Source organism: Saimiri boliviensis, chromosome 7, assembly GCF_048565385.1.
Source record: "Saimiri boliviensis isolate mSaiBol1 chromosome 7, mSaiBol1.pri, whole genome shotgun sequence".
NCBI classification, from domain to species: domain Eukaryota; kingdom Metazoa; phylum Chordata; class Mammalia; order Primates; family Cebidae; genus Saimiri; species Saimiri boliviensis.
The window spans coordinates 77709640-77781728 of record NC_133455.1 but is presented as its reverse complement, the minus strand read 5'-3'; positions in this window follow the sequence as shown (position 1 = coordinate 77781728).

Here is a 72089-nt window from a genome sequence, read left to right as displayed (position 1 = left end):
GTCAGGAATACATTTTAGAATGTTGTCATTCCCTAAACACTATGATAGCCGATAATGTACCCCATAAAATGCAATAAAGCATCACTAAACTATTTAAGCAATTTCTTCAAATCTCTAATAATTTTATAAATGCAATACTACTGCAGTTATTTTTGAGTCATTTGAACTTCTCTCCTTCATGGAGGTTTTTATTGTTGTTATATATTTTAGAATCAAACTATTTTATTATTTACTAAAAGTCCCCACGTACAAGAAGACAAATAGAAACAATGAAACTGGCTTGAGATGTGGACACCTGGCTGGCACCTAGGCTCATTCACTATGGAAGACACTCACTCCCACATGGAAACTTCATAATACCTGGATGCAAATTTGTAAACTTAGTAAAACTACAACCTATCATGAGCGTCTAGGGGCATTTATAAATAGTCTAACCATGAAGGTTAAATTTGTGCATGTTAAAGTCTAATATATTTTGAATTAGCCCATCTCGTTGTAGCTACTTGTTACATTGCAGAAGAAAAGTAATTATATATATTTTAGCTATTTTACTATTATATAGCTCCATCCTTGCAAATTCCTTGTCTCCAAATTACCCTCTCTAATCTTTATGTGCAGCTCAGTAGAAAAGGGTACAGATGAGACAATATATTTCCTTTGTTTTAGGAACAAATCCAAATCTATTGGATTGAACACTGACTTGTAGTCTAAACATCTGCCATTTCTAAGCTATGATCTTGATAAGCTCACTTACTCTCTCTCTGGTCCAAAGTTCCACATTGCAACATGACCTGTTAAGGGGAGAAAGATCTATAAGCCCCTGAGCTTCAGAATTAAGCATCCACCCTCTTATTTGATAACTCCAGTTGGATATACTTCGGATATCCCTTAATCACCACAAACATAGTATGTCAATATTGACTATTAAAAATATTGTTAATATTTATTTTTAATTTTCTCCATCAAATTTGTTCTTATCTTCATTTTTACCCACTTTGGCTAGCAGTTTTACTATGTATTGAAGCTTTCAGGCCAAAAAGTAGAGTCCTATCCAAATCCATCTATTACTGTCAGCTTACTTCCAAAATACATTTGATCACTGCTCATTATCTTCACTTCTCATCATCTCCAATGCTATCACTAAGCCTTCTCTCCACTCCATTGGTGAGGCAGGCATTGCCATCCTAGGATTATGGCGGTGGCCGAACATGACACCTGACATGGGGCTGATGAGAGTGACAGCAGTTTATTAGTCACATACACTCACAGCCCAGGAGACAACATGCACCAGGCAAACCCACACATGGAGCAAAGTGAACAAGCAAAGGCTTAGAGGCAAGTTTTATAGCAGAAAGAGGAAGAGGTGCACCCTCATTCTGCCCAAAGGATGTGATTGGCTTGTTTGATTTTTGGGTTGGCATATTAGTCAGGGTTCTTCAGTAAAACAGAACCAATAGGATATGTATACTCAGAGACATATATGAGAGGATTTTTATTATGGGAATTGGGCCACATGATTACAGAGGCTGAGGAAGCCCACAATATGCCATCCACAAGCTGGAGAACCAGGAAAGCCAGCGGCATAATTCAGTCTGAGCCCAGGGGAGCCAATGCTATAACTCCGTCAGAAGCTGAAGGCCTGAGAAGGGATTGGAGGGCTGGGCCTGCTGGTATAAGTTTCAGAGTCCCAAAGCCAGAGAATCAGGAGCTCTGATGTCCTAGGGCAGAAGAAGATGGATGTACCAGCTTAAGGACTGGAAGCAAGAATTTACCTTTCATCAGCTTTTTTGTTCTATCCAGGCCCTCAAGGGATTGGATGATGCCTGCTGACATTGGAGGCCAGATCTTCTCTCCCCTGTCTACTGACTCTAATGTTAATCTCTTCTGGAAACAGCTTCACAGACACAGCCAGAAGTGATGTTTTCCCAGCTATTTGGGCGTGCCTTAACCCGTAAAATCAATCTTCACAGCACAAAATTAGGTAGTTGACTTGTACTCTAAGTCTCAGAGCAGGGTTTCCTCCCTATTGACTGCACATTACAATCACCTGGGAAGCATTGACAAATTGATTGTCAGGCCTACACCAGATGGATTAAGGTAGAATCTCTGGAAATAAAGTTGTGGTATATTTTAAAGTCTTCCCAGAGTTCTCCCAGAACTGCCAGCAGCTGTCGCAAGAGCTCTACTACCTGAAGACAGCGGAAGCTGAAGAAGTCTGGAATGCAGGACACCTCCCAGGCTCAGGGTGCCCCAGGGGGAGAGGGCTGCAAGCAGAGTCAAGAAATTCACACTGAGAGCGGGGTTACTGGTCCCCAGCTTCTCTTCTACCACAGTCTATCAGTTTGTTAGGACTGTGCTAACCAAGGACAGTGGGCCACTGTATCTGAGGTTTTGCACAAAATTTTGCAAAATACATAAAGATGCAACGTAAAAGTTAAAATTATAAAACATCTAGAAGAAAAGGCAGGAGAATAGCTTCATGATCTTGAGGTAGACAAGAATTTCTTACAGAGGACAGAAGAAGCAATAACTGTCAAAAAGAAAAAGTATTAAATTGGACTTTATCAATGTTAAAACCTGCACATCAAAAGACAGTATTCAGAAAGCAAAACTGCAAGTCACAGATTGGAAGCAAGTATTTTCATCTCATATATCTGACATTTATGACCAGGCTGTATAAAGACTTCTATAAGTTAATGAGAATAAGACAAATACCTCAAATGTTTTTTAAAAAAGAAGGCAAAGACATCTTCCATACAAGAATTTATACAATGGCCAAGGGGCCCATGAAAGTACCAATTAAAACAATAGAACCAATTTACTTGTATTGGAAGTAACATTTTTAAAGAGACTGAGAAAAATATTTGTAAGGATACAAAACAAATATAACTCTTATACCTTATGCATAAGAAGGTAAAATAATGCAATCGCCTTGAAAAACTGCTTGATAGTTTCTAACACAGTTAAACATCCCCATACCTAGGTATTTACCTAAGACAAACAAAAAAATTACATTTCCACCAATAGGAGTGATATGGTTTGGATTTGTTCAATAGAAGCGACCTGGTTTCAATTTGTGTCACCACCTAAATCTCATGAACTTGTGATCCGCATAGTAGAAGGAGTGGCCTGGTGGGAGGTGGCTGGATCAGGGGGCAGATTTCCCCCTGGCTGTTCTTGTGATAGTGAGTGAGTTTTCATGAGATCTGGTTGTTTAAAAGTATGTAGCACCTCCCCCTGCTCTCTCCCTCCTGTTCCAGCCATGTGAGACATGCCTTCTTCCTCTTCGCCTTCCACCATGATTGCAAGTTTCCCGAAGCCATCATGCTTCCTATACAGCCTGCAGAACCCTGAGCCAGTTAAAACACTTTTCTTTATAAAGTACCCAGTCTCAGGTAGTTCTATATAGAAATGTAAGAACGAACTTAAACAAGGAGAATGGATAAAGAAATCATGGTGTATTTATACAATGCATAATAGAAAATTAAAAGTAGAGTGAACTATGTTCCATTTACCAACATGGAGGAAATTCAACACTGTAATTTATTATATTTCAATACAGATTACCTTATGTGTTATTCCATTTATAGGGAGTTTAAGAAAAGTCAAAATTAACATGTGATAGCAATCAAGGTGGTGGTGGGGAACTGAAGGAGGGGAAGGAGGCACAGAGAAATTTCTCAAGTGGTAAACATAGTCTAATCTAGATTAGGTTGTTGATTTCACAGGTGTAACCTGTCAAAAGGCTTCAAAATGTACACTTAAAATATGTGAATTTCACAGTGTGTTTATTGGATTTTGATAAAAAATGTTTCATAATTGAAAAAAATAAAAAGAAGAGAAAAGAGAGGCCACTATGGCAAAAAGCACAGTAAAAAAAAAAAAAAAAAAAAAAAAATGTACCTATCCTCAACATGGACTGGCTTGATTATTATTGAGTTAGTTTGCCAGGTGTGGGTGGGTGTGTTCCAGGCAGAACACGGTGGGATTCTCAGCAATTTGTTGTAGGCTGTGGGAGCTATGGTTACCCACTGAAACTCTGTGGGGGGCTTCAGTGCCCCACAGGCATTGTGAACCACTATGGCACTTGGCTTTCAGCTGATCCTGGGGAAGTCACAAAAATTGGTAGCGGAGCTGCTTCCAGACGACACGAGGGCAAGTGTTGACTACAGTAGCCTCCAGTGGAAGTCAGTGGTGTGTATATCTGTTACTGGCGTTTTGCTGGGTCTTTTATATTTATTCAGACTTATGCATTAGGTTAGAAGCTGACTTTTGGGAAAGAAAATGCAGGCTGTGCAAATACTGGCTGCAACAGTTTTGATGAAGCATCCATTTCTTAACATACTTAGTTCTGATCAAAAGGAATATTTAGATATTGAGTAATTTTTAGAAGATACCAGCCTAGAAAAGGAGTCATAAAAGATACAAAGCCTCATGCATACATACATAAAGTTGAAGAGACCAACTCAATCCTAAAGGAGGAAGTAATTTCTTTTGTAAAAGAAGGAAAGGAGAGATCTAGACCCTCAAGACTAGAGGGGGTGATGACTGAAATAGTAAGAATGATTCATTCACCAGAAGATGATGTACAAACCATCACATCACAAGGTTTTCCAAGCACTGCAGTGGCTGGGACTCCCTTCTGTCATTCTCCAGGGGTCTGTAATAGAACCCTTTTCTTCCTTCTATTCAGACTGTGTCTGTTTTCCACCTCCCCCTCCAATATGAGATCCATTCTTGTCCGTGCAGAACCCTCCTTCATAGGCTGGAGTTTTTATTGTTGTTGTTCATCGTCACATTTCAAAACCAAATCCGAGTTTCTTCAAGGTTAATTCAAATTTCAAATGAACCAACTGTTGGACTTTCAGAAATTTGGGGCTTAAAAAAAGTAGTCTGTCTTCAAAAGGAATTTTAATCTTCTTCATTATCGTCTTAAGAACTGAACTGATGACACTTAAGAAACCAATTTCAAAATAAATCTTGATGAAACTTAGTTCTCCGAATAGTGCTTTGTAAATATTGTTTTCATATAAACTTTGTGACATTTCTATTTTATTTTTTATATCATATACATATGATGTTTTATTTAATATGTACTATTTAGCAAAAAGAGACACTGAAAATGCAAAGACAATTTTGCTTTGTCCAGACCTATATTTATGGCAGTTATAAATCAAATGAAAAATAAGAAAATACTTTTGTTCTTAATACATATTGCTTTGTTAAAGAAAAGAGAAAATTAAATGAACATATCACCTATAATTGAGGGGTGCAGCTAAAGCAAAGTAAATTTGTAGCATTTAATTAAATGTTTCTGTTCAATAGAATAATATAAATGTTTATATTAAATAAGAATAAAGCCTAAAAAGAAAAAAAAATGTTTATACTTCTTTTCAGCAGTTCTTAACAATCCCAGTTCCTAGGGTACACCCTGGAACATTTAAATCAGAACCTCAATGTATGAGACTAGGCACCAGTATTGTGTGAAGCTTTTATAGAGGATGGTCATGTGTGGTGAAATTGAGCAAACTGCAACAAAAGCCAAAATTGACAAGTGGGATCTAATTAAACTGAAGAGCTACTGCTAAATTTTAGGGTAGGCAGAAAAAAACAATAATAAAATGAATATTACAGCTACTTTGTCTTAATTTTATCATAATAGTTCACTCCAACTACAAAATAATATTCCCATATAAATAGAATACACAAAAAGAATTGTCAACAAAAGCATACTCCCATATAAATTGACAAATAAGGTGATGGTGTGATATAATAGAAAGAAAATTAAAGTTTTAATCAGGAGATCTAGTTATAGATCTATTAATAAACTAGACAAGTTTAAAATTTTTTTCTCTTTAGGTATGGTATTTTTATTGGCATCAGTTTTCTTATTTCTAAAACATGGAACTGAACCAAAATGATTTCCAGGGTCCTTTACACCTCTCAAATTCTTTGATTTTAGAAGTAAGTAGAAAATTTTGGAGATAAAAGGATTAAGACTGAAATTTGATGTATTAGACAAGGCACCTTATAATATATCTTAAATGCAAAGAACAATAGCTCATATCCTAACAGAAGCATCTTTAAATATTTTCTATCTCTCTTTATAATTCCTTATCCCTCTCTTACTTAATTTTAGAATTTTATCTCTCCCTGTTGTGACATTCATTAGTCCCAAAACTTTTCTCTGAACAAAATTTCTTTCTTCTAAACAAACAAAAAACCAAAAACGGGATACATGTGCAGAACGTGCAGGTTTGTTACATAGGTATCTGTGTGCCATGGTGGTTTGCTGCACCTATTGACCCATCTTCTAAGTTCTCTCCCTTTACCCCCCCAACTCCCAACAGACCCTGGTTTGTGTTCTTCCCCTCTCTGTGTCCCTGTGTTCTCATTGTTTAACTCCCACTTATAAGTGAGAACATGCGGTATTTGGTTTTCTCTTCCTGTGTTAGTTTTCTGATGATGATGGCTTCCAGCTTCATTCATGTCCTGTCAAAGAACATGATCCCATTCCTTTTTACAGCTGCATAGTATTCCGTGGTGTTTAGGTACCATATTTTCTTTATCCAATCTATCATTGATGGGCATTTGAGTTGGTTCCAAGTCTTTGCTATTGTAAATAGTGCTGTAATAAACATATGTATGCATGTGTTATTATAGTAGAATGATTTATAATCCTTTGGATATATACCTAGTAATGGGATTGCTGAGTCAAATGGCATTTCTGGTTCTAGATCCTTGAGGAATCACCATACTGTCTTCCACAATGGTTGAACTAATTCACATTCCCACCAACAGTGCAAAAGTATTCCTATTTCTTGACATCCTTACCAGCATCTATTGTTTCTTGACTTTTTAATAATTGCCATTCTGACTGGTGTGAGAAATAGCTCATTGTGGTTTTGACTTGCATTTTCTCTGATGATCAGTGATGAGCTTTTTTTCATGTTTGTTGACCACATAAATTTCTTCTTTTGACAAGCGTCTGTTTGTATCCTTTGCCCACTTTTTGATGGGGATATTTGTTTTTTCTTATTTTAAGTTCCTTGTAAATTCTGAATATTAGACTTTTGTCAGATGGGTAGATTGCAAAAATTTTCTCCCATTCTGTAGGTTGCCTGTTCATCTGATGATAGTTTCTTTTGCTGTGCAGAAGCTCTTTAGTTTAATTAGGTCCTATTTGTCACTTTTCACTTTTGTTGTCTATACTATATAGACAACTATATAGTATATGTTGAGTATACTATTGTTCTTTTTGCTTAGAATTGTCTTGGCTCTATGGGTTTTCTTTGATTGCATATGAAATTTAAAATACTTTTTCCTAATTCTCTGAAGAATGTCAACAGTAGTTTGATGGCAATAGCATTGAATCTATAAATTACTTTGGGCAGTATGGCCATTTTCACAGTATTGATTCTTCCTATCCAGGAGGATGGAATGTTCTTCCATTTGTTTGCCTCCTCTCTTATTTCCCTGAGCAGTGGTTTGTAGTTCTCCTTGAGAAGGTCTTTCACATCCCTTGTTAGCTGTATTCCTATTTTGTTCCCTTTGTAGCAACTGCGAATGGGAGTTCACTCATGATTTGGCTATTGTTGGTGTAAAGGAATGCTTGTGATTTTTACACACTGATTTTGTATCTTGAGACTTTGCTAAAGTTGCACGCTAGTTTAAGGAGTTTTGGGGTTGAGATGATGGGGTTTTCTAAATATAAAATTATGTCATCTGCAAACAGATTTCCTCTGTTCCTATTTGATTTCCTCTCTTCCTATTTGAATATTCTTTATTTTTTTCTCTTGGCTGATCACCCTGGCCAGAACTTCCAATTCTATGTTGAACAGGAATGGTGAGAGAGGGCATCCTTGTCTTGTACCAGTTTCCAAAGGGAATGCCTCTAGCTTTTGCCCATTCAGTATGATATTGGCTGTGGGTTTGTCATGAATAGCTCCTATTATTTTGAGATATGTACCATCAATACCTAGTTTACCAAGAGTTTTTAACATGAAAGGATGTTGAATTTTATCAAAGGCCTTTTCTGCATCTATTGAGATAATCATGTGGTTTTGTCATTGGTTCTGTTCATGTGATGGCTTATGTTTATAGATTTGCAAATGCTGAGCCAGCCTTGCATCCCAGGGATGAAGCTGACTTGATTGTGACAGCTAAACTTTTTGATGTGCTACTGGATTTAGTTTGCCAGTATTTTTCTGAAGATTTTTGCAACAATGTTCAACAGGGATATTTCTTTTTTGTTGTTGTTGTTGTGTCTCTGCCAGGTTTTAGTGTCAGGGTGATGCTGGCTTCATAAAATGAGTTAGGGAGGAATCCCTTCTTTTTAATTATTTGGAATAGTTTCAGAAGGAATGGTACCAGCTCCTCTTTCTAAATTTCTGGTAGAATTCAGCTGTGAATCCATCTGGCCTGGGCTTTTTTGGTGGGGAGATGGGTTTGGTAGGCTATTAATTACTGCCTCAATTTCCCAGAACTTGTTGTTGGTCTATTTAGGGATTAGACTTCTTCCTGGTTTAGTCTTAGGAGGGTGTATGTGTCCAGGAATTTATCCATTCCTTTTAGATTTTCTAGTTTATTTGCATAGAGGTGCTTATAGTATTCTCTAATAGAAGTTTGTATTTCTGAGAGGTCAGTGGTGATATCCCCTTTGTCATTTTTCATTGTATCTATTGAATTCCTTTCTCTTTTCTTCTTTATTAGTCTAGCTAGTGGTTTCTTTTATTAATCTTTTCAAAAAACAAGCTCTTGAATTCATTGATTTTTTTGTAGGGTTTTTCATGCTCTATGTCCTTCAATTCTTTTCTGATCTTAGTTATTTCCTGTCTTCTGCTAGCTTTTGGATTAGTTTGTTCTTTCCTCTCTAGCTCTTTTAATTGTGATGTTAGGGTGTCGTTTTGAGATCCTTTAAGCTTTCTGATGTGAGCATTTAGTGCTACAAATTTCCCTCTTTATCCTGCTTTAGCTGTGCCCCAGAGATTCTGGTATGTTGTCTCTTAGTTCTCGTTGGTTTCAAATAACTTCTTGATTTCTTCCTTAATTTCATTATTTACCCAGGAGTCATTCCAACGCAGGTTATTCAGTTTCCATGAAGTTGTGTGGTTTTGAGTGAGTGTTTTAATCCTGAGTTTTAATTTGACTGCACTGTGGTCTGAGAAACTGTTATGATTTATGTTCTTTTGCACTTGCTGAGCAGTGTTTTACTTTCAATTATGTAGTTGATTTTAGAATAAATTCCATGTGGCATTGAGAAGAATGTATATTCTGTTGATTTGGGGTAGAGAGTTCTATAGATATCCACTAGGTCCACTTGATCCAGAGCTGAGTTCAAGTCCTAAATATCCTTGTTAATTTTCTGTCTTGTAGATCTGTCTATATAATACTGACAGTAGGGTGTTAAAATCTCCCACTATTATTCTCTGAGAGTCTAAATCTCTTTGTAACTCTCTACGAGCTTGTTTTGTGGATCCGGGTGCATATATATTTAGAACAGTTAGCCTTCTTATTCTTCCCCTATCAATTCATATGCACAAGGAGGGCTGAAAACTCTCATAAGCAAAATGTCTGATATTTGGATCCTCACTTAAATTTGTTATTTATTTATTATAGAGACAGAGTCTCTATGTTACCCAGGCTGGTTTCAAATTTCCAGCATCAAGCAATCCTCCCACCTTGGCTTACCAGAGTGCTGGGATTACAGGCATGATCCACCATGCCCAGCCAAAATTTGTGTTGAAACAATACTTAGATAAATGAAATCAGCCTGTTAGTCTCCACTGTAGAAAACTAGACATCAATTTTATCTATCTATAAATTATTTCAGTTTTTCTTTTGAGAAAATGGGAACTTTCTTAGTATTTGCATTGAAAAGTTAGTCATTTAGATAACAAGATTCAACAGTAGAATCTTACATATTTATATTTCAACCAGTAACTATTTTCAATATTTAAGATAAAAATACATCATCAGTCTTATAGTGAGTAAAAATGATCTTTGAAATATGAAATTATCATTTCAATTAACAAAAAATCAATATAAACAATAATGTATACATGGTTTATATTGATTTTTTGTTAATTGAAATGATAAGATGTCTTGGATGTAAGCATGGATTGGGAAATGTTAGTAAAAGCAGTAGTCAACCATGTAAACTGGTGTTTTAAAAGTTCAAAATTCCCTTTCTAGATGAACATAGTTTAACAAAGATCTGAAGCTCTTGTTCCAGGTGAACATGTAACAATAAGATGTCATGTAAAATCTGAAAAAAAAAAAAAAAAAAAAAAAGTAAAGAAATCAGAGGGTTTACAAATTTTCATGGCTGTGGATATCAACCCATCTCAACACTCATCAGGAGCTAGAAATTGTTCTATATAAAACCATATGTAAAACTACAGGCACTACCCAGCTAGTGAGACTATTGCAACTGAATAATTGTCTCAGGATCCTAACAGATGCCGGGCTTTGCTTTTTGATGCCTTCTATGAACCCATAATCCTGGGGCCTAACACAAGCAGGTGACTACAATTTATCTGATAATTGCTCATTTCAAAACATGACTGTCCCTATATTAAAGGTAACAACAAACTTTCATGACCACAGCCATGGTTCTCCAGGCCTCTCCTGCCTGCAGGACAGACTTGGAGGGGCTAGTAAAGTCCCTGAAAAGGACTGTGTTGTATTCTCTATTCTGTCTGCTTTATGCCTATAAACGAACCTGTTTTCCACAAAGATTAACTCTCACAAATGCTTGTTTCATTGGTCTCTTAGAGGTTAGGATGGACTTTCAAAATCCCTGAGAACTCTCAAGGTGCTATTTTTTTTTTACCAAGAACTTGGATCTAGACTGAGGTCTTTCTGGGGCAAATTTTGCCCTGGATCCCAAGGTAATTTAGTTATTATCTAAATTAATTGATCATTCCATATCCTTCCCAATCTGAATAAGCTTTATGGACCTGTTTTCCTTCAGGAGAAACAAATATACTAAAAAGATATTACCTCTGATTTTAATCTTGTAACATGGAAAAACTATAAATGCTCCAAATCCCATAAAACCATAAGAAAATTAAATTTTAATAACAATTATTAATAACCCTTCCATACCCTGTTTTATAGGTTTATGTGGTATTTTTGATATCCCAGATTTAAAAAAAAAAGAAACAAAAACATACAAACAAAGAAACCCTGAGATGTAGGTATTATTCCCATTTTAATTGATAAAGAAATAGAGAATTAAGAAAGTGCAAGCAAATTGCCCAATGACACAAAACTAAGGAACAGAATTTGAACATGGGTCCTCCTACAGACAAAGAATGTGCTCTCTCCTCAAATTGTAAAACTGTACATTAGGAATGACTTTATTAATCATCACAGGTGAGTTTCCTTGGTAGAATAAAGTAGCAAAAACATTTAATTAATAATTTTAGAGTAATAGTTATGGATCAATTGTCATTCCAAGGATACTGAATAAGTTTTCTTTGTAATTGAAACATTGGTTTTGTCTATATTTCATGATATTATATATTGCAGAATGGGGTTTAATCAGTCATTTGGTTAAGCTGCAAGAAAGATTAAATATTTTATCTGGGAAATAATTTCAGTGACCCTGCTGAGAAATCCCCTGAGCAATTCTCATGTAACAAATACAATTATTCCCCTCTGAACTACTAGAGATATACAATTTTGGAAACTGCAATAAATTTCAGGCCCTGATTTGTAGCTGCTATGGGCCAAGAAAACACATTTTTAGGCTTTGTAAAGCCGTATTAATAAAAACCATTTAGTCTGACTTCTCTAGGGAGCACAGTAACTCCTGAAATATTAAATATAAAAAACATATGCAGGAGAAATTAAGTGAACCAGATGTCATAGACAAAAAATGCTCACAGTTCCAAATTTAGTTGAGTGCCAATTGCCAAGTGTTACTAGACAAATTTCGATTTTCTTAATAGAGTTAAAAAACAAAAAACCTCAAAATATATATCTAACGTTGAAATGAACATTAAGAAAAATAGTACTGTATGATTGCTACATTTTTAGATTTAATGTTTGCAGAATTGATCCAAATAAAATATATAATTTAAGTTTGTATGATTGTTAAATAAAACAGTTCAAGAAGAAACAGGTCTTTTGAAAACAGTTCTTGGTGCAGTAAATATCAGGTCCCATTGCCTGATCTAGAGGCTATTAAGTAAAATTTAATAATTAAAAGTAGAGACAAAAGCAGTATCAGAATGAGACTTTTGCCCATATTCCAGGGAAAAGGAATTTGAAAGAGCCATTATTATGGTTAATAAGCAGCATTGGGAAAGGAGCCAGTAAGATACAATTAGCATCTTACAGTACGATATAGTTAGAATAACCTTTCCCATGAGATTCTATGGGTAACATGATCATGATCAGTCTCGCCAGTTATCATAAAATTTAATTAAAATAAATCAGGGCTCCCTTCCCTTCCATGAATGGTTTATTGATATCAGAGAAAAGATTCCCAGTGCTCCCTCAATCTGTAATCCTGGCTACTTGCACACAATCCCATTGTGTCACTTCTGCAAAACTAGAGTTTCTTGGAAGTTTGACTTCTTAGAAGAAATCTAGGGCAGCAAAATCTGTTGAGTTATGCCATAATACCACCTAAAAGAAAAGCCCTATATTCTGGAAGAGTATTTAATTCTATTAGGAAAACTGGGTAGTACAAAAACTTGGGGTTTGAATAATCTTACGGAAATAAGGCAGACTCTTAACAAGTGGATTTAAAGTCAGTCATGTGCTGCAGACAAAATAGTTTTCTGTTAAAAATAATTTTCAAAAAGAGCTAAAACTTGACTTTCATACAAATGTAAAATGAACACGTCTAAGATTTTATTAATGAATTGAATCAGAAAAGATATTACAAATGGTTCAAAGGAGAATCCAAAAAATAGAAATATTTATGGATCACAAATATTGAAATAAACTTGCAAATGGACCCCAAAACTTTTACTGATAGATGGGCTGTCTCTATACTGGGTTAGGGGAAATTTCCATGTCTACAAAAAGAATCATTTGGATTGCCATCAGTTCTGGACAATTTCATTTCAATTTCTACAGATTTGAAAAAAATCCTCCTTAAAGACCAAGGTACATATACTATAGGTTCAGATAATCCCTGGAGGCTCCAATATTCTATTAAAAGAATATCCAGTAATCTGGGAGGGTTGGTATGCAGTGCTATGCTGGTAAACCCTCAAAAACCTAAGCCCTTATTTCTTGCAGTTGTGGATTTTTATGGTATAAATACTCCTACCATGGCTGAGTACAAGCTTTCAATGTGTCATCACTGAAGATGGAGTTGCAAAAACATGTTCAGTAGTTCCATTACATGCAGTAGCTCCATTATATAGTATGTTTTCTATACAAATACAATAGTATTAAACTTTTTTTTTTTTTTTTTACTAACAACACTTCTGATACCAAACATATGCCTTTTCCCTACAGCAACAAATTCTCCAACTCTCCAGACAACAACTGGGTATGCTACAGAAATTCAATTCTGACACCTGCTACTCCTAGTAGCATAGACCTATAGATTACAAGCTTCATCCCACAAGACTGCCCTCACCTCAGACACCAATCACAAGTCTGAATCATTAGTACTTGTGACGTACTGGCTGTAAATCAGCAGTTCTCATTACCCCCTCCTCAGGTTCAATAATTTCCCAAAACAATTCACAAAACTCAGGAAAACACTTTACTTATATTTACCAGTTTATTTATAAAGAATATTATAAGCTAGGTGTGGTGGATCACACCTGTAATCCCAACAACTCAGAAAGCCGAAGCAGGAGGATTGCTTGAGGTCAGAAGTCTGAGGCTGTCGTGAGCTATGATCATACCACTGCACTCCAGCCTGGGTGACAGAGCAAGACTCTGTCTCTAAAAGAGAGAAAAAGAGAGAGAGAGAATATTGTAGGACCCAGGGAGTGGAGGATGGGTTTCAGGATGAAATTGTTCCACCTTAGATTATCAGGCATTGGCTAGATTCTCATAAGGAGTGTGCAACCGAGATCCCTTGCATGAGCAGCTCACAATAGGGTTCTTGCTCCTAGGAGAATCTAATGCCACAGCTGATCAGACAGGAGGTGGTGCTCAGGCAATAATGCTCACTTGCCTGGTGCTCACCCAGCCCAGTTTTCAATAGGCCACAGACTGGTACCAGTTTACAGCCCACAGGCTGGGGACCATTGCTACAGAGAATACAAAAGATAAACAGGCAGATAAAGAGGTACTTAGGGCAGGGTATGAGGGAAGGAACACAGAGCTTCCATGCCCTCTCTGGTTACACCCATGTTCATCAACCTAGAAGCTCTCTAAACCCCTTCATTTAGGGGATTTTATGGGGCTCCATTACATAATCATAGGGCCCCCTAGCCACTGGTCATCCCACAAGCATACAAAAAGATACCTCAAAGTTTCCAGGGGTCTTACCAGGGGTCTTAGAAGCTCTTGTGTCAGGAACCAGGGACTAAGACCAAATATTCTAACAAAAGATACTCCCCTTCCCCTTATTGTTCAGGAAGTTTCAGCAGTTCTATAACAGGACCCAGGATGAAGACCAAATAGATATTTCCTATAATATCACAAATAGGCATAATATCAAGCATATAGATGATAGTAAAATCTAGTAAAGTAATTGAAAAGTTATAGAGTTTGAGTATTTATTACCTCTGCTTGTTTGCTTACCAGTATGTACCTCCACAAGTTTTAATGCATGCATAGATTGTGTAACTTCTAACACAGAATACAGACAAGTTTTTAAAAACTTTCTCCACTCTCCTCTTGCTGTACCTTCCTTAACCCCTTGCCCCGGGCAACCCACTGGTCTGTTGTCTGTTACTGTAGTTTTTTGTTTCCAAGAATGTCAAATTAATGGCATCATATAGTAAGTAGTCTCAGATTGCCTCCTTTCATTTAGCATAGCACCTTTCAGAATCCTCCAAGTTTTTACATATATACACTGTCTGTTCCTTTTTATTGCTTAGTGGAATCTCTTTGTTTGATGGTACCACAGTTTGCTCATTCATTCACTTTTACACCCCAAGTCCCACAGGAGAGTTTCGAAGAGGCCCAAATGAATAGAGTGGGTTTGTATCATGTCTGAGGATCCCCAAATTTAAGAAATTCTATTATTTTAAAATTGGCTATAAGTAAACTGGCCAAATCTTTGTCCTAAAGAAAGATTTGTCAGTGAACAAACTTGACTTTTACTCCGTGGGAGACACTGTCTCAATCTCCCAAGACCATCTGCTATATAAACTTCCTTGAAAAGATAGCTCAGAATAACGGGGTGGTTAGTGCCCCTGCTCCCCAAATGTGCTAAGATGTGAAAAAGCTATGGAGAATTGTCTCCTAACAGTCTTAACACTAAAAAATTAGTGGTTTGCTTTGAGTTAGATAATTATTTCATATGTAAAACATGAAAAGCACAATCCATAAAAGAAAAAAAAAATGGTAAAATGACATGATAATCTAAATTGCTCTCCAGAAAAGGATTTTACTGAACTAGTTCCAGAGAGCATCAGTTCTATAAAATTAGGTCCTCCTCTCCTATTCAAACCATTTTCTAATCCATGAATAACATGTAGGCCATCTTTTATATCTCAAATCCATAAAAATGGTTCTTTTTTTTTTTTTGCTTCTGTGAACATTTTATTGACTAAAACCTAATAACCTTTCCAACACACACTATAGTGGACCCCTGAACAATATGAATTTGTGTATCACGGGCCCACTTATAAGAGGATTTCTTTCTTTCTCTTTTTTTTTTATTTATTATACTTTAAATTCTGGGGTACATGTGCAGATGGTGCAGGTTTGTTACACAGGTATACATGTGCCATGGTGGTGGTTTGCTGCATCCATCGCCCCGTCATCTACATTAGGTATTTCTCCTACTGATATCCCTCCCTAATTCCCCCACCCCTTGCTAATCCTCCCCTAGCCTGCCACCTGCTGACAGGCCCCAGTGTGTGATGTTCCCCTCCCTGTGTCCATGTGTTCTCATTGTTCCTGCACCCACTTATGAGTGAGAACATGCAGTGTTGGTTCTCTGTTTTTGTGTCAGTTTGCTGAGAATGATGGTTTCCAGTTTCATCCATGTCCCTGCAAAAGACAGGAACTCATCCTTTTTCATGGCTGCATAGTATTCCATGGTGACTATGTACCACATTTTCTTTATCCAGTCTATCACTGATGGGCATTTGTGTTGGTTCTAAGTCTTTGCTATTGTGAACAGTGCTGCATTAAACATACATGTGCATATGTTTTTATAATGGAATGATTTATAACCCTTTGGGTATATATCCAGTTATGGGATTCCTAGGCCAAATGGTAATTTTGGTTCTAGATCCTTGAGGAACTGCCACATTGTCTTCCACAATGGTTGAATTAATTTACACTCCCACCAACAGTGTAAAAGTGTTCCTTTTTCTCCACTTTCTCTCCAGCATCTGTTGTCTCCTGTTTTTTTAATGATTGCCATTCTAAATGGCATGAGATGGTATCTCAATGTGTTTTGATTTGCATTTCTCTAATGACCAGTGATGATGAGCTTTTTTTCCACCTTTTTTTAAAAAGAAAATGCTAAACCAGAAGTTCACTGTTTTACAGAAAAGCAAGCTTTGATTAAATAAGTTTGGAGATGCTTCAAGCTATAGCCCCCTCCTGGAGATTCACATTAGTATCTCTAATGTTCAAAAAATTATATTTTAAAGAAATCCATTTGATGTTTCACAATCCAGTATTTTTCAAATTATTTCAACTGTAAAACAGCACTGTCCGCTAAAACTCTCTGTAATAATGCAAATGTTCTGTATTTGTGGTGTCCAACATAGTAGCTATCAGCCACTTGTAGCTATTAAACTTGAACTGCAACTGAGGAACTAAATTATTAATTTAATTTAAATAGCCACGTGTGACTCTTGGCTTTATGTTGGATAGTGCAGTTATAGAGTCTTTTAGAATTTTCTCTACACAACACTTCTCTTAACACCACATTAAACTTTCATGCCATGCAGTACCTGCTGCATAATTTTCAAGCCCAAGGTAACACGAGAATGTGAGGACCCCTTGTTCAACAAGCGGGAAAAAAGTGCTTTTAGAGGTGTTAAAAGTGTCAAATAGCTTTTCTTTCTTCTGTGGTCTCTCTACTGACTTTTCGTGAGAGTTTTTTCATTTGCTATTTAATGCTCTAAGTTAAAAAACAAAAAAAATGTAAATTCTTAGCTTGAATTTTACCATTCATCTTTACATCGTGTAGTGCCAATATAAAATACAGATGTAAGAGCCTTTATCTTGTGTGTATAATCTTCAAAACTGAACAATTCATCTTTTGTAGCTTCTACAGACATATGTCTTTTGTTCTTACAAGAAGACAGAATGTTAACTTTAAAAAGCAGAACATATAGCTGCAGTATTCAGAATATAAAAAAAAAAAAAAAGAATAGCAGGAATGCTGCACACTTCTTTATACATGCCATTTTATCAACAGTCTCTACCTTAGGATTACTCATGAGCATGGAAAGACTGAAGAAAAAGAAAATGTGGGTTTTTCTGATCTTTCAGCTTCGTCTGTTTCATCATTTTCAGCATAGGTGGTTGGCTGATTCAGGACTGTAAGATGAATAAAAAAGGACATGAGAAGCCTTCTTGATTGTGTTTCTCAGAATATCACTGCCTTCTTTCTGTGTTCAAAGCCAGTTTTTGTTTGAATGAAAAGCAAGTGTTTCAAGGCTGCCAGTACCCCCACTTATTAAGATACAGACATGATTATGTTGTGCTCATTTTACATCCTGCTGAACTCCTGTGCATTGTGGGTTCACTAGAGTTCTGTGTTCATGGGCCATCACAAATACTATACGAATGAAGTGGCAAGCAATCAGTGGACAGCTGTCTTATGCACATCTTCTCTGCTCACATGTATGTCCACTGTCCCCTTGGATTTCACATACAAAACAAATTCAAAGATAAAATTAAGAACTCAGAAAGGCAACAACGGAGCATTAAACGAAGTGCAGGGCATTTCTGAGTGCAATGTTCTGTGTGATTATATAGGTCACACAGCCATGAAGCCAACCCTGATTCACTGGAACACATTGTGGGAAACACTGCTCTAACTCAATACGTTGCTTTGACTCGTTTTATTCATGGATTCTGCATCCTTAAATTCAACCAAACCTGGATTATAAATATTCAGGAAATAAAAAAGGATGGTTTAATTTGTATTGAACATGTATAGACTATTTTCTTATCATTATTCCCTAAATAATACAGTATAACAATTATTTACATGTCATTTACATTATATCAGGTATTGTAAGTAATGTAGAGATGTCTTAAAGTATACAGGAAGATGAGCCTAGGTTATATGCAGATATGATGACATTTTAAATCAGGGACTTGAGCATTCACAAATTTTGGTAACCAAGGGGTTCCTGAGACCAATTGCTGAAGAATACTGAGTAACAACTGTATATAATTTCCTTCTCTGCAAAGTGAATATAGTAGCATTAACTATTTTATAGGTATTTGCAGGAATTAAGTGAGTTATGTGAATTAGCCAGCAATTGTCAAAACAATGTTGCATAATGTCAAAAGAAAAACTTTAGGCTAATTAAATTTAACAGAGTTTAACTGAGCAAAGAATGATTCACGAATTGGACAACCACCTGAGCCAGAGTAGGCACAGAAAGACTCCAGCACAGCAACATGGTGGAAGAGGATTTATGGACAAAAAAAAAAAAAAATAGCTGGACTGGTTACAGCTCAGTGTTTATCTTGTTTGAACACAGTTGGAACAGTTGGCTACCTCTGATTGGCCAAACTTGGTGCAATCACCAAGTACAATCTGTTTACACCTCTAGTTAGGTCACAGTTCACATGTATGGAGAAACTTTAGGTGGAACTTAAAATATGTAAGAAGGCAGCTTTAGGCTAAACTTAATCTGACAATAACAAACAACTCCAATACTCAGCAGCTTACAGCAGCAAGCATTTCCTCTTGCTTACAGCCCTATGGGTGGGTGGGGTGGATCTGTTTCAGGCTGCAAGTCAGCTGGGCTTGGCTAGCACTGGGTTTGGATCTGCTCCACATTTCTACAACTTCTCTTGAAACTAGCTGCCTTAAGCGCATATTATCTTCATGGTGGATCATAGGAGCAACAGAGGGAGGCAAACCATGCAGCACATTGAAAGCTACGCTCATTTTACATCCACAGGCATTCCATTGGTCAAAGTCACATTGCCTAAAGTCAGTGGGCAGCATGGAGTTATGTGGTAATCCAATCTATCTAAAGTGCTATTCTGACCGAATTTCCCAGTTTGTCTTTCTGATTCTACATTATATGTGAAGTTATGAGAAAAATGAATTAGAGAATGTTGCCAAGTTTTCTGAATTATGTTTTTGGGTCTGTTAGAAAATACTAGAAGAACCTCTTTAAATAGCTGGCAAACTCACTACATGTTCTGATCTCTCTATAATATGGAGCAAAAGGAATCCAGGGAGGACAGTGAGGATGACATTGTAATATACTTGGGTGCTAGACCTTGATTGCTGTCACTAGCAGGCACAACAGGAGCCTTCAAATTGGCTCCTGGGGATTCTGAGAGCACAGGAGCAGCAGTCAGACTCAGGGCACCGAGAATGATACTGCCACCCCCTGACAGCCTGCAAAAACCACAAGCACTGATAGAGTGGCTTCTCTATGCAGACAGGATAAGTAGATGTGGGTCTCAGAAGGCTTTCCATCTAGATGCCTCTAGGCACACTATAATGAGTCACCATAAGGCAACAAAGGATATGTTAGCCTCTTTTTTTTTTTTTTTAAAATTCTAGAAGGAGTTTTTCATATGATTTTTACTTATAATAATAATGCTATAAAAGTGGGGAAGGTAATTTTCTATGTAATTTATGAAGGGATGTAAACTTTCAAATTCAGAAACTCCTGGAAGAGTGCTCTTAGAATGGAAACTCATTCTGGCTCACAGATTCCTAAGAGAGGATAAATCTAAGGAAAGAGGGTTACATAGTTAACATGCTCCAATGTACACAGTTTTGAGAGAGGCAGGAGGCAGAGAAACTCCAGGCAGACAGGAACAGGTACCCAGTGGAAACTCTACCTTCAAGCTAAATGTAGCCTGGCCTGTGGTCCAAAGCAAGAACTTCTGTTTCTGTTTGCCTGCTCTCTTCCAAATGTTTCTTTCCGAAGTGTATGTGTGTCTTTTTAATGAATCAAATGTTGCCTTCTTCAAAACTACCTATGGCCTGCTCTGCCCTGCATCATGTGCCTATAAAGACCCCAGACTCAGCCAGTAGAGAGGAGAAGCAACTTGACTTCAGAGATGGTGGCTTCAGGGGAGAGCAACCTGTCCTTCCCATTCCCTTTCCAGCTCCAGTCTCCACTGAGAGCTGCTCTCATAGCTCAATAAAATTCTTTGCATTTACCACCCTTCAGTTGGTACATGTAACCTCATTCTTCCTGGTCACTGGACAGGAATTCAGGGCCCACCAAGTGCAGATACCCCAAACAGCTGTCACCTTGGCCCTTTGCCCTTGCTAGTGGAGGGCAGCCACCTTATGTGATGAGGCAAAGGGCCCAATGAGCCGATGCACTGCTGTACACAGACAGAGGAACTAAGAGCATTGTAACACACCGTCTGGGGCCTTGGGGTCATAGGCACTCCCACTTGGATGCTGCCACGGGGCCTGCATGAAGTTTGCTCCTGCCAGCACCAAAGCGACTGGCCACTTCCTACACTTGCTTGCCTATGTGCTCACTCCTGTGAGGGGTTGAATGCAGCAGGTCTGAGTGAACAGTTTGTTCCTGCTGGTGCTGAAGCACCTGACCAGTTCCCCCTCTTGTTCACTTGCATCCTCCCTTCTGGGAGGGATTGAGCAGGGCAGGCTGAGTAAATGAGGCACCCCTGTCACAAGTCCCATGAAGGGGTCAAGAAAAAAATCCTGAATCATCTTGAAGCTCACCCAGGATTTGTCACAAGTGTAAATAAATGCGGATCTGTCGGATCTGTCTCTTCACTTTTTTCCCCAAGACTTCTTGTCCTCATACTTTCCTCTGAAGGCAAATGATGCCCCAGACCTCTGAGAGGCCAATGAAGGGTGAATGACACAGCTACAGAGGACAGAATGTGACCCTGCTACCTCTCTCTTTCAGGTGAAAAGAATGTTGGCTCTGTTTCCCTTCACAGAGGTCTAGCTATTGCATGGGACTCTAAAGTCCTGAGGCAACTGAAGACATCTGGTTGAGGCCACTCCCCAGTGCTGCCATAAGGCCTCTAGATTTGGCTCAGTCCCCAGCTGCCCACTAGGGAATTGGCCAAGATCCCCAGATTTTTCTGTTACTTTTCTTTCCTTCTTTCATGGTCTGAAATGGCTCCTATCTCTCATAATGTTGAGGATGTTGCTACAAACTGCAGCAATGTTACTAGGTAGAATGAGCATTTAGCTAAGGCATCAGATATGCAATTCAGAACAACGCAATTTCCATCTGTTCTTAGAGGTGTCACTCCCACCCTCACGCCCACAGCCATAGGTGTGTATGGTGCACAGTGACTCCCCTCTCTGCCCCCTCCACCCCAAGATGGAACACTTAGGCATGTCCACGGCATGCATGTGCTGCGCTCAATGGCTACATGGGGCAGGAAAGAGCTGCAGTCACCATGGAGCCCCAGGGCAGTCTTGGGGGCCAGGTGCCCCACGCAGCTGGTTGGCCATCATTTCCTGTTCATCATTCCCTCTTACCATGTGCCCACAAAGTCTTTCCTCCCCTGGCTGAGGAGTCCAGCTCAGTCTGAACCAGAAGAAGGATATAGTGATTGAAAAAACACATTTCATAGAGCAAGAGGTTCTCCACCTGCCTCTCAACACTTAAGCTGGGTTTTTTTTTTTAAATCTTTTTCTATGCAAGAGGGTCTTTTTTTCCTGCCTTAGCACTCTGCTTATGACAGGGAAGTGGAGAAGGAGTGACCCCACCAGCTGATAACTGCAAATTTGAAAAGGCCCATCTGGAACCTAATCTAAATAAATCCATGCACCCCCTGAGACACCTTTTTGTCCCAAACTTGATTCCAAGCTTCAGGTTGAAGCCCTAGAAAGGAAAACTAGATCTGAGGAATTCAAAGCCTGACAACAGACACAGTGTAGATGGGCAGGACTAATTCCTGCTGACTAAGTCCTCACTTTATGATAGGAGGCCAAGCTCCATGGCATAGACGAGCCCAGGGAACCCAAAGGTTGCTTGCAGTAGGAAGGGTAGAAGCATAGGTGAGTGCAAATAAATCCTATTTTCCAGCTCCCCATCTTCATGGGTGCAGGTCACACCAGCACTCATGGGCATCATCTGTCTAAGGTTGCCAGGACTCATGGATAAAAAGATGAAAGGAAAAAGAGAACAAAAAAAGCCCTTTTTGTTCTCTCCCTCATACCCTGAGTTTTCACTGAAAGAGGGAAGGGAAATAAGGTATGCCTATTTCCCCTCTCTGTTTCAGAGTGGGCAACCAACCATCCTCACCATGTTTAGTCCATACTCCTCTGGAGTGTATCCTGAAACATTGGGACTTCTTTGACTCTCAGACTCTGGAGGAAAAATGCCTCATATCACTGTACACAAAGGTTTGGACAAATTATAATCTGCAGGAAGGACTGGATTGGCCTTAGGAAGAAAACATTCATTTTGATAGCATTCTTCAACTGGACCTTTTCTGTAAATGCAAGGGCAAATGGTCTGAGGCCCCATATGTGCAGGCTTTCTTTACCTTGCAGGGTAATACAAACATTTGCCAATAGCATAGGATTGATCGAGTCCTCTTGTGTGCCATCTCAGGAGAGGCTGCAACAGTCAATCCTGGGGAACTAAAAAAACGAAACTCAGAGACACCTCCAGCAGGGGAGCCAGCTCCCTCTGGCCCTGCTCCTCTAGGTCCACTTTGTCCTCTTTACCCAGTTTATCTCCGTCGCTTGACTCCTCCTAGAAATCCTCACTCTAGACAAGACCCAGTATCACTCATGGCCCTCCAATAGATGCCTGGTGAATTTGACCCCAGTAAAATCCAGGTCCCCTTCTCTCTACAGGATATAAGGCAAATTAAGGGGGATCTTGGCAAATTGCAGATGACCTTGACAGATATATAGAGGCTTTCCAGAATTTAACCCAAATATTTGAACTCTCCTGCAAAGACGTTATGTTACTTTTGTATCAAACTCTGACTGAGAAGCAGGCCACTCTTCAAATGGCAGAGAGATTTGGGAATGACCTTTGTATCTCATATAGTGTCAGAGAAGGGGACAAACTTTATCCACCTGGAAGAGAAGCAGTACCATCGGATGACCTTAAATGGGATCCCAATGGTGAGATGGGAGATGGAAGAGGAAATACTTTCAGGTGTGCATAATGGAGGGCTTACATAGGACTAGAACTAAGCCCCACAATTATACCAGCTATTCATGACAGACCAGGGATTTGATTAAATTCCCACTGCCTTCCTGGAAAGGCTAAGAGAGACCTTGGTAAAGCACACTTCTCTATCTCCTGATTCAGTTGATAGCCAACTAATCTTAAAAGATATCCATCTGCCGGGCGCGGTGGCTTAAGCCTGTAATCCCAGCACTTTGGGAGGCCGAGGCGGGTGGATCACGAGGTCAAGAAATCGAGACCATCCTGGTCAACATGGTGAAACCCCGTCTCTACTAAAAATACAAAAAATTAGCTGGGCATGGTGGCGTGTGCCTGTAATCCCAGCCACTCAGGAAGCTGAGGCAGGAGAATTGCCTGAACCCAGGAGGCGGAAGTTGCGGTGAGCCGAGATCGCGCCATTGCACTCCAACCTGGGTAACAAGAGTGAAACTCTGTCTCAAAAAAAAAAAAAAAAAAAAAAAAAAAAAAGATATCCATCTGACAAAGGGCTGATATCCAGAATTTACAAAGAACTAAAACAGATTTACAAGAAAAAAACAAACAAGCCCATTCAAAAGTGGGTAAAGGATATGAACAGATACTTTACAAAAGAAGACATACAGGAGGCCAACAAACATATGAAAAAATGCTCATCATCACTGGTCATCAGAGAAATGCAAATCAAAACTACATTGAGATACCATCTCACACCAGTTAGAATGGCGATCATTAAAAAATCTGGAGACAACAGATGCTGGAGAGGACTTGGAGAAATAGGAACACTTTTACACTGTTGGTGGGAATGTAAATTAGTTCAACCATTGTGGAAGACAGTGTGGTGATTCCTCAAGGACCTAGAAATAGAAATTCCATTTGACCCAGCAATCCCATTACTGGGTATATGTCCAAAGAGTTATAAATCGTTCTACTATAAGGACACGTGCACACGAATGTTCATTGCAGCACTGTTTACAATAGCAAAGCCCTGGAACCAACCCAAATGCCCATCGATGATAGACTGGACAGGAAAAATGTGGCACATACACACCATGGAATATTATGCAGCCATCAAAAATGATGAGTTCGTGTCCTTTGTAGGGACATGGATGAACCTGGAAACCATCATTCTCAGCAAACTGACACAAGAGCAGAAAATCAAACATCACATGTTCTCACTCATAGGTGGGTGTTGAACAATGAGAACACATGGACACAGGGAGGGGAGCACTACACACTGGGGTCTGTTGGAGGGACATAGGGGAGGGACAGCAGGGGGTGAGGAGTTGGGGAAAGATAACATGGGGAGAAATGCCAGATATAGGTGATGGGGAGGAAGGCAGCAAATCACACTGCCACGTGTGTACCTATGCAACAATCTTGCATGTTCTTCACATGTACCCCAAAACCTAAAATGCAATTAAAAAAAGATAAATATATTACTCAGGAAGCCCCTGATATCAGGAGGAAGCTACAGAAACAGGCCATTGAACCAAATAGTACTTTAGAGAACCTCCTGAAAGTGGCCATGTTGGTCTTTTACAATAGAGATAGGGAGGCCCAGGAGAGAGAGAGAGAAAAAAGACACAGGAAAAATGCAGCGGTTTCAATGGTCACCATGCAAGCCAACAAACTCCAGAATCCCTGAGGTGTATCTGTTAACTGTTTAAAATGTGGCAAGCCACAGCATTTTAGGAAGGATTGCCCAGGCAACATGAGGAAGCCATCTCAACCCTGTCCAATCTGCAATGGGGACCACTGAAAGGCAGACTGTCCCTGGGGACGCTGGCCACCAGGTTCAGAGCTAATCTCCCAAATGGTTCAGCAGGACTGATGGGTCCCAAGGCTCTTCTCCCCTACCCTGGCGGTCCACACCACTATTACCATCCAGGAGCCCTGGGTAATTCTGGAAATTGAAGGGAGAAAAGTGGATCTCCTTCTGAACACTGGGGTGGGGCTCTCAGTTCTCCTTTCCAATCCGGACCCCCTCTCCTCTCTTAGCATGACCCGTGAGTAGCATCTTAGAAGGGTCTTTAACCTCATATTTTTGCCAACCCCTTAACTGTAGCTAGGAAAACCTACTGTTCACCTATGCCTTTCTAATTATGCCTGAAAGCCCCGCTCCTTTTTTGGCCACCATCCTGACGGCCCCAGGACAAACTCTTTGTCTCCTTCTGGTGGAGACCATTAACCCAGATGTTTAGGCAATTCAAGACAAAATTGGTCAAGTTACAACTGCTATACTAGTCCAGATCCACCTTAAGAACCCTGCCTCCCAAGGACTTCATGACTAAAACACCAAAAGCATTGGCAACAAAAGCCAAAATAGACAAATGGGACCTAATTAAACTGCAGAGCTTCTGTATAGCAAAAGAAACAATCATTAGACTGAATCGGCAACCAACAGAATGGGAAAAATTTTTTTCAATCTACTCATCTGACAAAGGGCTAATACCCAGAATCTACAAAGAACTAAAACAGATTTACAAGAAAAAAACAAACAAGCCCATTCATAAGAGGGCGAAGGATATGAACAGATACTTTACAGAAGACATCTGTGAGGCCAACAAACATATGAAAAAATGCTCATCATCGCTGATCATTAGAAAAATGCAAATCAAAACTACATTGAGATACCATCTCATGCCAGTTAAAATGGCGATCATTAAAAATCTGGAGACAACAGATGCTGGAGAGGATGTGGAGAAATAGGAACACTTTTACACTGTTGGTGGGAGTGTAAATTAGTTCAACCATTGTAGAAGACAGTGTGGTGATTCCTCAAGGACCTAGAAATAGAAATTCCATTTGACCCAGCAATCCCATTACTGGGTATATATCCAAAGAGTTATAAATCGTTCTATTAAAAGGACACATGCACATGAATGTTCATTGCAGCACTGTTTACAATAGCAAAGCCCTGGAACGAACCCAAATGCCCATCAATGATAGACTGGACAGGGAAAATGTGGCACATATACACCATGGAATATTATGCAGCCATAAAAAACGATGAGTTCGTGTCCTTTGTAGGGACATGGATGAATCTAGAAACCATCATTTTCAGCAAACTGACACAAGAACAGAAAATCAAACACCGAATGTTGTCACTCATAGGTGGGTGTTGAACAATGAGAACAGATGGACAGAGGGAGGGGAGCATCACACACTGGGGTCTGTGGGGCGGATCTAGGGGAGGGACAGTGGGGGGCGGGTAGGGAGTTGGGGAAGGAGAACATTGGGGGAAATGCCAGATATAGGTGATGGGGAGGAAGGCAGCAAATCACACTGCCATGTGTGTACCTGTGCAACAATCTTGCATGTTCTTCACATGTATCCCCAAATCTAAAATGCAATTATATATATATATATATATATATATATATATATATATATATATTTTTTTTTTTTTTTTTTTAAAGAATCCCATCTCCTTTCCTAACCAGAGATAATATCCCTTGAAACAAGAAGTTGGGAAAGGACTAGAAGCCATCATTGATAACTTAAAGTTGCAGTGCCTCCTCAGACAGGCCCTGGCACCAGATTATTACACTAGTGCAGGATATTGGGGGCTGGGGTGGAATCTTGAGGGGATGGCAGGTTGTCACTCTACATCTTTAAAGTAAAACAAATGTAAAAAAAAGAAGTTTGCCACCAGATGGGAATAGAAGTTCCAATAAACAGGCTGGAATGGGTGGTTATTGTATCATGAAGAATTTTAGACTAAAGAATAATAAAGAAACGGATGAGATGTCAAAAAAAAAAAAAAAAAAGAAAAGAAAAAAAGGCAGCCCTTATAATACCTAGATGTTAAGGGTACAAAAACCTGACAGAAAGTGGAGAGTAGTTTAAAACTTCCATATCATTAATGAGGCTGTGGTTTCAATTTAGCCAGTGGCTCCAAATCAGTAGCCCCTGCTAGCTCAAATACCTGAGGAAACTAAATGGTTCCCAGTCCTGAAGCTAAAGCCTGCCTTCTTCTGCATACCATTACACACTGACTCCTAGTGCTTTTTGTAGTTGTTGCATTCTGAGGATCACTCTAACCAAACCACCCAGCTAACCTGGTCAGTGTTACCTCAGGGATTCCAAGACAGCCCCTACTTGTTTGCCCGGCATTGTCAAAAAACCTCTGAGTTCCTTTACCATCAGGTTAAAATTTTACGATATGTAGGTGACATTCTTCTCTGTGCCCCAGCTGAGGCAAGCTCTCAGGAAGGCAGTAAGGCTCTTCTTAATGTTCTGGCTAACAGAGCATATAAGGTTTCAAAATCTAAAGCTCAGCTCTGTCAGACTTCAGTGAAGCACCCTGGCCTGGTCTCGACAGAGAGGACCAAGGCATTGTGAAGAATGGATGAAGCGCATTCCCTCCTTTCCCTTCTCCGAAACCCTCAAGCAACTGAGGGGATTATTGGGCATTACAGGATTCTGCAGACTATGGATACCTGGGTACACTGAAATAGCTTGGCCCTTATATCACCTAATATAGGAGACTCGGGCAGCTAAAATTTACTCCCTAATTTAGAAACCAGAGGCCAGAAAGGCCTGTGATCAACTAAAACAAGCCTTGCTTAAGGCACCAGCCCTTAGTCTTCCCATAGGGAAGATGTTTAATCTTTATGTGTCAGAAAGAAAGGGAGTGGCCCTGGGAGTTCTAACCCAGGCCTGAGGTCCAATCCAGCAGCCTGTAGGCTACCTAAGTAAGGAGCTTGATTTGGTAGACAAAGGATGGCTGGCCTGACTCTGGGCAGTTGCACTGGTAGCTCTGCTGGTACCAGAGGCTACTAAGTTAACCATGGGGAATAACTTAACCATTTACATGTCGCATAATGTGGCAGGACTACTGTCCTCTAAGGGAGTCTCTGGCTAAAGGATAACCACTTCTCTAGATATCAAGCTCTGCTATTAGAAGGATCTGCAGTCCAATTAAGAACCTGTCCCTCCCTAAATCCAGTCACCTTCCTTCCTGGGGGGCTGTAGATCTGGAACATGCCTGCAAACAGATAGTAATACAAACCTATGCAGCCAGAAAGGATCTCAAGGAAACCCCCTAGGGAACCCACACTGGATTCTCTTTATAAGTGAAAGTTCTTTTGTAGAATAAGAGATTCATAAAGGTGTATAGTTATCCTGAATGATATTGTTGAGAGCACAGCTCCTCCTTGGGCACAAGTGCTGAACTAGTCAAGCTAATTGCACTCATAAGAGAACCTGAATTAAGCAAATGGAAAGCAGTTAACAGTTATACTGATTCTAAGTATGCTTTCCTATTCTAAGTATGCTTTTCCTCCATGCCGATGCCACCATCTGGAAGAGAGGAACGTCCTTACAGCTAATGAGTCTCCCATCAAATATCATCAGGAAATTAATAGACTATTATCCTCCATTTTCCTCCCACAAGAAATGGCAGTAACACATTACAAAGGCCACCAAAAAGGGATGGAAAAAATAGCCTAGGGAAATAGGTGGGCAGACCAAGCCGCTAAACCAGGAACAATGGGTCCCTAGATTTTAGATCCACTAGAAGCCCCTTTGGTCTGGGAGGGCTCCATAAGATAAATAAAACCTCAGTATTCTCCTGTGGAAATAAAATGGGCCACCTCTCAGGGAAACATCTTTGAGTCCTCAGGATGGCTACAAACGGAGGATGGCAAATTTCATCTACCAGCTGCCAACCAATGGAAAGTTGTTAAAAGCCTTCACTAGGCCTTCCACCTAGGTAAGGATAAAACCTATCTATTGGCCCAGAGATTGCTCTCTGGTGAAAACCGGATACAAATGGTTAAACAGGTTATTAATGCTTACAAGACTTGCCTTAAAAATAATCCCCTCAATCAATGACTTCTTTCCCCTGGGACCAAAAGAACAGGAAGCTACACAGGGGAAGACTGGCAAATGGATTTCATCCACATGACAAAGTCAAGGGGCATCCAATACCTCCTAATAGATACCTTCACCAACTGGGTAGAAGCATTTCCATGTCCAACAGGGAGCCTCTGAGGTGATAAAAGCACTAATTAGTGAGATAATTCCTCACTGTGGACTCTCTAAGTACCTCCAGAGCCAAAACGGCATCTCAATCAAGGCGGCTGCCACCCAGGGGGTCTTGAAGGCATTAGACATATAATACCATCTTTATTGTGCTTGGAAACCACAATCCTTGGAAAAAGGCAGAAAAGACAAATGATATTATCAAAAGTCACCTCAGGAAACACTCAGGAGACTCATGTCCCTGGACTATTCTTCCCCATAGCCCTACTAAGTGTTAGAACCCCTGCATCAAAGCTGTGTTTGAGTCCCTTTGAAATGATATATGGATGACATTTTCTCACCAATGATTTCTTGCTAGACCAAGAAGCCTCTAATTTGATTAAGCATATAACTTCTTTGACCCATTTCCAATGGGAACTGAAATGACTGTTGGAGGTCCAATTCCATGAACTAGGGCCACCTCTATTCAACCCAGGGGACATGGTACTGCTAAAGGCACTTTCTTCCCTTTCTCCATCCACAAGCCCACATTGGGTGGAACCTTACATGGTATTTCTTTCTACTCCTACAGCAGTAAAGGTCACTGGAATAGATTCTTGGATTCATTCTACTTGAGTAAAGGCCTGGAAGGCTGATGGCGTTACCTCCATTGACCCAGAAGAGCACTCAAAGTACCAATGTGAAGAGATCAGGGACCTCAAGATAAAAATCACAAAAGATTAGTGTCAATAATTAATCTTCCATGGATATACTCTTTATAGTCTTGCTTATGCTTGCTGTTCTTACTTTCATTCTATACTACGCCATGGGGCACCATTAAGGGTCTTTACCAAAGACCCCTTAATCCTAAACACCCATGGGAATATGTATTCCCCTAAATAGTTATCTCTATCCTATAGTTTAACTGCTCCCATACAAACTTTAATTTCTTTCACCAGGGTGAAACAGCTCAGGGCATAATGTTGTTTGCAAAAGGATTAGTATATTTTATTTCCATAATATTTGGCTCTAGATTCTTTCCTTTTAAATCCTCTTTATATAATATACATGTTTGATCCATGCATAGTTAACCAATTCTTTTCACCTAAAGGCCATCAAACTCCAGACACTCATGCAACTGGAGCCTCAGACGATGACTCACTTTTGCTGGGGACCCTCAGGTAGACCTCTGAGGGAAATCTGACTGCCATTTGCCGCAAAACAATGCCCACTGTCAGCAGGAAGCAGCTAAGATTGGTCATCAAACATATTCTAACAGCAGTTATGTGTGCCTCTTCAGAGAGGGAAATGAGAGAAGCAGGGGCAGAGAAAGTCTAGGCAGACCCCCAAGTGGGTCCCTGGTGGAAACCCCACCTTCAAGCTAAAAGTAGCCTGAAACCTGCAGCCCAAAGTGAGAACTAGTATTCCTGTTTGCCTGCTTTCTCCTGATTGGTTCTTTCTGAATAGTGTCTTTTTACCCATCAAATGTTGCCTGCTCCAAAAAACTACCTACAGCCTGCCCTGCCCCTCATTTTGTGCCTATAAAGACCCCTGATTCAGTGGTAGAGAGAAGTGGCTGGACGTCAGGGAAAGGTGACTTGACTTCAGAGACCGCAGCTGGACATCAGAGAGAGGCAACTTGATTTCGGCGGAGAGAAGCAGAAAGGCGATTTGACTGTATGCAAGAGTGGTCATCCCTTCCTGTCCCCTTTCCAGCTCCCCTCTCTGCTGAGAGTCATTCATCACTCAATAAAATTCTCTGCATTCACCATTCTTAAATTTGTCTATGTGATGTCATTCTTCCTGGGTACTAGGTAAGAATTCGGGACCCACCAAGTACAGGTATCCAAAATGCCTGTCACACTGGCCCTTTGCTCCCACTAGCAGAGGCAAAGGGCCCACTGAGCTCATAACACACTGCTGTGTGCAGACGGTGCAGCTAAGTGAGCACTGTAACACCCCTCTGGGGCCTTGGGGTTGCAGGCACCCCTACCTGGTAGCTGCTGCGGGGCCTGCATGGAGTTTGCTCCTGCTGGCTGGTTCCCACACTCGCTTACCCATGCGCTCCCTCTTGTGAGGGGTGGAATTGGCGGGCCCCAGTGAATGGAGTTTGCTCCTGCTTGTGCTGAAGTGGCTGGCTGGTTTATGCACTCATTCACTTGCATGCTCCCTCCTGTGAGGGGTTGAGCAGGGTTGGCTGAGTAAACAGGGTGAATCCCACAAAGGGGTAAATAAAATATCCTACATCAGTTTAACCCATAGCATAGGCATTGCTCATTTATAAATAAGCAAATTGCAGAACAAATATCTCTCTTGCCTTAGCACCTGGATGCAAGGATTGTTTCTTAAACAGCCATAAGAGACCTTCAGAAGTGAGGCAAGTGTCTGTCCCAGCTACGAAATATACACCTTCTCTCCCCAACTCTGTGAAACCCAAGATGTGGCTTGCACTCTTATGAAGAAAGTCACCATACTGCCACCCCACAGCTTAAGTGTGGCAACTGCCAGAAATGTTAATGTGGAATTTATATGGTGTCCAAAAGCATACAAGTGTATTGTTTAATATGCTTTTCTAGATGGTAGATCTGTTTCCAGACGAGTGGAAGTCTTTTTAATTCATTGTATGGCTATAGATTTCAGCATCTGAGCTAGCCTGGCATTTGAGTGAGATCAGATTTCTTAATCAGAAAGGTGGGTCTGTGAAAACCAAATGTGGCTTTGAAAACCCTGGGGCATATATGCATGAGAATTTTTCTAAGGCGTATGTCCATAGCTCTCAAGAGATTCTCAAAGCACTTCGTGACACAAAAAGTCCAAGAACTACTAATTTAGAATATTGTTTATAAGTGAGGCTTTTCAGATCCAGAAAAACAACTCACAAACAAACTTTTGGAGGCCTGCCTGTTGGGTAGTTGAGGGCTACAAATACATCTTGTAATGATGAATCGTCCTAAAATATAATTTTATAAAAATTTCAGTAAATGCTTGCTTTAATTTTACTTTCAGTCCAGATTGCTCTTAAAGTATTCTTATTCTTCTCATTCACTCTCATTTTCCCTGAAATTATTCAAAGTATCAAGGGGCTTCAATATCAGATATTTGTAAAAAATGGTTTATCTAGGATTTTTTTTCTCCTTTTGCATCTAAAATATACACAAGTCCTTAAGGACTTAGATTCCCTTTGCTCTGGAGAATCAATGAGTCAGAGGCAAGAGAACAAATGAGGCTATGATTAAACGTGAAAAATAGAAGTTTGGGGCTAAGGGCGCCCTGGTGGAGCATGACACTGTTGATCTTGAGGGACTCATAAGAAATTCTGAATAAACTCAGCCCTGACCCAAGCCTTTTTAAGGTTCAAAAATCAAGGGCTAATTTTGTGTGTTCTTGTGGATTTTTCACATGGCTCCACAGTGCCTGCTTCCAGCTGGAACTGGACATGGAAACACTTATACTGAAATAACATTGGGAAAGGAGCCCCCATGAGGTTTCTGATCAAGCAGTAATGAAGAGAAATGAAAAATCTCAGGAGACAATCACATTTATTATTTTTATCTTTTCTTCCACCTCATCCTAAGAAAGTTTTTTTGGGCAGATAAAGATCTGTATACGAAAGAGCCTTTGCAAAACATATCAGCCTTAGATCATGTTTGGAAATCCAGATTTTAAGGAGGCTTACAATAAAGCAAGTTTGTTTTCTGGTGAATTGCTCACGAAATCATTCTTCCTAACAATTTTACATTACTGGAGGCTGAAGTCTTTTTGAGCTATTTTTTTTTTCCTCAATTTCCAACACATGAATTCAAAGTAAACTTTTTTAGAAGTAGTTGTCTCCCAGTTCTAGTCAGATTGTTTCTAGTTTCTCTCCAAAAGCAACTTTTTTTGTACAGTCTACTAAAATTTCTAAGTAGCATAATATATAAAAGTCAAAATTTAAACACTCATTTTATAAGAGCCAGATTAGACTTCTATATCTTGTGTGCCCATGTATTACACACAATAGCCAATGATATCTTAAAAGTATCGCTGCATTAGCAAGATGGGTGAATATGTCTGCAGGCATAAGAACTCCAAGTTTTAACATGAGAAACAGAAGCAAATGAAGTGGACCTGCACATTGGACTAGCTCTTTGCTTCTGCTCTTATCCAGCAGAAATGGTCCCTTCAGCTACTTCTTCACAGCCCCCAGTAACACGAGAAATGATAGGAGGGTCCCTTTCCCAGCTGAGAAGTCTAACCTGAATTGGAATTTTGTCTCTGGATAAAGGAGGTATGGCAGGTCTAAACCACGCATTTTGCTTGTTGTCATGCTGTGCTGTTTATTGAATATAAAACCAACTGACCTCAATTTTATATCTTGTAGCAAAAATGTACTTTGAAATTTTAGCTTTTAAGGGAAGAAATAGAAAGAGAAGAATGCTTCCAAGATTCTCAACAAAAAGAAAACTCCTAAATCTTAGCTAAGGTGGGGAATGCTTTTTCATACCTTTATTTTCCTAGCAGTAAATTAACCAAAAACACTTTATGAATAATGTCAAGTAAACAAATGAAATAGTCTTTCTTTCATACTCCCCAGCTTTACTGAGGTATAATTGACAAATTAAAATTGCATACATTGAAGGTGTATAATGTGATGTTTTGACATAGGTATACATTGTAAAAAAATTACCACATCAAGTTAGTTAACATATCCATCACCTTGTTTAGTCACCATTTGTGTATGTGTGTGCAGTGAGAACACTTGAGACCTACTCTTTTAGCAAATTACCAGTATGTAACACATTACTATTAATTTTCACCATACTATACATTAAGTCTCCAAAACCAATCATCTTACAAATGCAGGTTTGTACCCTTTGGTCAATATTCCACCCCCTCACCCCCATCCTCTGGTAACTACCATTCTACTCCAGAATAGTCTTCCTTGAATGTTTTGAAGTTGAACTGCTGTAACATACTGATTTCCTCATGGGTAAGCACTGTATCTTATTCATCTTTCTGTCACTGTGTGTAGCTTTAAAGAAAATTCTTCAGAGCCTGACATGATGCCTGGCACATAAGAGAGGCTCAATACTGTTTATTTCATTTTCTCAGTTTAGTCTAATGGAGTATAGAATTCTAGAGTTCTAGGCTCACAGTTCAAGCTTGAACAGCTTTGGGCAAACTTCTTAAGCGGTTAAAATGTGCCTTCAGAATCTGTCGGCTTTCCCTTTCATTGTGAACACAGATGCCAATGTAATTTTGCCGTTTTCTGCTGTGACACTGTCCCCTGGATTGTTTCTCATAATTAAACTATTTCCTTATTAAAAAAAATAGGAGCAGCTGATGGTGACACAATGTGGGAGATCTCTAGATAACCTATTTGCTTTGAGCCCCTGGGATGACACCTGCGATAATAAGATATTTTAGGGTGTAGTACCTTTGCAAAACCTCTCAAATCATAAATGACACCAAGGAAGCAGCAGCCTTGGTTTCAGTCTTGGTTTTAAGAACTGGAGAGGAAGCAACATAATATAGTATTCCCACGAGACAGCAAAGTCTTTCTCCTCATTTAGCAGATGGGAAAATTGAAAAACAGAGCATAAGTGACTGCTCAATTTGACATGAGGCGTAGAGCTGGAAACAAAAACAAAGGACTGTACTTGGTTTTCTAGCCCATTAAACCTTTATTTATCCAAAGGTTTATACGTTAATTTGATTTAAAACTCTAATCTCTGTATTTTTAAGAAAATGGCAATTATATTTCCCCAGACTGTGATTAATAAATGTAATAATAAATCATGTAAATCCTTCCTCATGGAATCCTGGTATATTATTTTCTGGGCCAGTGTATTTTGTGTTCGTAAAGTTTAATAAACCTTTGAAATGCTGTTTTGAAATCATTCAAATACACTGACAATTTTTTCTCTTTTGAGGGAACTTGTGTTTGATGTGTACTGAATTTGGATGAAGTAGTTTTCTTCCTTCATGTCTGTCATTGCAGCTAGAAGTTGAACCTTGGATAATAAAATTTGTTATTTGACTGTGGCATTAATAAAATATTTATATAGGAAGACTTCTTGATTTTTAAAAGCTATTTCAAGGGCATATTTTTGTAACAAACTGAAATTTTTGTTAAATTCTTTTTGGACAACTTTGATGTTCTAGTTTTTACCTCAAAAGCACAAAGTAGAGCAATTAAACTATTTTTAAGTTTTCAACTTTGGCAGGCAAAGTATCTTATTAATCAGGTTTTATCAGATTTACTTAATAAAACTTATGCAGCAGTATGGTTTTTTTTTCCGTAACAAGGGCACAGCAATATACTAATCATTTTCAGCTGTGAAATAGAACACAGAGTAGAAACCCTCTAGTCTATCCTATGTGGCAGTAGCGATTGTTTATGGTATTTGTTGCATATATACCCTGATTGATTATGACATAGAGACAAAAAAGAATATGTTTTGAGATCTGCACTAATAAGAAAAATATCTGGGTTATCTTTAGCACTCTTTTTTCATGCCTCTATTTATATGCCCTAAGCATACACAGTGAATCAGTAGTTTTGGCGGCTTAATGATCAAAACTTCAGAACAGAGACAATAGCCTTCTCCAGATGTATCATCAGCTAGAAGTTCCAAGGTCCCTGACAGTTTCCCTAACATACACAACTCCCAGTAATTATACCAAATTTTCTAATTTATAACTTCTTAAACAAATTCTCAATTACATAGAGGGTAAATCCATGCCTGAAGACTGATTCATCACTGAGAATGTCTGTTTTATGCCCCAAAGCAATGGTGGACACTTCCCTTTTATACAGCTTTCAGAACTCTTGGCATATGGGACATCTGGGAAATTAGAGCAGTCATCTTTCTCTAACCTTAACTTTAGTTAGGCAATCACTGACCTTCCCTGTCCCATTGGATTCTGTGTTAATGAATCCCACATGTGTCAGGGTTTATATAACTTCAAAAGTAGGCAGAAAAATAATGTTTGCTGCTGGTGAATGTGCTCTTAGTTAACTGAAAATGTGATGAATGGATTTTTTTTTTTGGTATGAATTATATGGTATGAATTATAACACTGTGTCTAATTGACTTAATGCCAGTTTGTGGTTCTGAATGTTCATTTGCTTTTAAGCTTTATAATTTCTGTGCTAAATAACATATTAGGGGAACACAAAAAGTAAGGAAGAACATGTATTTAGAAAATCTATACCACAATAATTATCTCCCATGTAATTTATCTAACAATTCTCTTAATTTTTAAAGTATTATAAAAAGTATTATGAAACTCCCATTGTCAGCAAAACAGACTTGAGACACTACCTCGATTAACTCTAAATTCAGAAAATTAGGAAGCCTACGCTGGATGTTAAAACATATTTTTTTAGAAATTTGAATTCTTAATTGTTTATCATTTAAAGCATAAACACAAAAAATCAAGTGTTATCTACACACAAACGGCAACACTTTATTTTGACAGGTGAACTTGAAAGGCATGAGTCTCAGCACTGAACTTCCTCAGATTATCTATATGGCAATGTATTCTAGTAAACTCAGCACTTGAATTTTATTAGCATTGACATTTTCTTTTAACTCCTCTTGTGACAGAGGCAGGAGACAGCCAAATGCCTAGACAGATAGGGAAGGGTCCCCAGAAAATCTCTGACCTGTTCCACAAGTCCTTACACCACATGTTTTGTGTATAAAAGAGAACTTGCACAGGGGGCTTGCCTGAACATGCCTGCAGCAGACTGAGGGCCCACATGTGCACTGCAGAGAGGGGGTGGAGCCCCCAGAAATTCACCTTCTACAGATAGGGAACCCAGCCCCATTAGCTTGAATATAGAGAAGCCTTTGTATGCAACTGTGAAGGGGGACAACCAGAAACCTGCTTTCGGAACCACTGCTTTTGCTGAGACCTTCTCTTTTCACTTAATAAATTTGACTCCACCCATTCTTTGATGTCCATGTGCCTAATTTTTCCTGGTTGTGAGACAAGAACCTGGATCTTGCTGAGCTAAGAGATTAAAAAGTCCTGCATCTGTTGGATATAAAATCTTGATTATTCTTTTATAGGAGGAACAGCAGGAAGAGAATGCCTTATTAAAATACTTTTTTACCTTTTCAAGCCAGAGAAACATGAATGAACCAGCAACTTGACTTTTAATACACTGTTTTTTAAAAATTATTATTATACTTTAAGTTCTGGGGTACAAGTGAGAATGTGTAGGATTGTTACATAGGTATACATGTGGCATGGTGGTTTGCTGCATCCGTCACCTACATTAGGTATTTCTCCCAATGTTCTTCCTCCCCTAGCTCCCCACCCTCTGCGATCCCTCTTGTAGCCCCTACCCCCTGACAGGCCCCGGATGTGTGATGTTCCCCTCCCTGTGTCCATGTGTTCTCATTGTTCAACACCCACTTATGAGTGAGAACATACGGTGTTTGGTTTTCTGTTCTTGTGTCAGTTTGCTGAGAATGATGGTTTCCAGCTTTATCCATGTCCCTGCAAAGGACATGAATTCATCCCTGTTTATAGATGCATTGTATTCCATGGTGTATATATGCCACATTTTCTTTATCCAGTCTATCATTGATGGGCATTTGGGTTGGTTCCAAGTCTTTGCTATTGTGAACAATGCCTCAATAAACATACATGTGCATGTGTTTTTATAATAGATCAATTTATAATCCTTTGGGTATATACTCAGTAATGGGATTGCTGGATCAAATGGTATTTCTATTTCTAGATCCTTGAAAAATCGACACATTGTCTTCCACAATGGTTGAATTAATTTACACTCCTACCAACAGTGTAAAAGCGTTCCTGTTTCTCCACATCCTCTCCAGCATCTGTTTCCTGATTTTTAAATGATTGCCATTCTAACTGGTATGAGATGTTATCTCAATGTGGTTTTGATTTGCATTTCTCTAATGACCAGTGATGATGAGCATCTTTTCATGTTTGTTGGCTGCATAAATGTTATCTTTCTAGAAGTGTCTGTTCAGATCCTTTGCCCACTTTTTGAAGGGTTTGTTCGTTTTTATCTTGCAAATTTGTTTAAGTTCTTTGTAGATTCTGGATATTAGTCCTTTGTCAGATGGGTAGATTGTAAAAATTTTCTCCCATTCTGTTGGTTGCTAGTTCCCTCTAATAATAGTTTCTTTTGCTGTGCAGAAGCTCTTAAGTTTAACTAGATCCCGCTTGTCTATTTGGCTTTTGTTGCCATTGCTTTTGGTGTTTTAGTCATGAAGTTTTTGCCCATGCCTGTCCTGAATGGTATTGCCTAGGTTTTTTTCTAGAGTTTTTATGGTGTTAGGTCTTATGTTTAAGTCTTTAATCCATCTGGAGTTAATTTTTGTATAAGGCATAAGAAAGGGATCCAGTTTCAGCTTTCTGCATATGGCTACCCAGTTTTCCCAACACCATTTATTAAATAGGGAATCCTTTCCCCATTGCTTGTTTTTATCAGGTTTGGCAAAGATCAAATGTTTGTCAATATGTGGCATTACTTCTGAGGGCTCTGTTCTGTTCCATTGGTCTATATATCTGTTTTGGTACCAGTGCCATGCTGTTTTGAATACTGTAGCCTTGTAATATAGTTTGAAGTCAGGTAGCATGATGCCTCCAGCTTTTTTTTTTTTTTTTTTTTGCTTAGGATTATCTTGGGTTTTAATACATTCTATGCAAATATAACAAAAAGTCCTTTGTAATTAAACTGGAATATTTTTGTTGAAGTCAAATTACTATCTTTGTGAACATACGCTATATTTATTTAGTAAAACAAACCAAAAGAAAAACAAAAGTCAGGGGGATTCCAAAAATTCAGAATATGTCAGGGGGATTCAAATATAATAATTTATTGATGTACTTTTAACAAAGCACGGGCATTTGAATGAAGTGCAGGTTCAATAAAATATACTTGAAACAAAATGATTATGATCAGATAACTCAGGTTTTGGGAAATGGCAAATCTCAAAATAGCACGGAACCGTTAGAAGAATTTAACCCTAGCAGTCAAAGCAGAGCTTCTCCTGTAGGGATCTGATGGTTCCCTGGTTACTATCCTGAGAAGAATTTTAATTCTGGGCAGGAAATATCTTTAGGAACTCTGCCTGAGGACAAACGGGAAAACAAATTTTTTCTCTCTAGGACAGAAGTAATTTGTCTCAGTCTAAAAGCCTAAAGTAAGATGTATTGCTTTTGTGAATTGGGACAATCAATTATAACAAATAATTATAGAAAACTTAACATGAATGAAGCATTGTTTCACATGTATTAAATCATTTAATTCTCACAACAACAATATCAAGGTGGTACTATTAGTAGCACCCTCATTTTAGATGAGGAACAGAGAAGCAAAATTAATTTCTCAAGGTTGCACAGATAATAAGTGGTGGCAGCAGAGTCAAACCCGGCAGTCCAGCTCTCCAGATGTGCCCATCACAACCACATGAAAACCCCCACTTTTGAGATGGGTTTGCATATTCATAATGATTAAGTTGGGCTGGAAATAGCTGTAACCAGTAGACCAACAAGCATGAGTTAGGATATAATCAAAATGTAGTGTTGTTTTTAGTTTCTTTCTTTCTCTCCTTAAATTTTATTCAGTGGAAATAATTTTTCCTTAACTCTGGATGAAAACTTGACAAGCTGATGATATTTTTGTTCCCTCTAGATAACAGAGAGTCCAACAGTGAGTATACAGTAAAAACATTATCTTCATTTGGAAAGTAGAATGCTCTGTTTGAGACAGAGATGAAAACTCTGAATTTGATTTAGCTTCAGTTCTTCTTCCTTACTGGCTGGGAAGAAGTCTACAGTGTGAAGGGGTTTGTGGGGAGGTTGATTTGTCTGCTTCTCCCTCTGCTTTCCCCAGGCTGCCCTGTGGGCAATGGAAGAGAATGAGGCAGGAAAGGTCTAACTTAACTGGCAGCACCTTAGGCACCTTTCTGATCTGTACTTGGTGGAATTCAAATATTATGATTTCTCTTGTGGGTAATTTTTGTGGCTCCAACTGCCTGCAGGTCCCTTTCCCTAGAATAATGTATCTATGTTCTGAGGGTCACCTGAAACCCTCCCTGAAGTGCCTAGGCATCCTCCTCCAGTCTCTTGTTGCTGGGGTCCCTCTCTTCTCCACATGACCTTAGTGGAGCGGGTCTGTTACTGACCCAAACTGGGTCTGTTTTGTCTGCATTTATGGGAAAACCAAACACAGACGCACTAGGTTTTTGCAGTGTGAAAGGTTTATTGTGAGTCAACTGGCAGGGAGGAAATGCTCAAGTCTGTCTCCCTGAGCTGTGGTGGCTGTGGCAGGTTTTACGGTCAGAAGGTAATGAGGCGTGATCTGATGGAATGTTGCAATGTGGTGATGCCAGGAGGCACATTCTGATTGGGTCTTGTGATGGGGTGATGCCAGAAGGCATGCTCTGTCTGGACCCTGCCATGTGGTGTCCCCTTCTTAGTCCCTGTTCTTCGATTTGAGCACTTAAGTTTCAACCCACAGCTATATGCTTGGTTCACCTGGGCATGCTCAGGTTATGTGACCTTCAACCTATGACTTTTAACCACGGTCCATGGCAACTGAAAACAACTCATAACTTTGTTACATAAAAGTGGAACCCAGTTGGTCTGATGTGGTTTCAGGTCCAAGACTATCTGTTCCAGCTGTCTCCTGCAGGGCCTCCTCTGTTCCCTGGGATACACTCCACATCCCTTGCAGTAACAAGTCTAAGGGTGCAGGCCTGTCTCAGCCCAGTGTTACCTACCTCAGAGCAGTTCACCAGCCTCTCTTACCCTCTAGTGTCCCAGGTAGGAGGCATTCCCTGGTCCACTACCCCCAGCTCCACGGGTAATGGGGTCCCCGAGCAGCACTGTGAGGTCCTCCTTCCTCCTCACTGATAGTTAGGCTGGTGAGGGGGCGAAGCTCACAACACAGCTCTCTGCCAAGGTCTCCTCACAAGATCCTTTACTCTCTCAACAATTTTGCATCTTCATATTGGGAGAGGGGTTCAATAGTTGTTGAATATATTTGGGAGCATTTCCTTTGCCATCCTGAATGTCTACTAGCAACCCACTGGAATTTCACCTATGTATCACAGCACGACAAAGTTTACTTCCATTTTCACAACAATTGTTTGTTAATTTTATTTTCCAATTTGGAATCAGGACTCTTGATTCTCAGCTCATGGTCCACACTGATGCTTATCCCTGCCTATGAAAAATATTCTTTTGCTTCTTGTCAGGACCAATGTAATTTATCAATCTCTTTCAAAGTAGAAGTTTTGAATTGATTCTTAAATGGATATAATCTAGGTTGCATTTTCTAGGATCAAAATGCATACCAAAGTAAGTTTTTATTGTCCCGAAAAAATATTTTTGAAAGGCCACTACAAAGTAGTTTTTAGAAATGTAACATCCAACTAAAGAGATCTTTCTTTAAAATACTGTGTCAGAGGGGTTGGAAAGGTTAGTGATTAAATGCCATTTAGGAAAGTCACACAATGCTTGGGTACACTGATGTTTGTAGAAAACATCTTTTTTGTCTATTAATCCCATTCTTCTTAGAACTTTTAAAGGATCTGAATACTTGCTATGAGGGAACAGTATGTATTCAAAGAGTGTGGACTTTGAATTCCAACTCTAGTACTAACACCAAATGCCTGTGGCCTTGGGCAAAAGACTTCACTCTGAAGAAGCCAGAGAGGACAAAGCTGAAGAACTTGTGTCTGAGAATAGCTGAGGAATTTACCCCTGAGCACACCCTCAAAAATTCATAAACTGCTGGAGAATATTGTGATGGAGATTAACCAGGTGGGGATTTAGTAACATTTACCACAAGAAGTGATTTTATTAATAACAATAAATATTTATATATTTAACTACTTCTTTTATTCAATAAAAATTTATTGAAGACCTACTATGTCTTAGGTACTGAAGATCCAGTGATAAGTAAGGCAAGCAAATTCTTATAGACTTTACATTTTAGTAAGGAGTGGCAAACAGTAAATAAATGACAGGAGAATTAAAAAAAGTGATGAGTTGTGAAATTAGTAGAATAGGATGATGTTATAAAGCATGATAGGTAGGGGTGGTGCTATTTTATTTGTTTTAGAGAAGGCCTTCCAATGATCACGTTTGAGCTGAATGATAGTAAATACAGCTAACTACATGAGATCTGAAGGGGAAGAGTTCCAGGTAGAAGTAATAAGTGTAAAAGCCTTATACAAGGTTGGCCCATTTGAGGAAAAAAACGGCCAGAGTGACATCACCAGTGTGATGGAAGATGCAGGCCCAGAGGTAGGTAGGGGTTAGCTGGTACATTGCGTATTTTTGTACTTGGTATCCCTGCTTGAACATATACCTGCATCTGAAACAACCAATATACAATCTTAAATTTCTATCTCTAGTCCTGTGCCTCTGGAAGCATTTTGCCACCATTCATCCAGTTTGTTCAAGCTCAACTTCTAGGAATCATCTTTGGTCTCTGTGTCTCTCACACACAAACTCTAATCTATCAGTAAGTGCTGTCAGCAATTACATAACTCTCTCCATGTTTCCATCATCACTACTTATTTTTCTAGTCCAAGACATCATCATATTTTTCTGGAAATAATGCAATAACTCTCTATATGATTTATCTGCTTTCTTCTTCTTCCTCTACAATCAATTATTTTTATAGCAACAAAAGTTAGTATTTTCAAGAAGTAAATTAGATTGTGCCATTTCTGTTTTTAAAACCTTTCAATGGCTTGTCACTTGTTTAATATGGTTCTGTCCCCTCTTATCCATATAAAAGCTCAATCTGTATAACACAGAGAGATGACTCATTATATAAGGAAAAAAAGTAGAATGTCTACCAAGGATGCAAGAAGAATCACTAAAGTAAGTTAGGAAATCTTTTCTCTATAACATCTCATAGCTTCCAAGCCTATTCTATTATCTTGCTGGAAAACTGTATTTTAAATATTAGGAATTGGTATTACCCTATTCTTTCTCCTTGCTACTTTTTGTAAGAATTTTTTTTTTATTAAAAAAAAATTTTTTTTGAGGTGGAGTCTCGCTCTGTTGCCCAGGCTGGAGGGCAGTGGCTCGATCTCAGCTCACTGCATCCTTGACCTCCCGGGTTCGAGCAATTCTCCTGTCTCAGTCTCCTGAGTAGATGGGAGTTACAGGTGTGCGCTACCATGCCCAGCTAATTTTTGTATTTTTAGTAGAGACAGGGTTTCACCATGTTGGTCAGGCTGGTCTTGAACTCCTGACCTCATGATCCGCCTGCCTTGGCCTCCAAGGATTACAGGCATGAGCCACCGCACCCAGTCAAGAATTTTCAACCTTTTTGGATTTCCTTCACCTATAGATGGATACTTCAGACAAACTAGAAGAAAGTCATACAAAGGAAAAGGTGAAAGAAAACCACCAATATTTTTAAATTATTAACATTTTAATGTTGTATTGGAAGAACATGCTTCTAGTGAGTATATAAAATGAGAGATATTCAGAATTTAAAAACATTCCATGAATTTGTTTTGAAAAGAAATCCTGTTTTGAACCTCTTTTATACTTCATTTGGGAAAAAGGAATTTTCTTCATTACAGTTTTTAAGCCAATGTATATTTCTTATCAGATAGCATGGATTTCTAAAATGCCATCTGGCCTTTTTTTTTTTCCCCCATTGAATAGATTGTGGGGAAGAGGCATTCATTACAGTTTCAACCCTGAATTGAATTTTCTTCAGGGTCAGTTGTTTGGTTAACTGTATGGTCCACTGGAGGCCAAGCCATAGCCACTGCCTTTCTTAAGTCCCAGACATATCAGAAATATTTTCTCCAGCCAGCTACGAAGAACAGAGACAGAAGAAAACTTGAATTGCCATTAGGGAGTTCAGATGGCTTGGATTATCTTAGCAATCTATTTGGCTATAGGACCAAACACTACTTCCTTTGGAGAAAAACATAGTGTACATAAATTCAAATCTACAGTCAGTCAATTAGAATGTGGTTTCAAAATCTTAGTTTTACCGAAAGAGTCTCTGTTTTACAAGTTTGGCCTCCATAGCACCATCCGTAGATAATTATTATTAAATTATAGGAACTCAATTTTTTTGGTCAGCACACCTTTATTTCACCAAGTACAACTCCTCTGGTAAGTTTTAGTAATATCCATTTGTCCATAGATGTATGGGTAGCATTTCTCTGAACTGTTGTGCCAGTTGTATAAGCAGATTCCTCGTTTCTTGTTCATAAAAACATAGTTATCCAGAGGATGTTTTCTTTTTTTAAAAAAATGATAGATTTATTTTTATTCATGTATGTTATCAGCCTAATCCTCTTTTAGTCAAATTCAAAAGTAGTAAAATTAAAATAGTTTATGGTAGAGTGTTAAGCCTGCTTTCTCTGCTAATTGTAGGGCATCATGGCAAATATTCTATTACTTTATTTATTATTTGTCCAAATTTATGGGGTACATGAGAAATGTTTTACATGTATGCAATGAACAGTGATCAAGTCAGGGTATTTACAGTGTCCGTCACCTGTGCACTATACATTTTTTAAAGCAGGCGTCCCCAAGCTTTTTACACAGGGGGCCAGTTCACTGTCCCTCAGACCGTTGGAGGGCCGCCACATACTGTGCTCCTCTCACTAACCACCAATGAAAGAGGTGGCCCTTCCTGAAGTGCGGCAGGGAGCTGGATAAATGGCCTCACAGGGCGCATGCGACCCTTTAACTTGCTTCTCTTCATCCTCCCTCCTCCCTGCCACTCACCTTTCCCAGTCAGAGAATGTTTTGTAAACACTCAAACTACTTGGTCATCTATTGACATTCTTGTGAAAGCATAGATTTATAAAGTCAGTTTTTGATTTCACTGTTCTTGCACAGAAAAAGGGCATGAAAACAAGAATTAAACTACCTGGGGTTTATTTTTTCTTTTCCAACTAGTTTGGCTGCATATTTTGGGGCAAATCACTATTTCCTCACTTTTCAAAAAAAAGGGGGGGAGAGATTAAAGTGCTACATATTTCATAGATTTTCCATACAGAATAGACAAATAGTTATAAAGAAAGCATTCTCTCAATTGTTAAAAGATTGTGGTATTTTCATGAAGTACATGATTATGACTTAGTATTTCTCAACTACTAGGAGATTTCTGGTAGCATTAGTTTACACTGAATTGGTTTTCTTGTTTTATAAAGAAACTGTTACCAGCTTTCTTACTTACTAGGGAAGACAGAAGGTCATCTTGAAGCAGATCTGTTTTCCAAAGACTGTACATCTTGCAAAAAACTTATTCCCTTTCTTCTTTCAGCAGAAAGAAACTCAGTATCCTGAGAGAAATGTATAGCTAGATTTTTGTTTTGTTTTGTTCTGAGACTGAAGAAAAGCTATCTTTCCCATATGCTGAGCTGTGAGTAGGGAGTAGGTAGAATAAGTCTGTTTGTGTTAGGAGGCTAGGGACTTTTTAAGATTCAAAGTTTAGAGAGACCTGTTAGAATAAACCTGGTTGATCCTGACCAAAAGCCAGTGTTACAGATGAGTAAGAGGCTCCTGATGTCTATGGGAGTGGAGTTCTAGTTTTAGTGATTAAATTTGGTCCCAGTCCTTATGTCGCAGTGATTATACCTGGTAAACAACAGTCTAACAAGGGAATGCAAATTAGAAATAACTAATCACTTATCACTAAGTGAGAAAAGGTGTTTATAACATGCTACAGTTTTCCTAGGTAAGGACCATAAAAGGATAACTTTAAAATTACAGGAAAAAAAAAGTTACTGTGTAGAAGGAGAAGACTAGTATGGCAAAGACAAAGATAGAAACTAAAATTTCCAAAATATACTTTCCTTGCAGTTTTGACTTTAGGGCCATGTAAATTTTTTACACGATAATAAAACAAAATTTAATTTAGAAAAGCAGCCCCTAAGAGTTGAAGGCAAATGAAAAATGAAGTTAGCTGCCTATTAAATTGGTGGCATTACTTTTCAGATAAGCTTAAGGCACAGTGATTTCAATGTACATTGCCTATAGACTATAACCTAAAGGCAAAAGGACTTAAAAAGAAAATTCATAAACTTTATTGGTATCCCTATGTGGTAGTGATGTTGCTATTCTGAGACCATTTTGTGTGTGTTACGGAATAAATGAGTAGTTATATTGATGCCATTGGGAACCAGGAATTTTAGCACAGGAGAAAGCTGATACAGATGTAAGTTCAATTAGGTTTCAAGTTTCTATCAATGACCCCAGCATAACCAAATATTTGAGGAGGAGATTTTTTTAAATAGACACATCCAGTCAAAAACTGAAGAAGAAATGAAAGAATATCACATTTTGCAGACCGTAATTGATACATTAATTAATCTAGGCAATAATCTTCCATTACTGTCAGCATGTCAAAGAGAAGACATTTAGATAAATGTTCCTGATGGAAGTACACAATACCACCCATGAAGTCATTATATCCCCAAATCCAACCTAGTTAAGCCTCTAATAATTTCCCAACAATATGGGAGGATCAAAGAATATGTTAATTGGCACTAATGGGATGCAATTAGCAAAATTCAGACAATAGAGATCACAATAGGACAAACTGTATCATTTACTTTAAAAAGCCTATCTATCATCTATCTATCTGATCTATCTATGGAAAAAGAAAAAAGTTAGAGGGGGAATCTATAGGGTAAAATAGACTTAAGAGGCCTGTTGCAATTATGAACTTTATTTGGATTCTGATTTCTACAAACAAATTATAAAATATCAATTATTAAAACATTTGTCAGGCAACTGTGGGAATTTGAATGCTGATTGGATAGCTGATATAATGTACGTATTTAAAGTATGATAATGGTATCACATTTAACATGGGTGTAGGTTTTCCTTTTAATAATTCTTATCTTTTAGTGCTGCAAATATTACTACAAATGAAATGATGTGATTCTGGCATTTCCTTTAAAATATTGTGTGTGAGGAGGATAAGTAGGGCAGAATATAGATGAACAAGATTATCTAGAAGTTGAAAATTACTGAACTGGGTGATGGGTATACTATATTCTGGTATATGTTGGAAATAGTCCATGACAAGTAGAACAAGATATACTCATTCCCATACAGCATAGGCACACCTGAAAGCATGGGCATCCCCCACAGCATGGGCACACCCAAAGCCTGGGCTAGGACCTGATCATCATGAGTGTGCTTCAGCACTAGTGGACAATCACGCTCTGCTCATCTGTGCAGCACTGCTCTTCAACAGTGCTGACCCATGTTAAACACATGTGGAATAGATAAACTAGCCAGGGTCCAGCTCCTATTCATTTGAAGTTTTGGCTGGACTGATAAGCTTGGGATTGATTAGGTTCCTGGTGTTCTTAGATAAATTGAGGAGTAGGAAAAGCCTCCAGAATGATATCCTGATATTTTGTACAACAAGAAACAGTAGTGGCTCCAAAGTAAATTGGCATAAAAAATAGATGAGTCTCTATTTTGTACATGTAGATTTAGTAAAACAGTTATACTGGTTAAACGAGATTCACATCATGAATAGATTTTAATTCCATAAATCCTATGTTGATTTTTCCCCTATTACAAAACATGCTTTCTAAAACTTCTGAAAATTTACATTCCAATACTGATAAAGAGATAAAATAATTTTTATATATGCAATATATATAGTTACTATTTAAACAAGAATTGAGTTGGCTTCATGTGCAGACCAAAGAGCTTTCCATTACTTTTAGGGTTATATCTAAACTTCTTAACAAAATCTAATATGCCATTCATTCCCTCTATCCCACCACACCATAATCCAGCTTCATTCTTCCTTCTTTCAGCTTTTTAACCTTCTTTAATGCCTAAGCTATCTTGCACTTAGGATTCTGTCTTCCCCAAAGCCCTTGCCCTATTCTTTGTCCCTATCATTGTCTTGATCAAGTTCTCCTTGTAACTAGGGCCCAGATAAAACGTCTCTTAGTGATTTCTTCATTGATAATTCAGAGTGGAATAGTGCCCCTGATAAATTTCAGTATAGCATCCTGCCCTTCATCTTTTATAAAACTTCCATCTATGATTATGCAAATATTTATCCCCGTTTTGGTTATTGTTCATCTCTGTGACTAGAATGAATGAATGCTCTGTGATACTGGAACCACTCCTGTCTTATTTCCTGCTCCATTCCCAGCACTTAGAGTAGGCTACCTTGTTACCCAGTAAATATTTGCTGAATTAATGAATGAAATCCTCACAGTGTTTTCCTTACTGAAAATCCTAAAGCTATTTTCTCATATTTGGCAACCTACACTTGAGATATTTATCAAGATTTGTTTTATTTAAATTCTTAGCTCAATCTCTGACAAAACCCAGATTTCTTTAATCTACTGTTTTGCTTCATTTAGTGACAATGTTTTAATCAAAATGTCTACTGTGTGAATACTATTTTCAGTTTTAAGTGAAAAGAGAAAGGAAACAGAACAGTTTTGTCATTTTGTAGACAGGAATGACAAACAATGAGATTGCCAGACATTTAAACACAGATGTGTTGGCTCCAAATTTAAACTCACTGCTCATAGCCTCCTAGTCCAATCACACTACCATTTTCCTGTTGTAGGCCAAGATTATCAGCTACTTGTAGGCTTGTAGAACAACTTGGTTATTCTTTCTCTAAAAAACCCTCTTTAAAATTACATGAACGCAACACTTTTTTGATTGTTGAATGATCAAGAGACATAAAGAAACAAGAAGAATAATCTCCAAAGTGTTCACCTCCCAGTGATACACTTGGTTTTTTTGTTGATGTTGTTTATTTGTAATTTTAATGAAATTTCCATTACTCAGTGCCCGGACAATGTCTGCAGTTTGATCTACATAATTTAGACTTTTTAATCTCCACAAAATGGATCCTATTTTATATACTGTTTGTAAGGTAATATTTTCTTTATGCTAAATATATCACAACATTGCGGTCTGGTAGGCAAGGAGAATCCACCTTTTGTTTCTAGGAATGAAAGGTTTTGTGGCGTGTTCCTTGGGACATGCTTCCTGTGGACACTCAGCACGTGCCTGTTGGCTGAGTCATGGCTGACTGCTACTTTGTTTTCTTAAACAACATGAAACCTTGAAAACAAACTTACCAGCAACTATGACGGTTAATAAGTGACATATGGGACTCTGCTGTTTGTGGAAACATGAAAATTTAATTGTTCCTACACTTGGGCTGACTGATTCCTCATTGAATTCTATGAAACTCATCTTCACATTATTATCTAAAATTCATTAGTCCTCAGTAGAAATGTACAAATTACAAGGTTTTATACTCTAAATTTTCTCTTGGAATGTGTCAATACTAAAATTTCCCTGTAAGTTTATTTCTAATCCTTTAGTCTTACATCTATACTCTCATAGTGTTCCAGGCCATATAAAATCTTGTTATAATCATTTCACTGGACTTGTGAGGGACATTCCATCAACTGCCACCTGGTTTACAGGTAAGCATAAACAAGTCAAATCTATTTTTACGTTCAACAATACTAGGAGGTCCCACTGTTTATCACATTAGGATATAGAGGTCTAACTTCCCCAAGCCAAAACAAAATAAAACGACAATACCAATAACAATTTGTTCCCTTTCTTAGTGGGCTTAAGTATTCCAAATTGCTGTATCTCTTTTATTTCATCATTTATGTATGTTCTTATTCGTTGGCTTGACATTCAAGCATACTTCCCATAAGCTTATCTTCTTCCACTTCTCAAAATAAACCACATAACTCAGAAGTAAAGGCATACTCTTATAAGAACACCCAGCACTTTGGGAGGCAGACGTGGGTGAATCACCTGAAGTCAGGAGTTCAATACCAGCCTGACAAATATGGCGAAACCCCGTCTCTATGAAATACAAAAAAAAAAAAAAAAAAAAAAATATAGCCAGGCCTGGTGGCGCATGCCTGTAATCCCAGCTACTGAGGAGGCTGAGGCAGGAGAATCTCTTGAACCTGGAGGTAGACGTTGCAGTGAGCTGAGATTGCACCACTGTACTCTAGCCTGGGCAACAGAGCAAAACTCTGTCTCAAAAAAAAAAAAAAGGACATGATGAACATGATGGCTTACATTGTATAATCAGTATGTAATTATAGGAATGTAGAAGACGCACATAGAAAATCACAAGGATAAATCTCAAAAACAAGTTCATTTATTCTCAAATCTTTGTTTATTCCTAACCTTTGAACTCTGGACATAACTTTTTGAAAATGTACCTTTATGGTTTTAACCCACATCTTCTTACTGTTTTCTGCATTTTTTTTATTAGACCCAAACCCCTAAAGTAAGTGGTCAGTGGAAACTACAGACTTTGTCCAGGCACTGAGTAATGGAAATTTCATTACAATTATATACTGGCACATCATGCATCTTAATTGCTTCCACAGTTGATAGAGACAATGCATATGTAAACACCCACCCAAATCCTAGAAGCTTCATAATTTTCCTTTTTGTCATCTGATGGTATTTGTGGTTGCCACAGAAAGGAGACAGCAGGCCTGTACTATCAGAACTCAAAGTTCCTTTTCATCATATTCTGCTTATATTCCTCTGCGTACCTTGCCAGATTGCTGTCAACAAATGCAATCACCAATCATAGAAGAATTGCTTGACTATTAACGAAAGAAAGCCTGGTTTTCCCAGTGTGGTCTCCCTTCACTCAAAGCATTGGCTACACTGCTGACGGAAACTGCACAGACCTGGAAGGCATGCTAACGGAGGTGATGAATGACAGCTGACATCTAAAAAGAACATATCCAAGTTTTATGGAAACCATAAATAAGAATTGTAAGGGGCACGTTTCCATAGCAACCTCATCTGTTGTGTTCAATCCTGTCAAACAGGAATATAAAAACAAACAAAAGTGGAGAGCCATTCTGATGACCTTCAGTTTAGAGAATGTTTAGAGTACAATTTCTAGGCTCTTCTCTTCCAGGTTTATTGTTTCTCCTACCCTAGGAAGCCTCTTACTTATTAATATGGTTTTGGTTGTTTCTGGCATTCACACTGGCACCACATATACTAACAATAAGAACCAACTGCTAAGTGTTACCATTTGCTAGGCACTGGGCTAAACCCTTCATCATCTTTGCAAATTCTCACCATAAACCTATGGGACAAATAATTTTATTAACCCCATTTAACAGACAAGGAAACTGAGATAGAGAGATGTTAAATGACTTTCCCAAGATCACTTAGCTAAGAAAAGTAACAGAGGCAGGAAAAAATCTTGATGTCAGTTCCTTCTGATGGCAACATTCGTGCTTTATGTTAAGTTCAGCAGTCAAGAAGTTCGTTGCTTCCTCTTTACTAAAATTTAGGAGTGTGGCCACCAGAAGTGTTGCCTCTGCTGAGGTGATATTGCCCAAGCAACAGGTTTATACCTACTGATGTTTGGATATAATGAGGTGCCCTCTTTAAAAATTGAGTTTGGGTATTCTTTACTTGTTTTACTTTTGCTTTCAAGTATTCATAGGAAAGCAATGGTAAAGAAGAGGACTTCAGGAGAGCAGCACTGGTCCTTTCTACCCACCTACTGCCTCCCACCTGTACCCTTCAGCTCCTGCCAGCAGGCAAGAGAGTGCTGAAGTCCTAAAGCCACAGAAAGAGGTAAGAGAAAGTATGGTAGAGTGGTTCAAGAGGAAAAGGAAAACGCAGTGTGACTCTGGGACAAAAGCAAATCTCCATTACCCTTCGTCTTGAGCACTCATTAAGAGGCGTTGAGAGAGAGGAAAACCCAAGAAGGACTAGGATGCTACTACTCTGGCAGGTGGGGGGTGTGCAGGCATGATTATTAGGCAACTGATACAATGATGACTTCATCTGTGCTAACTGGCCAGAAAAGCCTGGACATCCATGTTAGTCTTGCAAGTCCTCCCTTTTAAAAGAAAACAAGAAGTGTATTAGTCGGTTCTCAGGCTGTTATAAAGGACTGCCAGAGACAGGGTAATTTATAAAGGAAGCACGTTTAATTGACTCACAGTTCTGCATGGCTGGGGAGGTCTCACGAAACTTCATTCACGGCAGAAGGGGAAGCAAACACCTTCTTCACATGATGGCAGGAGGGAGAAATGCTGAAGAAAAGGAGGAAAAGTCCCTTAAAAAAATATCAGATCTCATGAGAACTCACTCACTATCATGAGAACAGCAGCATGGGGGTAACTGCCTCCAAACTGATTAAAGTACTTCCCCATGGCTGGGTCCCTTCCATGACACATGGGGATTATGCGAACTACAATTCAAGATGACATTTGGGTGGGGATATAGCCAAACCATATCAAGCAGAGTATGATGGCATGTGCCTATAGTTCCAGCTACTTAGGAGGCTGAGATGAGAGGATCGTTTGAGCCCAGGAGTTCAAGGCTAGCCAGCCTTGGCACCGTAGTGAGTCCCTGTCTCTAAATAATAATAAGTAAAAAAGTAAAAATGAAAATAAAAGAAGACAGAGAAGAACTCTTTATCATGCAGATTAACTTTATATGAAATGCTAGTTTAAAGGCCTTTTCTATGACATGAAATATAAAGCAAAACAAAGACTAAATTATAATGCAGTACTTTTTCTCATCAATCTACGGCTATTATCAATTACTGTTAATTATTGTGCCACATTTTTGGCAGTGATAAAGCAGGCAGATATAATGGATCAGGATTAAGAATGAAGCCAGACTCTTTGGCAGAACAATTTATGTAGGACACAAGTCAGAGAATGTACCAGTTTACATTGGTTAGGTGTAAAGTTACCAAGAGTCCTAATTTACATAGGTTTGGTGTAAAGTTAGGACTCTTGATAACTTTACACCTAACCTATGTAAACTGGTGCGTTCTCTGACCTGTGTCCTACATAATTGTTCTGCCAAAGAGTCATATTTCATGTTTGAAAGTCTTCTTAAGACATGAACAGACACTTCTCAAAAGAAGACATACAAGCAGCCAAGAAATAAAAAAATGCTCAATGTTACTAATCATCAGAGAAATACAAATCAAACCCACAATGAGATACTATCCCATACCAGTCGGAATGACTATTATTAAAAAGTCAAAAAACAACAGATGTTGGCAAGGCTGCGGGGGAAAGGGAACACTTATATGCTGTTGTTGGAATGTAAATTAGTCCAGCCACTGTGAAAAGCAGTTTGGAGATTTCTCAAAGAACTTAGAACTACCATTTGACCCAGCTGCATATATATCCCAAAGAAAGTACACCATTCTACCAAAAAAGACACATGCACTTGTATGTTCATTGCAGCACTATTCACAATAGCAAAAGCATGGAATCAATCTAGATGCCCATCAATGGTAGATAGGATGAAGAAAATGTGGTACATACACATCATAGAAGAGCATGCCGTCATAAAAAAGAGTAAAATCTTGTTGTTGTTGTTGTTTTAACAGCAACATGGATGAAGCTGGTGGCCATTATCCTAAGCAAATTTACACAGGAACAGAAATGTAAATATCACATGTTCCCACTTGTTTAAGTGTCATCTAAATATTAGGTACTCATGGGTATAAAAATGGCAACAGTAGAAATTGGGAACTACTAGAAGCAGGAGGGAAGGAGGAAGAAAAATGGTTGGCAAACTAACTATAGGGTGCTGGACCTTATTCTCTCAGTCAGGAAGTTTGGGTCAGGAAAACAGAACTACTTTAAGTATATCAGACAATATGAGGTTTAATATAGCATATTAATTGCTTACAAAATCATTTGCAAGTGCAGAGGGAGCAAAGATTGGGGAAAGCTTGCACCAACTTCCAGAGAATCCGAATGATGCAGAAATTGTAGAAAACTATCACCAATGATTTAATGCTGTTGACGGCAATAAAGTCAGAGACTTACAATATCTGAGGACAGTTCAAAACCTCATATCGACTGTCTGCCAAAGCTATTGAGTCTGTCTGCTAATGCCAGAAAGAAGCGATATTGCTTCTGGCTCTATTGCTTCTATATTTTATATGTGTCTCCTATTAGCAAAACTCTAACTAGGAATGCTGTTGGTGAGGAAATCTGAGAAACGTAGTTTCTATGTTTTCAGTACTTGCAATTCAAGGCAGAACATAGGATTGTCAGCAGAGAATCTAGCACAATCACATAGCTGTCAAACTGCAGAGCCTGATATCTTCTGGAATGAGTACGTGATCCACCAGACCACTTCTCCCAAATCCATTACTGCGGGTTGTTGTATATGTACAATGGCTGTAGGATAGGGAAAGGGGGACATTTGAGAGCAGACTGAGGGTAGGGTAACTGTGAAATTGTCCAAGGTTCTTGTCTATAAGGATCATAAACATATGTCTAGAAATATAAGGAAATGGAAATAATAATTATGTTGACTAGAGCTCTTCTCACAAGAAGTACATCATCTTGTACAAAATACTTATGTAGGTGAGAGGATCTATAAACTGAGAAGCTAAACTTCAAAATGCATTTTGAAACTTTTTTCCTTTCTTAATCTCAGAAGTTAGCCTTGTATGTGAAAATTCTTGGTTTGTCTTTTTCCCACAAGGTACTTGTGTGCATAGTGCGTGCTTAGCTAATTATGTGCTTGCTTAGAAATTCCAGGGGCTAATTTTGAAACAAACCAGTCATAGAGGCCCGGTTGCAGAATCTTCCCACTTAAGAGGAGTTATGAACAATTAGTCCTCCACCACCGGGCCAAAGCCAAAACAGCACCACCAGGACCTCCAGATTACTCAAGATAGCCATCAGAACAAAACATACAGACCTGTACCCTCCTACAACACTCCTCCACATCTCCCATACCAAGTTTTTCTTCTTAAGCCCCTTTACTCAGCCCAAAAGTTGGAAAGATCGTTTAAAGGCATGAGGTTGTTCATTTCCTAATTGCTAGCATTTGATTAATAAAACTCCTTTCCTTTCACCATACCTCACTTCGTGTGTTTTTGTCCTGTGACTGGTGAGCAGCTGGGTAGATCCAGTTACAGATCCTTAGAAGGTAAAGTCCTAGAGAGATTGATAAGTTTGCTGTTAAGACAGGTAGGTGGAGTCAAGCTCACTAACCAAAGGTCAGCAGGAACACCCCTGTATTCACAAATTTATTTGTTAGATTGATTAATGAGGCAAGAGAGACCACATCCAGGGAAACTTCAGAAGCATTTAGATACTAAGGAACACTCACAAGAAGCTTCTTCTCTATTTAGGGCATTGATGGATGGTTCTGAAAGGAGTTTACGGAATCAAGGACCAGTTTTGGAAGAGATGCTGTCAAGAAATATGGACAATTTGATGACTGGCTATCTTAAAAATTTTGGCCCAGAGATAGTAAGATTAAATAGGAGCTGGGGTTGCCATTGGAAGGGAAATAGAAATCACTCAAAAAAGAGGGATGTTAATAAATTTTGTGGTAGCAGTCTAGTCTTGCATATGTTTTAGAAACTTTTTTTTTTTTCCTCTTAATAGCATTGATTATGCTTGTAAACTTGGAACCAGAGCTGAATTGCTCAGGAAACCACATGCTGCTATCCCTAAACCACTAGTTACAATGTGTAACTTTCCTGTCTTTCCTCCTAAATTGCACTTACTCTGAAATCTGCATTAACAACAGGATGCTTTGTGTTAATGTATAACTTACAATGTATAACTTTCTCTGTCTTTCCTCCTACACTGCACTTATTCTAACATCTGCATTAATGCTGAATAAACATTTAGGGATTTCAGTGGAGGGGCACTAAGATATTAGTCCTGCCTGGGGCACTCCACATGTCTCAACACATTATGAATTTGTTAGAAACAATATGCAATTCGTTATTAGTTTCATCAGCAACTCCTCCCAAGTGATTCTTCCAAAATACTATGATTGGAAAGCCAATAAGCAGGATGCAGATATTGATGAGTAGAAGTGTAACTATGAGTACAAATCAGAACAGAAACATGGAATATGGATTCTTCCAGAAAATACAGTACAGTTACCCTTTTAATAAAAGTTTTATTTTTCTTTATGACTACACCCCTCCTTCTTGCAGAGAAAGACTGCTCAGCAGGCTGCAGCACACAACAGGATGCTTTGTGTTGCTGTATAACTTAGAGTGTATAACTTTCTCTGTCTTTCCTCCTAAACTGTACTTATTCTGACATCTGCATTAACAACAGGATGCTTTGTGTTAATGTATAACTTACAAAATTAAGCTGCATTAGACTAGAGTTTCTGTTCTTTCCTGAGCAGAGTAGAAGAGAAGAATAATTGTATCTTAATGGGACTGACATTTATTTTCAACGAGATGTTCTTGTTCACTAAGCAGTCATCAAATATGACAATTGTGGGGAATGTGTGGTTCTTGAAAGAAATTTCAGTAATGCTAGACTTGCTACTGCGATCATATTCATTATGACCGCACTTTGTGTGGGTGCCCTGCAGCAGTCATAAGGAGATATAAACAAGTAATCAAGACTCGCACCTTAGAATATGGAGGTCTAGATGCTACTACTTTAGCATTTTCCCATTAAAAATCAGGTCTTGGCCGGGTGCAGTGGCTCATGCCTGTAATCCCAGCACTTTGGGAGGCCGAGGCGGGCAGATCATGAGGTCAAGAGATCAAGACCATCCTGGCCAACATGGTGAAACCCCGTTTCTACTAAAAAATACAAAAATTAGCTGGGCGTGGTGGCGCATATCTGTAGTCCCAGCTACTCCAGAGGCTAAGGCAGGAGAATTGCTTGAACCCAGGAGGGAGAGGTTGCAGTGAGCCGAGATCACACCACTGCACTCCAGCTTGGCACCTGGTAACAGAGCAACACTCTGTATCCAAAAAAAAAAAAAAAAAAAAAAAAAATCAGGTCTTACTGAGGCAGAAAGAGAACGAGCTTTGGAACAAATGAATATCTAACAAACCCTCTACTTTGCCATTTACTTGTTCTATGGCTATAGAAAATGCATCTAACTTCTCTGAGTGCTAATTTTCTATCTACAAAATGGGATTAATAATGCTTACATCATGGGTTTTAAATGTATAGGAACAAATCATTTGCATAGACATGCAACTATTTCTTTGGAAATAAATTCACCTTGTTCATGAGCCTACATTTGTGTTTGCTAGCAGAAAACCTGTAGTCAAGGGTATTAATTAGCGTTCTGCAGAGAGACAGAAACAATAAGAGAGAGAGAGATAGCGCAACAGTGGGGGAAGAGAATGAGATTTATTAGGAGAATTGGCTCATGAAAATTCGGGGGTCCGAGAAGTCCTACAACTGGCTGTTTGCAAGCGAGAGACCCTGGGATGCCAGTAATGTTGGTGTGATTCAGTCTAAGTCTGAAGGCCTGAGAACAAGGTAGAGGGCAGAGCATGGGGAGCTGGTGTAATTCCTGGTCCAAAGGCTGTAGAGCCTGGAGTCCTGATATTCGAGGGCAGGGCAAAAAGAGTGTATCCCAGTTCCAGGAAAGAGATCAATTTGCCTTTCTTCTGTTTTTGCTCTATCGAAGCCCCCAGCGATTAGATAATACTGACCCACATTATGGGCAGACCTTCCCCATTTAGTCTGCTCAGGCTCACAGACCAATCATTCTGGTAACACCTGCACAGACACACCCCAAAACAATGTTTTACCAGTTCTTCAGGTATTTCTTAGTCCAGCAAATTGACATCTAGAATGAACCATCACTTCAAAGGATGTAGTCTTTGGTTTTAAGGCAGTCTTTTTAAAGTGATTATTCAATCAATTTAGGAATTCAGTTGGGCCATTTCAAACACCATTTTTCCCTGGAGCTTCTTTTCTCTTTGGGCAAGAAAGAGCTCATGGCAATGAAGACAGTGAGTTCGCTTGTGTCCTCTGAGTCTTTATTGGCCTTTCCTGAGACATGGTAACTCTCTTGGTCCTTTGCCTTTATGTCTAAAGGCTCATGCCTGTCTAGGTAGCCTGACACCTGTTCTCATGGCACAGACGGTGCACAATTATTCTCTCCAGAGTGATGGGGTCCCCAGAAATGCAGTTTCATCCCCCAGCAGAATGTTGTTTCAGGACTATCTACTCATAACTTCTGCTAAAGGAAGGGCTCCCTTGCCTCAATTACTCCCAGGCAGGCACTCTCTTCTTAGCTAGGTTTTCTACCACTTTTTAGGGGCTGAGGTCACTAAGACATCCTGCATCCTCTTCTCACTTAGGCCTTGACTTGAAGCATATATCCTAAAACTGAACACCAAACAGCTTGAACAAGAGCTTCAAGCAGAGATCTTTGTGTTTGATGGCACAACATGAAGAAAAGAGGATGAGGACTGGACCAGAGTGACCTAGGCTCCCAGCTTTACCACCTAGTAGATTAATCCTTGAGAATGAGAGAAATCTCTCTCTCTTTCCCTCCCCCCTCCCCTCCTCTTCCTTCTTCTTTCTCTCTCTCCTCTCGCTCTCTCTCTCTCTCTCTCTCTCTCTCTCTGTCTGTCTCATTATCTCTACTGCTTCTTCAGCAAACCAGATAAAATAATGCCCGACTTTCAGGTCTCTCAGGGTTAAATGAAGTATTGAAAGCAAAGCATCTGGAACATAGTAGATGATGAATGAATGTTAATTTTCTCTTCCCCCCATTGCTAATTAGGCATGGCAAATGGGAGAATAGTACTTCTAAAACTTCACTCTCTGCCAGATTGGGGTTACCACTTGGCTCATTTAAGCATCTGTTTCTCCTTGTTGGTTTTCAGTTTTTAAAGAAAAAGATTAAGAATATGTTAATGGAACCAAACACATGCCATCTTCACCCTGAGTAATAAAATAAAAAACTGTTGATGGAGTCAGCAATATCTTGAAACATGCATGGACACTTAAAAACATCTTATTAAGAGAAATGAAAATTACTAAATTACTGAATTAGTAACTTGGCTTGAAGATGTGAGATCTGAAGAAAAGAGCATGGAAAGATGAAAATACCGTTCTGGTGATAAGGGGAATTGCTGATTTACTTAACCACTTGAGGCAAGTTGCCTCCTTTTGGTCCATGCATGTGTTGTTACCTTTTGCAGAGCTGCTTTGAAGCATGTCCTTCATGAAGTCTTCCCTCATTGTCATAGTGACATCTGTTTTGCCTTTCTCAACTACTAGACAGGTCATTTGAACCACCCCTTTGCTTCCTGGGACTCATCGGTAATTTTTTTACTAATGCTTGTGCCTGATTTACAATACCCTTCTTCTAACCCCTGTACCCTAAACACACACAAGCCTCACTTCTCCTCTGTCCATCTAGTTTTTACATCTTTTGAAGACAGGAATGGTGTCATCTTTATCTTCTCCACTGCTCTCAGCACAGTGTATTCTTTGTACCTAGTCCTTGTTCTGGAGAGAATAAGCCAGGTGGCAAGGACTAAGCCCCTCTAGAATAGGCCACAGTGTGCGGAGGCCAAGGCCCTCAAGGGGGCAGTAAAGAACCAGTTGTTTAGAGTTGATCAGCAGAAGTAATTAATATTTGGTCCTTAAGGATGTGTAAGATGGTCCCAGGAGTAAGTTAAACACAGAAAGTGGAAAGGAGACAAATGAAAATTGTTTGGAATTCAGTCTGAATAGAATCAGGAACTTGAAACAGAAACCAGTCAAGATGGTAAGTTAAACATAGAAAGTGGGAAGGAGACAAATGAAAATTGTCTCCTTCCATAGTGCTGACATTTTTCTCACTTTTATTCATCTTCCTACCACTTCCTACAAACGAAAATTTGTCTCCTTCCCACCTTCTATGTTTAACTTACCAACATGACTGGTTTGTCTGAATAGGATCAGGAAATTGAAACAGAAACCAGATCATCACATGATCTGTTTTTTTGCCCAAATGGGGCAAAACCCAGGAAGTCACTACAAGGAGAGGCATGAAGGTTGCCAAACACATGTGTAACAGCTAGAATTCAGATGGTCAAGAGGCAAAGTCTAGAACAAATATATGACATTTTTTCAATTAAACAATAATTAAAAAATTATTTATCTTTTATTTTTTTCTATCTTAGTTTTTAATTGAAAATTGGAAATGTTACAAATAATTTAAATGCTACAGAGTACAACATCTCCACAGTTGATCAGTCTCAGCAGAAGATTTTACCTGTGGTTTTTAAAAAATCATGTTTTTCTGACTCTCTACTTCCTTGTACTTTATTCAAGTTCATGTAGTGACAAAAAAAAAAAAAAAAAAAAAAAAGAGCTAGGCTCAGTGACTGGTAAACCAAGACCAAGACATAGGATTCAGCAGAAGGGGCAAGAAACCCAGTGTGGTCTGGGTCAAATACTCTAAAATGTGGCTGGACTTTTAAAAATTCCATTGAAATTTATTTGTAAATGTAAGACAAAATCTAAAATAAAATATTAACAAATAGAATTCAACATCACATTTTAAAAAATGATAGTACATTAAATGTATATGTAGCTCACATACATAAAAAAAGATAGTACATCATTTTTTAAAATGGGGCTTATTTCAGAAATATATAAATGCAGTTCAATACTAAGAAATAGATGATCACAAGTAGAAATATGGTATACAAGAAGAAAAATTATAATTCTTTTTCATAGATAAAAAAATGACTTTAAACAAAGTCCAATATCCATTCTTGATGAGAACACTTAATAAAAGGAACAATTTCTTAACATAATATTATATACAGGGAGTATTATTCAATGCTATTTACACAATAGAATTAGTCATGAAATTTGAAGAAATGATAAAGTTATTACTATTTCTAGATACTTGGATTACAAAACTGACAATCTTAAGATTCAACAAAAAAAGTACCACAAGTAATGAGTCTTCAATAACAAACTGTGGTGTAAAACTAACATGCATAAATTGATGTCCTTCAGAAACACAAGCAATAAATAACCAAAAAAACTAATGAAAGAATATATCATCTACAATGACAACAAGATGCTAAAACACTTCAGAACACATTTAACAATAAGTGTATACAACTTTATGGGAAGTACATTAAAACATTTTTGAAGAACATGCATACACACACACAGAAACAAAAGATTTTTAGGATATTAGCTTCTTGAATATGAAGATTCAAAACCGTAAAGATTTCAGTTCTCCCTAAAGTAATTTATACATTTAATGTGCTTTTATCAAAATATTAATAGTTGTATTCCTTTGATTTGCCTTTCTTCTGATCTTAAGCAAATCAAATTTGTCTTGACAAGTAGGATAGTGACCTCTCAAATTTATCTTCTCTCCAGGTAATGAATTATAACTCAACTAATATTAGCATGAGACCAAGAAGATTAGCACATCCCTAGTGATGGATGAAAAAAGGATGAAGGGAAGAAGGGAGAGTAAAAATGAAGGAATGAAGAAGGAAAGAACATGTAGAAATTAATATTTAAAAAATGACAAACGAAAAAGTAGCCAAGAAATATCTTGGAAAGAAGGGCAATAAAGTTATCAGATACTAAAACATATTTTAAAGCTTTCATGATTACCACAGTGTGAATGTAATGGTCCACATAAGAGACTAGAAAATCCATGAATAGACCCAAATGCATGTAGGAATTTAGTATATAATAAAGTTGGCAGCTCAGATCAGTGAATTAAGGATGAACTTTTGCATACATGTTGTTGAGACACTTGGCTACATTTTGGTACAACTAGAATTTCCAGAAACAGTTACTTTTAAAAGTGGTATTTCTTAAAGAGTGTTTCTCAAATCATCTCATAAAAGAATCAGTTACATGTTGAAATGAAGATTCTGAGCTCCATTTGAATCACCCACTGAATTAAAAACAGTAAAGGTAGCTCCTGAGAACTTGCATATTACCAAATCATTCAGGTAATTCTGATGGACACAGTGTGGGTGGGAACTGCTGCTTTAAAGGGTCAAACCTGGCTGAAGGCAGTGTCCTGGCTGAGAGCAGCATGACAAATTACCTTGTCTCTTTAGCTCATGGGTGGTTGTATCTATCCTGACCCTCAGCTCTTCCTTATTTTTTTTTTTATGTGGGTCAACAGCTTTCATGCCTATATCTGGCCAATTGCAGGCAACTGAAGAGGGCATTGAGGTCCTGACCTATTCTGCTTGGCTGAAGTACACTAGGTTCTCACTTAACATTGTGGATGAGTTCTTGGAAACTGCTACTTTAAGCAAAAATGATCATTAATGAAACCAATTTAACTACAGGCTAATTAATATAAACAAGAGTTAAGTTCCTACAGCATATTTCTGGTCACAAAAACATCACCACATTTCTAAATAAAGACTAAAACATGTCTAATATTTGGCATTGAAATAAATGTGAGCTAAATATACATTTAGGGGAGATTAATAAACATAAATAAGATAATTATTTTCTCAATTATTCCAGTTCAGGGTTGCAGGTGGCCAGAGCCTCTTCCAGCAGCACAGAGCTGAGAACCAATCTTGGCCAGGACACCATTCCATTGCCCTCATTCTTTCTATGACATCTTTTTACTACTTTAAATAATACATTTTCTAGTTTGAGTGTTTAATTTTATTGCCTGTGGAAAGAAGTCAGATGATTGAAAAGTAGAGATGATGCACACTTTAAGTTATTTTCATTGCCAAATTGTTTCTCTCTGTAATGTAGAAGTTGCTATGGCAGTGACTAGACACTTGGTGGTCAGTTTTACAGACTACAGTTGGAAGTGTATGATAAAACAATACATACTAAAACCTCAAATCACTGTCTTACAGGATGTGTTTAATACTGTGAGATGGTATCAAAGAATTGATGGCCTCTCTGCAGAAGGAAGTCCACCTTCTGACCTAAACCTAGGGTGGCTTAACAACCTTCACAACTTACCACTGTGCATCTCAAAAGCAATGGTCTAAATTTGAACATATCTGAAGTAAAAATACAGTCTAGACAGAAAAGGCAACTCCAGAGCAAAATGGACAGCAAGAATTTCGGAGGACAGTTCTAGCATTTGCCCAGTTCTACACTATGATATGAAAAAGGAGCTGTATAAATATGGATAAGAAAGAAAATCCTCTTATATGTTAACTCTGAGAAGTTATAGTCAGAAGTCGTTAGAGAGACTCTACAATTGAGATAAAATTGATAGTTTTAGTCCAAGAACAGAAGATTAGCACAAATTGAGCAAAAGAAGGAACACTATAAAAATAAAAGGCTCTAAAGAAAACCCAGTTCTATTGCTTCTCGACCTTTTGGCTAAGATCAAGTGAAGAAAACCCAGTTCTAATGCTAAAAGGAATAAGAAATGACAATTCTCAGAAGAAGAAATACAAATAGACAATAAAATATAAAAACTCCCACTTTTCTAATAACACATTTTACCAAATTATCAACAATTTTTAAAAATTATCAGTTTTGGTAAAGAGGGGGTGAAATTCACAGTAGAAGTTTAGCTCCTAGTGGCAGTTTAAATAAACAACACATTTCTGGAAAGCAATTTAGGAATACATATTAAGAGCCATAAACATGTTTATTATACTCTTTGAGTAAATTTAACACAAAGTTATATAAAAAAAGTCATACACCAGGATAGGTATTTTTATTTATAAGCAATAAAATTTATTAAATCTAATCATTCAGCAGAAAAAGTGTTGTGCAGGCAGTATTATGTTTTCCTTAATAAGGTGTGAAATGTACCTAATGTAATATTATCCTTAAAGACACACTTATTCAATGTCATGATCAGACTATTATACATAGCAATCAACAGCACGGGTGCAAAAAGTAAAAAGTATTCTACTTTGAAACCTTTTGCTGGAATGATTTACACTTTCTACAGAGCAGAAACTAAAATAACCTATTATACAATTAGTGACAACTACATTCCTAGAGTCTTTTACCCATACACATGAGTATTGTCTAAAATGTTTTCTTTGTAGCAGCTAGGCCCTGCCACCACTGTGCTTGGCTGAGTTCAAAGATCTGTTGTAGTCTGTAATTTCCTTGTCACGTCCCTGGCTGTCCTCTCCTGCTAAGCTTTGTCTCCTGGCAGTAATTAAAATCTTCTGCCACTGCCATAGTTACTGCTGCTACTAGAACCACCAGAGCCATCTTTGTTTCATGGTTTGGCAAAGTGTTGACCTCCATCACCATAGGGACCAGAGCTTCTGTTCCAAAGTTTCCTTCCTTCATGGGTCCAAAATTTGAAGGTTGGATAGTAAAAGACTGTAACTGCCCAAATCACTGTAGCTTTCACGACCTCCCAAACTGTTTCCATCACTACCAAATCCATGATAGCCATCCCCACTGCCACCATATCCACCACCACCACAGCTGCTACCAAACACATAACTATTGAAGTTTCCTCTATGACCAAAGTTGTCATTCCCACCAAAACTACCTCCATGACCACCACTAACGTTTCTAGAACCGCTTCAATTTCTATGGCTGTGAAGCACTAGTTTTGACAGGACTTTCCTTACTTCAAGGTTGTGGCCATTCATGGTACAGTAATTCTGAATGACAATCTCATCCACAGAGTCATGGCTATCAAATATTACAAACACAAAGCCCCTTTTCTTGCCACGGCCTCAGCCAGTCATGATTTAAGTCACTTTCATCTTTCCATGCTGTTCAAAATAATCTCTTAACTGATGTCCTTCAGTATCTTCTTTGACGCCACCAACGAATACCTTTTTTCCCAGTTAAGTGGGCACTCGTCTCTGAGAATCTTCTCTTAGACAGCTCTCTTTGGTTCCACAATTCTTCCATTCCCCTTGTGTGGCCTTGTATTTATGGCTGCATCCACCTCTTCCACAGTAGCATATGTGACAATCCCAAAGCCCCTGGAGTGCTTGGCATTTGGATCTCTCATTACCACACAGCTGTGAGCATTTTCCATTGCTCAGAATAGCTCTTCAGACTCTCATCGCTTGTTTTAAAGCTCAATCCTCCAATGAGGGGCTTCCACAGCTGTTTGGGCTCTTTACAGGACTCTGATGTAGACATGATGGGAGTGGGAAGAGAGACTTTAGTGATGCTTCTTCAGTGGCATCCACCGGCAGAAAGCCCTAATGTGTCATTTTTATAATAAAAAAATGGTACTCTACAAAAATATTCTGATGGCCAAAATGGACAGGGCAGACATGAAAAGTACACTCCCATTACATAAAGTTGTAGGAGTAAAATAACTATTCTTGGCTGAGAAGGTGGTAAAAAGTTGTATGCCTCTCCTAGAATTCCTTGCAGGCAGTAAATCTTCCAAGATTGTAATGCTCTGATTGCCAGAGGAGACTAGAAGTCATGCTGCTGGAATTAAGATTTAGACTGGAAGAACATGCAAAACTAAGAAGACTCTTTAATAAAGGAGATGCTCCAATCTAAAATTGCTTCTTAAGGTAGGTAGAGCAATGAGAATAGATTAGGGTACCCAAACTTTCATTCATGAAAAATGACTTTATTCATAATAGCAACAACAAAATAATAAAATCTTTGATTATAGTAATTACAGTTCTTATCCATTAGTTTGGAAAACGTATGACAAATAGCTTCTATGAATTTGGTAGTACTTTCAATTATTGGTATTTTTGTCAATTGTAATAAAACCTACATGCAGCTGAAAGACAGAAGCTTACATATACATGAGACATTCTGCTTAGTCAGCCTATAATAAATGCTCTGACTAGTATATGAATCCATAGATTACTTGCACTAATTTCATGGCTTCCTAGAGGGAATGGAAAACAGTTCTATATAAGTGTGATAAGATAAATTGAAAAACAAAATCCTGTTTCCCTTATTTTATTAAAAGCACACCAGATTCAAAAGAATGTAATTAAAGTTGGTGCATTGGAAATGGCAAAATTTCTGATTTCACCAAAATACCAGAAGAACAAACTTTAGCAGCCAATATAGTTCCTATCACAATGCACCCAGGCCTCAGGCAGGAAGCGGAAGTCAAATTATTCTCAGCAAAATAATAATGATGGTGTTAGGTGCATATAATCCTTTTTAAAAATCCAAAACTATAACATGAGATTAGACAGCAAAGTAATTTAATGCCTTGGAAGTTACAGCTAACATAATTTCTTTACTGACAACATTTTATTTGCGTTGCAGCTCTCATTTCTTCTAGTAAATCAGTGGTGTTTCTCATTTCTGGAGAAGGAAAAAGGGAAAGTTCAGATACAGCCTTGGATTAAGAACTAAAGATAGATGGCAGAATAAAAAGTCCTGGGTCCTCCTCCTCATAAACACACTGATTTAGCAAAAATTCATGAATAAATTCTTTTGTGAGAAATTCTGAAAGAAAATAACTGGAAGGCTCCTGTACATGGGAAACCAGACACACCAATACTAAAAGGGAGATTTGGAATATCTTCTTACCAAAACCCAAAACCCCAGCAGTGACACCATACAATCAAGAGGAGATTCTCTAGCTCTCAACTTCTCCTAGGGGTGGAAAGGGACTAGTTTATATGCACAGAGTTCCAACTTTTCTGAGGAAGGTCCCCAGAGGATTGGGTTCTGTCTTTCCATTAGTAGTACTCTGGCAAGACCAGCCATGTCTAGCTGCTTGCAGAAAAATGGAAATGGTGACACACTAGGCTGGTAAATACCATAGATCTTCTCCTTTGATCAGCAAAGGATGACTGAATAAAAAATATCCCAGCTCCCAGCATCCCCCTGAAAAGGGAAAGATTTAATCTGAACATCCAATGCCTCAACTTCTCTGGGATTTCTTAAGAAATATCATCAGACTTGCCAGTCTTGGAACTTTGGCAGGTTCAGAATAGTCTGACCTCCTGGGAGAGAATAAAGACAGTAGCATGGACTAGTAGACACCATAGCTCCCCACCCCTCAGCTCTGCACAGAGTAAACAGACAAAAACCCATAGCTCCTGCTTCTCCTTGGAAAGGGAAAGAATTGTTAGAAGCCTCCAAAATCTCTGGCTGGACTGATTCCTTCCAAAATCTGGAGAGGGAAATAGACATCGTACCTAAGAAGTTCAAAGAACACCAAATAAGATGAACCCAAAGAAATTTACACCAAGCCATATTATAATCAAATTATCAAAAGTCAAAGATAGAGAATTTTGAAAGCGGCAAAAAGAAAGTGACTTCTTACATACAAGAGAATATCCTTAAGACTATTAGAAAATGTTACAGCAAAATCCTTGCAGACCAGAAGGGGGATAATAAATACAAATTGCTGAAAGAAAATTTCCAACCAAGAATACTGTATGTACCATAACTATCTTTCGAACAAAAGCTGAGGGAGTTCAGCATGACTAGACCTATATTATAAGAAGTGTTAAAGGAATTCTCAAAGATGAAATTAAAAATGTTAAACAGCAAATGATAATATAAGAAAATATAAAATTGGCTTGTAAAAATAAATATGTAGACAAACACAGTATACTGTATTCCATGCAGATGGCAACCGAAAGAGATAATAGGTGGCTGCACTTATATCAGAAAAAAATAGACTTTAAGTGATAATTGTCACAAGATACAAAGAAGGGCATTATGTAATAATAAATGAGTCTACCCACCAGGAAAAAAATCACAAGTATATATATATATATATATATATATATATATATATATATATATACACACACACACACACACACACATATATATATATATACACACATATATGCACTCAGTATCAGACTATATATAAAAAGTGAACATTAAAGTAACTGAAGGGAGAAATTGACAACGTTATAATAATAGTAAGAGATTCTTGGAGTATCATGCCTGAGAGGAGGGTCTTTGTTTGTGTGGGGGCCTTGGGTCTCACAGCCTAACAATCTGATTTAGGGTGGAGGCTGCCCACTCTGCATCTCAGAGTGAGGCTGGTAACAACAGATAGTAAAAATGTGATTTAGGATGAAGACCTCTGGCTGAGCCAGACAGTAAAAATGTGACTTAAGGTGGGGGCTTTGGGTCACACAGTATGAGTTGACCAGGAGACACAGATTAATCATATGGACAATCAATCAAGTCTATGTGATGGAGCCCCAGTGAGAGGTCTGAGAACAGACGCTCAGGCAAACTTCCCTGGTTGTCAGTACTCTGCACATATTGCCACACTTCAATTTCACATTTCCAGGAAAGGAATGTGTCCTTACTCTACAGAGCAAAGATAATGGAAACTCCACATTTGATACTGCCTCAGAATCTGCCCTAATGCTTCGTCCTTTAACTGATTTTAATTTGTATCTTTCCCTGCAATAAGCCATAACTGTAAGGAAAATTGCATTCAGTAAATTCTGTGAGTCCAGCAAGTTATCTAACTTGAGGGTCATTCTGGGAATCCTCTGAACGTGCAGTTGGTATTAGAAGTGAGGGATGTCTATTGTGGCTGTGCTGTTCCCTTTAATTTCTCAGTTGTTTAACTCAGATAAAAGACACCAGAAGAAAGAGACAGATTAGTAGAGGAGGAAGCATTTGTTAAATGACATACTCCTTCAAAATTTTAAGCCTGGAAGAGTTTTTTTTTTTTTTTTTTTTTTTGGTTTGTTTTGCTAGAAACTCAGTATTTGTTCCTCTTTCATTGTAAAACTTCTAAGATCTCCTAGTTCTTCAATAAAAGACAAAAATAAACACAAAGTCTTTGTCTATTTATAGTGTTGTTGCTAGTGTTTGTCAGACCAGGCCAATTGGGTATGTTGGCCAGATTTCCTATTTTATTCTTTATTTTATTTTCTGAGACAAGATCATGTTCCATCTCCCAGGCTAGAGTGCCTCTATTACTTTTCAAGTTCTCCTGGTGAAGGCAATGGAGATCCACTGGCTCCTTAAAGTGCAACATGATACAGAGAGTCACTGGTGGCAAGAAGTAGAGGTTGTATTTCAGAAACGGGAGAAGAGAGCCCTTGTCCTGCCTCAGAATCTGCCCTAATGCTTCGTCCTTTAACTGACTTTAATCTGTATATTTCCCTGTAATAAGCCATAACTGTAAAGAAAATTGCATTCAGTAAATTCTGTGAGTCCAGCAAGTTATCCAACTTGAAGGTCATTCTGGGAATCCTCTGAACGTGCAGTTGGTATTAGAAGTGAGGGAGGTCTATTGTGACTGTGCTGTTCCTGCCCTGGCTACCAATTAGAATAGCTACGTTTCTTAACTTTTATGATAAGATCAAAATAATTTCTTTATGATTGTAGTCTTCACTTTATTACAAATTCCAAAGCAATTTTAAAATTAATGTTATATTTTGCAACTCTTCCTAGAGAAGTGTTCAAATGTTATCTTTTGCTGTTATCAGAATGCTAATATTTATATATTTTTTCTCTCTGAATTAATGGAATAAGAATTTTGTGGTCCTTTATCATCTTAGTTTTGCTAAAAGTGAATAACATTCGTATCTGCCTAACAGGAATTGCAGTAGCATATGGTTCTGAGGAAAAAAAAATCTATTTACTCATTTTCCCATGTATTAATGGAAAGTAGTAGGAGATAGGAAATAACAAACAGAATGTATTATGCACATAAAAATAAACGCCAGTAAAAATGGATGAAACATGATAACAGTGGAAAGAAGATTAAATTAAGATTTAAGAGACTTAGATGATAACCTTTTGTATCAGGGAATGGTAGTCAGTTGCACAGGCACACAAACTCTGGAATGTGATTGTTTTCCCTGCATATTGAATAGTCTTCCCCTTTTATTAGCCAGTATTAGAGCATTCAAAGATTGGCTAACAGCTGAGAGCATTAAAAAATTAATATCTATGAAAGGCAAATGCTAGCTGTTTCATAATAATGATGGTAATACAATACAGAAGAGTGGATGGTGCCAGGCATTGTGCTATCTGTTTTACAAAAATTATCTCAAATAATATTTATAACAATGTATTATTCAAATCAATCTAACAACAAAACCTGCTATCTTAACAAATATGCTGTACACACATTCTTAGAATTCTAAACAATGATTGATAATGAAATAATTATTTAATTTCTAAAACGCCTTTACTTTTATTATCTCTTTTCATCTTTATAATAGTCGTACAAAATATCTCTCCCCTTATTTTAATGTCTGGCTTCACAGACTTTGATTTCTGAGTGACTTGTCCAAGGTTACAGAGCTAGTAATTGACAGTGGAGAACCTGAATCCAGATCTTCAACAGTTATTTCAAGTGCTATTTTCACTGCACCATAGCTGTCTTTCCATGTGATTAAAAAGGACAATATTGATTGATTTAAAATTAGTACAGGTAAAATTCAGGATGTTTTAAATAAGTCAAATGGTTCAAAAGCTCAAAAAAAACCCTGAGATTCCACTGATTATTGTTCCCTATACTTTTTGAGTTTTTCTAATCTTCAGTTGAGTTCCCAGTGAAGAGTCAATGGAATAATGGAAACAACAGACCAGGACTGACAGGCATTCTTTTGTAATGAATCAGATGGTAAGTATAGTATACTTTGTGGGACATATGGTCTCCAGTCTCTGTTGCAACTATTCTACTCTGCTGTTGTAATGCAGAAGCAGCATTATATTATGTAAATGAATGGGAGGCGTGGCTGTCTTCCAATAAAACTTTATTTATACAATCAGGCAGTTGGCTGGAATTTTGTCTTCAGGAATATTTTGCCAACCCCTCAGAAATAAAATGCTGAAGATAATCTCCTGTGGCTAGAATTGTGGTCCTCAATCAACAACAGCCACAGCATGTGTCTGCTGGGAGTGGTGTGAAAGAAAATACAATGTTATTCTCTAAAGACTGCATCCAAATAAATCTTAAATGGCCCTAATTTCATAAATTATGGCTACCAATTCAGAGAAATATACATCTTGCAAATTGGAATGCTAAGTCACTAAGCTTCAAAATTGAACTCCACCTACAAAATATGCCTCTACAAAGTAACTGGGACATATTAGATTTATTATACTTCTTTTTATCTTTCTTGTGATCTACATTTATCTAATGCTTACATCTGCTTGAACTGGCATATTCTAAATCTGATTTATTAACTAGCCACGCATTGCACATTTCAATTTAATGTGGTTTTCATCAGGGCTCTGAATAGCCACACCCATTATTCTTTTAATAATTGCCCCAAATTCTCACCCTATTTTTAAATTTTCTATTCCTTTCTCATTATTGGCTACTCTAAGGGAAGATGCTCTGCTTTGCAGCCAGAGATAGAACCCTCTACATACCTTAAGTTACTTACCATGTGCTGGCTGAGTTGTATTACGATACTGTATTTTTCTCTAATATATAGATAACCCATTTCCTCTACTGAACTCTAAGCTACTTGAGGGCTGAATCCACTTCTATGTTTTTATGACAGTGCCTAAGGTAATCCAACTCTATAAACCATTTGTTGAAAGAATGGTTGGGCTTAATTTAGAAAGAACTTATTAAGAAGGTGCTTTAAGGAAAAACCACAGGGGACTCAAAACTAAGAGACTGTGGAGAATACTTTTTAAAAGAATAGAAAAGTATTTCAGTGCGCTCTATGTTCTCAGCACAGGCGTAAAAATGGGCTCTCTCAGTGCAGGCACAACCTTATTAATGGAGAAATAAGAGATATAGACTTTTCCCTCAAAACATTATTTAATGGAATTAGAGAGTTTAAGTCAACATAAATGCTGATTTTTTTTCTTTTACTGCAGAATAAACAATAAACACAGTATGCTCCCAATGATACTTCCAGGGTGATATTTCTAAGGTAAAATAATATAAAACATTACGCTACTTTACACTGGTTACTGAATGACAAATGTTTATGAAGTCATTCAACAAATACTTGTTGAGAATTACTGTGTCCCAGGGACTGTTTAGGCACTGGGT